We start from the raw sequence: 63,966 nt of genomic DNA, 5'->3' as shown, positions 1-63,966 counted from the left end.
ATTAATGTCATTGACATAATTGCTGTAATTAATGTTTTAGAAGTACATATTGTTAAATTAATAATGTAAACCATATAAATTTTATATTCTATATAAGATTATAATTTGGTCTAGTGATTTTTGCTTTAGTGGGAGTTTTTTACTCCATTTTTTCACCTTTAATATCTTGATCAGTGTTTCATTTCCTTTACTGCTGAGTTCTAATTTTATAGTAAGGCTGCATATGTTTGTTGGAATAATCATTTTGATACAGATTTTGCTTCTGTAAAAAGATGTTTTGCTAACAGTAAAGAAATAACTTTTTAAAAAATTTAATATAATGGTCTTTAAAGGGTAGAAGAAAGATGTCTTCAAATTTAGGATTGTTATAAGGAAGAGCTGATAAACAATTATAGCGATCCACAAGTGAAAGTAGTATATTTCTCATCATTTGAAATTATCAAGTAAAGTTTGGCTAGCCACTTTGAGATGTGTTGTAGAAAGGATTATTTTTAGGCTAGAAGGCCATTGAAGCCCTTTGGAAATTGATTGCTTGAAAATTGATGCTGCTCAGTAGCATTCGTCTTGTGTTCTCTTTCTTTTTTTAAGTGGGGCAATGGGGGTTAAATGACTTGCCCAGGGTCACTAGTAAATATCAGGTGTCTGAGGCCGGATTTGAACTCAGGTCCTCCTGAATCCAGGGCCCATGCTTTATCCACTGTGCCACCTAGCTGCCCCCCTCATCTTGTGTTCTCACCCTATTTTTATTTTTTAAATCTTTGTATCCATTTTAGTAGAGTAGTCCTTTGTAATCCTATGATTCTTTCTTTCTTTTTTTTTTTGGTGGGGCAATGAAGGTTAAGTGACTTGCCCAGGCTCACAGAGCTAGTAAGTATCAAGTGTCTGAGGCTGGATTTCAACTCAGGTCCTCCTAAATCCAGGGCCGGTGCTTTATCCACTCTGCCACCTAGCTGTCAGTCCGTCGTCCCCCCCCCCCCCCCCAATTCTTTAAAACAGTTAACAAGTATAAAAGTGAGCCAGAATTTACTCAACTTTTTTAAAAAAATGACCATATCTGCCAGATAGTAGTAGGATAACTTGAATATGTTTTGTTTTTGCATCTAGATGCCATATTTCTTGTGTCTTTATGGATGTCGCTGGTTTTCTTAAACGTTAGTATAACTTCATTCATGCAGAGATTGAGAGGCCAGGTTAGACACCTGTAATCTCTGTACTACTCCCATTGAGGTTGAAACCCACGTTCAAATAATGGGGCAATTGAGAGCCTTGAAGGACAATTGTGCATTTGAAAATTTTGTAAATTAATGAGATTTACTAGCGGGAGCAATGTGCATATCTATTTTTTTTAAGTTCTATCCTGTTGATGAGTAAAAATATGTAGATCAAAAATTAATCAGGTTTGTTTTTAAAGAAGACTCTTGGTGCAAAGTAAAGGAAAATTAGGGACTCTTTATCAGAAGTCCATTATGTAGGAATTAACATTTAAAATTTGTCCTTTTGTTTTTTAATCCTTTGCTTTTCATTTCTAGTCTTTGTATCTGTTCAGTATTTCTTGAAGGCAGTTAAGTGTTCTTTATGACTACTTCTCAAGAAAATAACATAGCAGATGTTAATTGTTAAACAACAAATCTGCATTTAAATGGAATAAAGAATCCCGTGTCTTGATTTTCACCTTTTGATAATTTCTCTATCATTGCATATTGCTGTATAATTTTGTTATTCCAACAAATGTAACTTATCATTGATAATCCAAACTTTGGATTATGATGTGGATTTTTTGCTTATATAGCAATAGAATCCCAGACTATATGGACTGTTGTTCTGACCCAATATGGCGACTCACCCTTTTGTTTTTAAGTATAGAATTCCTTTTAAGTTAGTTATAAGACAAGTTTGTCATAAGGTTATATCAGTAACTTAATAGTTTGAAAAAATTTAAAAAGGCCATGGTTGTAAATCAGGGCTTCTTAACCTTTTTTTTGTGTATGAATCCCCTTGGTAGTCTGGGGAAGCCAGTAGACCGCTTCTCAAAATAATATTTTCAAATGCATGAAGTAAAATACATAGGATTGCAAAGAAAACCAAATTAAATTGATATGGTTATAAAATATAATTTTAAAAACTTTGTGAACCCTATCTTTTCCCACAAGGGTGGGAAAATTTAGTTTAAAAAAAATCACTAAAGCAGGCAAAAATAAAATTAATTTAGCAGTTGGGAAGGAAGTAGGAGAAAATACACAATGTCCTTCATCTACAAAGATGATACTCCTGACCCAATACTGATCTATACATTATCTAACAGAAGTAATATTTTTGTACTGGTTATTCTTATGTATTTTTTTTTTGAAGGGCAATGAGGGTAAGTGACTTTCCCAGGGTCACACAGCTAGTAAGTGGCAAGTGTCTGAGGCAGGATTTGAACTCAGGTCCTCCTGAATCCAGGGCTGGTGGTTTATCCACTGTGCCACCTAGCTGCCCCCTATTCTATGTACTCCCATTTTTTTGACATTTAGGAAACATGCTTAAAAACTTTTTTTTTGTAAAGATTTTTTATCTTAAAGATCTAGTCTTTGGTCACAGAATAAAAATAAACTATCTGGTCCCACTGGGACTCTAGACCCTTTAACAATTATATGTATTTTATCAGTCAAAATATTGAATAATTCTTAAATTAACCATGAACTATTAAGTATAGCTGTGAAACATTAACAAAGTGATTTGTCTATAGCACCAGTTAGGAAAGAAAGCTTAAATGACCTAAAGATAAACCCTGGCTTATTGAGTTATGATTCCTATAAAATAAACCACCTTTACTAACACCAGGGCTGTCTTTGCTAATTTCCAGGCCCCAAGAAAATACTAACAGGCACAAATATTGGAGAGGCAAATTTGTCTTTGATAAAAGAATATCCTAACAGTTACAGTTTTTTTTCCTTTTTTTCTCCCCACCTTTGGGGGCACAGGGGGGAGGTGAGGGAAGAGAAGAATGAAAGAAAACCCTTGTAACAACAATGTAGTCATACAAGACAAGTTCCCATTTTGGTCATATCCCCAAATGTATCATTCTGAATATTTAGTTCACCAACTCTCCATAAAGATTCATGTGTAGCTCACATCATTACTGGTTGCCTGGAATTGTGGTTGGACAAAGTCGTTTGTTTTTACAATAATGTTATATAGTTTTGATTCTTATTTCACTCAGAATCAACTTGTACATCTTCCCATGTTTCTCTGAAACTTTTTTCATAATTTTTCAAAGTACAATATCATTCAATTATATTCATATGCCATATTTTATTGATTCATTCCTCAGTTGGTGGGGACCTTGTTAGTTCCTGGTACTTTGCTATACAAGAACTGCTATAAATGTTTTTGTACAAATAGGTCCTTTTCATCTTTTTTCTCTCTGGGACATAGGCCTAGTGTTAGTTTTACTGGATCAGTTTAGTAACTTTAAAGGTATAGTTTCAAACTGCTTTCTAGAATAGCTGGACCAATTTCATAGCTCCATGAATAGTGCATCAGTGTGCCTGTTTTTGCACAGACTCTTAAACATTTGTCATTTTCCCTTTTTGTCAACTTTACAAATCTGATAGACATGAGGTAGACCCAGTTGCCTTAATTTGCATTCCTCTAAGAGTGATTTGGAGCACTTTTTTTTTTGAGCACTTCTTATGAGTATAGACACTTTCTATTTCCATGAGAACTGCCTGTTCATCTCTTTGGACCATTTACCAATTGGAGAATGGCTCTTATTCTTATAAATATAAATCAGTTCCTTATGTACTTTGTGGACATGAGGCCTTTATTGAAAAAACTTGCTGCAAAGATTTTTGTCCCCAGTTAACTTTGTAATATTAGCATTAGATTTGTGTAAAATCTTTTTAAATTTTATGTAATCAAAATTGTCCCTTTTATCTTCAAGATCTTCTATTTCTAATTCAGAATTCATGGAAATAAAAATGTTTTTATAGTTAAAATTAGGCATAAAGAACTTCATTAGAAACTGAAGGTGATTAGGCTATCAGAAAAACACTGACAACTATTACAGGTTTTTACTTTTCGATCTGCCTGAGCTCAGTCTGAATAAACTTTCTTATGAAGTAGCTTTCAGTTAAAAAAAAAAAGTTGTTGAAAACTTTGGGGACTTTTTATAAACCAATCTATGGCAAAACCAATTCTTAGGTAGAAATATATGTCTCCATCTGGGCAAGGGAAGGTACTGTATTCATTTTGTAGTCTTTCTAGCCCAGTAGCAAATTCTAAGGTACCACTGGAGAAAGATTTGAGTTCCAGCTCTGCCACTAACTTGAGTTTGACTTTGGTTACCTGGAATTGTGATTACTTTCCAGTTTTAATCTTTAAAATAGGTAATATCTAAACCACTGGTGGTTGTTGAAATAATGCATATGAAATTATTTTGAAAAGTGAAATACGGGGCAGCTAGGTGGCCCAGTAGATAAAGAACTGGCCCTGGATTCAGGAGGACCTGAATTCAAGTCCAGCCTCAGACACTTGGCACTTAGTAACTGTGTGACTCTGGGAAAGTCACTTAACCCTCATTGCCCTGCAAAAAAAAAAAAAATTTTTTTTAATTAAAATTAAATTGAAAAGTGAAATACTATCTGTATTTAGTGCTGAAAAACAGGAGCTTGTTCTGTGGACAGATCACCTTAATTATACCAAATGTATATGATCTGATAATCTTTTTTTTCCCTTTCTGAAGAATTTCATTAGTTTTTTTGTTTGTTTCTGGTCTCTGCACCCTTTATTGTATTTATTTTCTTCTACTTAGCTTTTCAAAAGTAGATACTTGTGTAAGAACAAAATAATTACCTACTTCCTAAAAATCAATTTTGCTCCTTTGATCTTGACAGCTTATAATTCATTACTGTCAATAACAGAGGCAGTTGTAACTTAAATATTTATTGAGCATCGGTTTATTGAGCATCTATCCATATAGCTTAGCAGGAATGGTAAGTGAGAATACAAAAAACAATAAGACAGCATTGCCCACAAAGGTTTTTGTTTTCATTCTTTCTGAGAAAACCCCACCCACCATGTTAGATATTAATCATTGTACCTATCATAACTGGATTTTTAAAAGGGTAGAGGTTTTTGAAATGAATGATAACGAGCAAAGTACATGATTAAGGTGTAATCAGCAGAGACTTTTAATTTTTATATTAGAAGCACCACCTCTATTTTCTTTTTTTTGTTTTTTTTTTTTTTAGTGAGGCAATTGGGGTTAAGTGACTTGCCCAGGGTCACACAGCTAGTAAGTGTAAAGTGTCTGAGGCCAGATTTGAACTCAGGTACTCCTGACTCCAGGGCCAGTGCTCTATCCATTGCACCATCTAGCTGCCCCCACCACCTTTATTTTCAATAAATTTCTGTATGGAGACCACTTTTGACAGTTACAGATAAAAAAAAAAAAGGAACAAGGAAAAATTGGAAGAAGGCAAGGACCAAATTAGGAAGGAAGAGCAAATAGGAATGTGGAGCAGGAATGAGAGGCCAGCATACATTTGATATGGGCAAATAAAACTTTTAGCTTTTGACTAAGGTGTTATTAAGTTCGGGATAACATTAAAATTTAAATGTTCAAGTGCTTACTGTCACTAGCTCCTGATTTCCTGCCCTGAACTCTAGTATAAACTTCAAAAAATGGGGTTTTTTTTTAAAGCAATAGCATGTAGAAAAACAAGGTCTCAAGTGTTAAGTAGTGTTATACTACTGGGAAGAAAATAGAAATTTTGAGTAAGCAAGAGCTTAAAGCAGCAGACCAATTAAAGAACTAAAAAAGTTCAGATGGAGCAAAAAGGCCCATCCGTTTATTACCTGTTTGCTAAGACAATTATACTAGGAGCACCATCACCCTAAGTAAATTTCTGTACAGAGACCCTCTTTTGACAATTACAGGGAAAAAAATACAAGGGAGCAAAGAACAGAACTAAAGAGAGGGAGAGCGATGATGTTGCTTTCAAAAAAACCCTAATTAGTTGATAATCTAGTTTTGCTAAATAATCACTGACAAAATGCAAGAAACCCAAATTTACTTTAGACTTGTATTTTTTTTTTTTTAGTGAGGCAATTGGGGTTAAGTGACTTGCCCAGGGTCACACAGCTAGTTAAGTGTTAAGTGTCTGAGGCCGGATTTGAACTCAGGTACTCCTGACTCCAGGGCTGGTGCTCTATCCACTGCACCACCTAGCTGCCCCTAGACTTGTATTTTTAAAAGAATTTTTCTATCAGTTCTCACTAGAAACAGCATATTAACATTAATACTTGGAATGTAAAGATGAACTGCAATTCTAGAACTGTTTATGTAACTGCTACTAGTTGAATTAAAGTTAACTCCTAACTTTCCAATCTGTCCTGCAACCTTTGCCAAAAGGAATCTCATGGATGAAGGTGGAGAAATAACTCAGGAGTGTCATTTTCATTTCATTATCAACTCCAGCAGATGTATAGGATATCTTTGGAGGGATAATTGAAATGGTTGGAAAATTGGAATAGGTGACTTACATTTTCTTCTGAGATCTGGCAGTTTTTCCCTTGCTGAAATTTGAGCTTCCCATGGAACTAGCTATCATTTTTTTGTTTGTTTTATTTTTTGGTGAGACTTGGGGTTAAGTGACTTGCCCAGGGTCACACAGCTAGTAAGTGTCAAGTGTCTGAGGCTGGATTTGAACTCAGGTCCTCTTGAATCCAGGGCCGGTGCTCTATCCACTGCGCCACCTAGCTGCCCCGGAACTAGCTATCTTAAAAAAAATACATGTATTTGCAAAACTATTAGGTATAAGGTATAAGGCATAAACCATGCAATTAGGCTAAAGCCCACAGGAATTCCTTTTCCCAGCATAAATCTTCCAGGAGTGTTTAATATTCATGACTCAAGGATCCACAGAGGCAGAGGACAGTATGATGCAAATATGTCTGTCTCGAAATATAGGTGGGGGAAGAAATAGCATGACGTAGATAGTTAGAGGAAGACCTGGATTCAGATGTGACCAGTGCACACTGGTTTTGTGACCCAGGGCAAGTTACTTAACCCCTGCAAGACTCAAAGTTTCAGAGGTGCTGATCTAGATTGGTGGAGGAATTTCCCCATCGGGAGTTCCCCATACTAATGAAGTAACCAGCGGACTCCTTTTTCAGTATTCAGTGATATTTAATAAAAGGTAATTGTTCTTGTGCTATGGGTTTTTAAAAGCATTTTATCTAATAATGCAGAAACGTGGCTATCTTAATGGACTTTACAAAGCACGGGGTAAGCCCAAAGAAAAGTTTAAAATAGGTGGCTCCCTACAGTGGTGAAATCACAGTATTTTTTTTTAAAGGTAGCCCTTTCTTAAGAAGGAAAGGCCTTAAAATTCTCTCCACCGATTTTCTTTTTCTCAAATGTTCATACTGGTACTGGTACTGGTACACACACACACGCTGTTTCCCTAAGTCCAACAAATACTGTGCAACAGAAACAAACACACAGCCCACTCACCGAGGATAGAGAGCTAGGCACTATAAGCTACAAGCCTATTGGCCGCGTCTCGGAACTCATCTCTCACGGGGAAACAAACGGACCAGCTCCGGCTCTTGCACATTTCAAGTGATAAAATTGCAGCAACGTCCCAGCCAGTAGTAGATGGAACGCCTCTTCCTCATATTCCTACCCCCCCACACCAACGTCCCCGCCCTCCCTTCTCCACCCCGCGCCATAACCCCCCCTCCCCCCCGCCCCTTACCCCTTAGAACTGCCCAGTCCAGTACCGCAATGGGCAGCTGGCTGTCCCGAAGGTGGATCCTGAGGAGTTGTAGTTAGCCAGCCAGTTGGCAGGGAGTCACGCCCAGCCGGGCTCTGCAGCTGTGGCAGTTCGGGGGGAGACACGTCCTGGAAACGCCCGGACAGGAAGAGCCACTCCGACTGACACGTGGACTTGACGCGGCGCTCCCCGGGATTCTGGCTCGCTTTGCTGACCTGACCCGCGAGATTGTGGGGGAGTGTCAGAAAGCGGACAAGACGGTTCGCCGGCCGAGCTGGTCCTGGGCTGGCACCTCCCCGCACTGGCCGGCCCGCCCCCAACCTCTCCCCTTCCCTCCAACCTCCCTGGAGAGACACTGGTGCTCCACAGACTATCTGGGACGCTCGCAGGACTGGCTCTGCCAGCCCATAGCTTTGCAGTCATGGGAAAACGGCCCAAAGTCACCCCCGCAAATCCTTAGAGGAGCTTCTCCCTCTTGCTTCCATCCATCTTAGGGGCACTATGGCTTCAGGGCATTGCAAACTGGGGGTCGCACCGGTTCATCACCACTGTCACCATCAGCACCAGCATCAGTTGTCGCTCCAGCCGCCGCTAGGGTCCAAAGCACCTTGTCCTGAAAAAATGAAGAGAGATGTCAGCGCAGAGACTTACTGGTCCAGGTAGGAAGAACCAGCCCAGTGCCTGAAGTGTTTATCTCTTGGTCTCCTGACCTTTGAGGCCCTCTCTTCTCTGTAGTTTTAAAAGTCATAATTTTCAGGGTAACAGTTTTAAAAGAGGAGTGTGTGTGTGTGTGTGTGTGTGTGTGTGTGTGTGTGTGTGTGTGTGTTGGGTATTAATATGTACAAAGTAGCAAAGCTACAGTCGTGAAATTATTAACCTCTGGGTAAGGACTAACAACGCTCAACTTAGTTTTGTCGAGGGTTTTGTTTTCACCCTACAAAGATTGCTTTCCCAACTGATTTATATGTAGGCAGTTCTTCAAACTGGGCTTTGTACCCAGATGACCCTGGGGGCTTAGCACACTCCTTTTGCGATAGGCAGATAGCAGAAATTGGGAGAGGGCAAATTTACTAAGCTCAAACCTTCTGGGACCCCAGACCTCAAAGATGGGTAGGTAGAAGAGGAGAAAAAAAGAAATTTCTAGAGTGACTTGAATTCTGTGTATGTACCTATAAAAATACACACATATTATGTATGTATATACACACATTTAAAAACCAGTTTTTTAGTACTTAGTGTGGAAAGGGGCTTTGTTGGTATAAATAAAACACTACTCTCAGGGAGTTTAGAATTTCATGATTGAGAGTAGCCTTTAAGATTTGCTAAGCCGGGGCAGCTAGATGGCGCAGTGGTTAAAGCACCGGCCCTGGATTCAGGAGTACCTTAACACTTACGAGCTGTGTGACCCTGGGCAAGTCACTTAACCCCCCTTGCCCTGCAAAAAAAAAAAAAAAGAGTTGCTAAGCACTTTTCACATTATTATCCCTTAGATTCTCACAGCCCTGAGAAATCAGTATTACAGGTATCATCCTTACTTTACAGAGGGTTAAGTAAGATTTGAGAGATAAAACTCAAAGTTAAATCTCCAAGTTATTGAAAGGAATAGTGGATTGACCTGGATTCCAATCTAGTCTTTGCAATTTACTGTGGGACCTTGCCCAAGTTATTTTTTCTCCCTTTACCTTAGTCGCCTCATCTGTAAAATGAGGGGGCTTGATCTCTAAGGGTCTCTAATGGCTCTTTTAAATTTTATGAATTCAAGATGAAGTGTTTGGTGTTGAATTCCACTGACCCTCCAAATACTTTTTCTGTGAAGAGACACTTAGGTTCCAAGACAGATCCTGGGAATTGTGCTGATCTAGCCACAACTATAGAAAGTTGCTAAACTTCTCTGTCAGAAAAATAAAGACTTTACATAGTAAAAAGAACCAATTCAATCCAATTCAAGCATTTTAAAGAGCCTACTACACAGGCACTGTGAATAAAGAGAAGCTCTACAAAGTGGATTTAAAAAATGAGTTACACATCACCCCTCCCAAAACACTGTGGTAAAAAAATGGAATTTGGCAGACTGATTGGGATAGGCTACACCTGGCCTGGCCTGAGTGACAATGTCAGCAGGAGAAAGAAACCACCCTCCACAGGCAATTTTAAGGACCTCCCCTTTTGGAGGAGGGAGAGTAAAGGCTCCGTGAGGGGAGCTCAATCGCTTTTCAGTCTCAATCTTTTTCCTGTTGGGTGAGCTGGCGGGAGTGGATGAGAGAGAGGTTTTTCTTGGTAGTTTGTCCTGTGGGCCCTGGCTGCATAGTTGTTTCCCATTGAAGCTAAGGACGTCTGGTGGTGAGTTGATAAACAAGCCTGGCTCTTTTGAATTAGCTGAGCTAGAATTGAGATGGGAAATTGTATAGGTTTTGGTTAGAGTTAGGGGGATTATCCATTTTCCTTTTTCCCTATTCCCTTGTCTTTGACTTTATTAATTTCACCTTTGCTGTGTATTTTATTCCCATTAATAAAGTCTGATTCGTTTGTGGAAAAGAGACTGTTAGGCTCCTTTCTTATTGGCCTGGGAGAAATATCTAAAAAGGCAGTTTGGAGGGGAGGGAGCTTTGGACCTAGAGGTCCCTCATTATTTTCAGAATCCCAATATTACGGTGAGCCACCCAATTAACTCTCTACATATTAAATTTGGCCTCCACAACACACACATACACACATACTCCAAATAAACCCAAGAATCATGAAAATGAGTTTTAGAAATTTGAGTTAGATGTAAAAAGAAAATAACTGGCATTCCTTTTTTTTTTTTTTGGTGAGGCAATTGGGGTTAAGTGACTTGCCAAGGATCACACAGCTAGTAAGTGTCAAATGTCTGAGGCCAGATTTGAACTCAGGTACTCCTGACTCCAGGACTAGTGCTTTATCCACTGCGCCACCTAGCTGCCCCTGGTATTCCCATTTTAATTGATAGTGATGAAGATGAGAGGAAACAATATAGGGATTGTGGTAGGAATGGTTCTGAAGGACTGATGCAGGAATGAAAAGCAGACAATCAATCAAAGAAAAGCCCTCAAATTAAAATGGCAAAATAAGTGACAAAGCATAGATGAAGTAAAGTACATGATGAACTATGTATGAAAGAGCAATAAAGGTATGTTGGGAGGGGAAACAGTGACCCTTGAAGAATGAATAAGCTGCTGCTAGTTACACATCATAATTGTGACAGACTTTTCTCTTCCAGTGACCAATTAAAGATAGTAGAGCTGTACTTTGAAGCATAATTTAGTTTCTGGGCTGGTCACCCACTCTCTTCATTTCCTCCTTTTCACCACTTTTGTTTCACAATTATAGGGTTCCCAAGTTGGAGCATGACTTAGCTCCATTCCTGAAGCAGCAGGGTCTGACAGTTTCCAGGGCTTTGTGATTATCCCTGTAAATTGTTCATTTCACCTCATAGATCCTGGGTGTTTCATGCACAGTGTCAGTGAAATGCTAAATTCTCTTCTAATTCTTATTTTAAGATTTGCTTTATTTAGTAAATTATAATTTTTTTAAAGGCAGCATGGTAAAGGGGAAAGAACATAGGATATGTAGTTAGAAACCTCTGTTCAAATCCCACCTATATGTGATTTTGAGAAACTCGATTAACTACTTTGGACTCATTTCCTCATCTGTAAAAGAAGGGAGTTGGATTAGATGTCCTCTGATGTCCCCTCCAGGTCTGAATCTGTGGTTTTATGATGCCAAATCCATAATTCATTTGTATAGCAGCTTATATGTCTCTTCAAATTCCGAGGGTTCAATTAGCACTTCTATGCAGATGACTCCCAGATCTACATATCCATACCTAGTCTGTCTCCTAAACTCTAGTACTACATCACCCAAAATGCATGGTCTTTAGGAATCTCAAACTCAATTTGTCGAAAACAGAACTCATTACATTTCCCCCTAAACCTGCTCTTCTTTCTGACTTTCCTATTTCAACTGAGGGCACTACTATCCTTCCAGTCACCCAGATTCACAGACTAGGAATCCCCCTTGATTCCTTCCTTAACTCACACATCTAATTAGCTGTCAAGTATGGTAAATTCCACCACCGCAACATCTCTTGCATCTGTACCTTTTCTCTTTTCCCAGGACCCTAGCTCAGGGCTTTATCACCTCTTGCCTGGACTGTTTCAGTTGCTTTCTACTCGGTCTCCTTGTCTCAAGTCTTTCATGTCTTCATCTCATCAACCCAGCATGGCTGCCAAAAAATTACATTCTTAAAGCATAAGGCTGACCATGATATTCCTCTGCTCAAAAAGCTCCACTGGCTACCTATTACCTACCTGTAGTATAAAATTCAAACTCTTCTGTTTGGCATTTAAAGCTCTTCAAAATCTGGCTTTATGTAGTTTCTCTTTCCAGACTTACTACACATTACCTGTCCTGGCTTGCACTGCTTAACTGGTCTATTTGCTGTGCCTTACACACAACATTCTATCTTTTCTATCCTTTTGCACAGGTTGTCATCCATGCCTGGAATATGCTCTTTCCTTACCTGTTAAAATCTTTAGCTTCCTTCAAAGCTTAGCTCAAAGCATCACTTCCTGCTGGGGGAGGGAGGGCATGACTTTGTATTCACTTTATATAAGTTTTATGTCTTCTTAAATATGTACATGTTATTTCTCCTAATATAATTTCAGGTCCTTAAATTTAAAGTGCACCTCGAGGGTGGATGTTTTATTTTTGTCATTGTACCCTAGCACCTATCACACAGCACATAGTAGGCACTTAATGAATGCTTCTTGATTAATTGATTCAAGCTGCATCAAGATAAAATATTACTGTTTAATCATTGTAACACCCCTCTAATGAAGTTAGGGTTGACACTATTATATTCATTTTATAGGTGAAGTAATGATAGTCCACAGAGAAGTGATTTGCTCACTTAATTACTTTATTTATTCAGTGACAGATTTAGGACTCGGGTCCCCACTGAGTATGCTTTCCACTTTGGCACTGAAGGCAGCTGCTTTTGTTGTCCTCATTGTTTAAAGTCAGCCAAATGTGAAAATACTCAGGACTTCTTCAATCCTTTTCAGATTATTTACAACAACAAAAAAAAGTCAACTGTATTTCCCGAATGCCTGCTACTGGCAGGGGAAAATGGGATCCAAAGAAGAGTAGAGGTATACGGCTTGAACCTTGCCCTCACTTCAAATCACAGTATTTAACTCCAAGGCAGTTGGGACCACCTATTCCTTGCAGTCTTTGCCTCATTGGCTCTCTATTTCTTGAAGCCTCTGTGGCTGGGTGAGATTGAGAAGAACAGTGCTAGGGTGAGTGCCAACTCACAAGCCATGGCAATCAAGAACAGAAAGGTCTTCTATAGTCTAGAGGAAAGTGTGGTGGAGACTTTGATAACTCCATTTCCAGTGCAGAATTTCTTGGTGTGAAAGCATATTAACAATCTAAAAATCTCCTTTTCAATTTTTCTAGCAGTACTAAGAAATAATATTTTTCTCACCTAATAGCCCTTTCCAGACTTCCTCTTTTCCCTTGAAGGTGGGTAAGAGGTTGAGAACAGAAAGCCTTGCTTAAGGAAATAGATTAAAGGGAGAAACAAACTTTTAATGAAGAATACCTCTTGTATGATTAATATCATTAATTATCATTCCCATCCCCTGAAGAAATGGCACTATGGGAAAAAAAAAGAAATGGCACTATGATACATTGTTCTCCATTCAGAAGGGATGTTCAGTTCTTGAGAGGAGTGGTTAAAGAAGGAATTGGAATAATGACTAATTATTCTACCTCGAACTGTTATGAAATATTAACCCCAAACTATATTTTACTTTCTTATGTATTTTCCTTTTTTCAAAGTTCATATAAATGTTACCTCAAACCCTTTTGGGAGAGGGATATGTCCAAAACGCATGGGGAGGCTATGTTATTTTGTCTAGAAATCGCTTGGATATTAGATAAATGTGAAATAAAATTGTTTCTAGTGGCTATACACAGCTAAAATGCACAGTACAGTATCAATTTTTTTTCCTTTGACATTGGAGTGAGTTCTGGAGGTTATTATCTTGAAGTGAGAATTGATGAATGTTGGAGAGTGAAGGAAGAGAATACCCTGCACACTCAAGGCCATCAACCCAGGACCAAAGTAAATGCTGGAAGGTGTGTCCTATGGACAGCTCAGTCTAATAGATGAAATGGACTTAACCTGCACCTAGGTTGGTCAGCAGTTTTGCATTTACTGCCCTGACTGCATCACCAAATGTTTTCCTTGTTTGTGGAACAGGACTTAAACTGTCCACAGTATTTGCTGGCAGTTGCCATGTTCTCTTTCAGTCATGGTATTGACAGAAAGGGCAAGGCCCAGGAAACAACAGTGCTATAGATAAAGGGAAAAGAAATCTCTGTTGCTTGCATGGCAGAATATGGGGTTCTAGCCAGCTCTGAAAAGAAGTTGTTGGGTTTTTTTTGGAAGATTCAAGCAAAAGGAAATGTTTTACTCAGATCATTTGAACCCTGGCATTACATTTACAACCTTGAACTTCCTTAGCCAATCAGTCATCAAGAGAAAGAAAATATGGATCTCATTTCCAATGGTTAAAATAGATTCAACCACTATTATTTTCTAGACACTAGAGATAGAAAAACAAAAATTACATAGTTTCTGATCTCAAAGAGCTTCTATTCTATGAGGTATGATACAATATATACACAGATAAATATAATGCAGGGTTACCTGGGGAGAGAAGGAACAGTAACAATTTGAGGGGACCGAAGAGATTTTGCTGAAGAAGTAGCACACTGAGCTGAGCCTTGAAGGATTCTGACAGGTAGAGATGAAGAGGGAGTACATTCCAGGTTTGCAAAATAACTCAGGTGAATTCACGGAGGCTGCTGATGGAATGTTTAGGGAATAGTCTAATTTAGTAGAAATGAGTGTGTGATGGGGATATGAAATAAGGCTGGATATGTGTGATGGGGATATGAAATAAGGTAAGTTAGAGCCACAGGGTGGAGAAACTTGAATACGAGGCTAAAGAATTTGTATTGTAATCCTATAGGCAAAAGATGGCCACTTTTTTTTTGAGTAGAGGAATAACATTATCATATCTGACTTATAAGGATGTTATTTTCACAGCTATGTGGAAGATGGCATTTCATGGTGGGAGAAACTAGGAGCAGGCACACCACTGAGGAAGATTTGTAAATGGAGAAAGGGCCCACTCACTTGTAACAGCAGTCTGCATTCTACCTCTTAACTTTCTTCTTTAGCTTCTCAGTTAACTATGGGAGTAGAGCATAGAGGTTATATGCTTTCTGCTCTGTTTGCTTGGTTTGGGTTTGGAATTGAACTACCCACAATGCTTAAGAAATGTAACTGTGTTCTGAACAATCTTGGTCTATTCTGGTTTTTAAGGCATTCTTATTAGACTCTTTGTGGTAGGGAGGGTGAGATTGGGATTGGGAGGGTATCTTTTCTATTCAAAAATAATTTTCATTAATTTCTTTTGAAAAGTTTTATTAGGGCTTCTTGTTTTTGTACCACAGTCCAACATCAACTATTTCCACTTTTTGTCATCCTTGCCAGTTTGAAGGGTATGAGGTGAAACCTCAGAGTTGTTTTAATTTATAAATTTTTTTATCAAAAATTTGGAGATTTGTGTCATACATTATTTATTATTTAATTTTTGTATTTTTAAAACTTTGTTTATTTCCTTCCATCACTAAGATTAGTGGATTAGATTGGGGGAATGTCTGTTAGGTTTATATATTTGTGTCAATTCCTTATATATCTTGCATATCAGACTTTTTTTTTTTGGTGAGGCAATTGAGGTTAAGTGACTTGCCCAGGGTCACACAGCTAGTAAGTGTCAAGTGTCTGAGGCCAGCATATCAGACTTTTATGAGAGGCAGCATGGGCTAGTAAACAGAGATCAGTCCTGGGACTCAGGAAGAACTGAGTTCAAGTTCTTCCCTTGACACTGACTGTATTACCCAGGGTAAATCACATTGCTCTAGGCCAAAACTTCTTAAACTGTGGGTTGAGATCCCATGTGGGGTAACAATGTGAGGGCTGCAAAAAATTTGGCAACAGTAAAAGGTTATGTATACCTATTTCATATTCCTATATACCTGGGATCACGTAAAAATTTCTTGGGCAAACACGAGTTGTGAGTGGGGAAAGTTTTAAGAAGCCCTACTCTAGGCACCTTGATAAGATTGTAAATAGGGTAGATAGCAACTTATATTGGCAAAGGAAGATTCCTCATCCAAGAGTTCCCTATACTTATGAAATTACAGGTCCAAATCTCAATCCAACAAAGTAGTTATTTGATGCAAATTTTTTTCCAATAACTCCTCTTCTTATTTGAATAGCATTGACTTTGTGCAATGCTCTTACATTTTATATAGTTGGAATTGTCTTTTGTCTTTCTTGATATTCTCTTATCCTTTCTTTGCATATGAAGCCTCATCTTAACTATAGTTGTGAAAGATACCTCCTTCTATTCTCTTTTAAATTTGAATTATGTTACCTTTTATGTTTAGATCTTATCAATTTGGAGCTTATTGTGGAATATGATGTAAGATGATGTTTTAAACCTATTTTCTGCCAAGCTGCTTTTCATTTTATAAAGGAGTTTTTGTCAGGTAGGGAGTCCTTTACCTAGTAGTTTATATTCTTGGATTTATTAAGCACTTAGCCAATGTCTTTATTTACTTACATGTTTTATTTGTGAGTGTGTTCCACAGATCTACTTTTCTGATCTTTCTTGCTGATTTTCCAAAAAAAATTCCAAATTGGTGTCTCTTGTCTCAACCTTGTGGCTTTATGTGTAAAAGCACCTCTGAATGGACTGATTTCCTAATGTCATTTATCTTATACATATTATTGGATTTCAGAGATGAAAAGAACATTGGATATAATTTAATTCATCAAGCACATTTTACAAATGAGGAAACTGAGGCTCAAAGATGTCAAATGACTTGCTCAAAGACACAGAGTTAGGAAGTAACAAATCTCTTCACTCTGTCTAGTTCATTTTTCAGTATTCTTTTTTTTTTTTTTAGTGAGGCAACTGGGGTTAAGTGACTTGCCCAGGGTCACACAGCTAGTAAGTGTTAAGTGTATGAGGCCGGATTTGATTTTTCAGTATTCTTACTGGATCTCTTAAGGATTCCAGCCTAATTATAGGTGACTTTATGAGCCTTTGAGATGATTCTAATCTGACTCATCACCCAAATACTTAGACCTGAAAGGAATCTCAGATGTCAGCTAGTTCAGTCTCCTTATTTTACAGATGAGGAAACAAAGGCCTAGAGAGTAAAGTGACTTACCCAGGTCACCAAGGTAAATAACAAGTAGTGTTAGAATTTGAATGCTGGTCCTCAGATTTTGAATCCAGTACCATTTTCACTCTGCCATAGATAGCTAAACATCTACTTTTTCAAATTTATTTTTTTCTCATTGATTTTTCTGGACTGCCTCTATTATATATGACGAATTCCAATACTCTGGCATAGTTGGGTTTTTTTGTGTGTGGTTTTCTTTCCTTTTCTTTTTTTTTTTTGTGGTCTGGCATAGTTTTTTTTTTTTTTTTGAAAGGCAATGGGGGGGGGGCAGCTAGATGGCACAGTGGATAGAGCACCGGCCCTGGAGTCAGGAGTACCTGAGTTCAAATCCGGCCTCAGACACTTAACACTTACTAGCTGTGTGACCCTGGGCAAGTCACTTAACCCCCATTGCCTCACTAAAAAAAAAAAAAGAAAGAAAGAAAGGCAATGGGGGTTAAGTGACTTGTCCAGGGGTCACACAGCTAGTAAGTATTAAGTGTCTGAGGCTGGCTTTGAACTCCTGTCCTCCTGAATCCAGGGCCAGTGCTTTATCCACTGCGCCACCTAGCTGCCCCTGCTGGCATAGTTTTTAAATCTGTACCATAGGTGTAATCAATTCATCACAGGATTAGGAAGTTTAAAGTTTTTTCCCCCCTTTAATTTTTTTTTTTGCAACAAACATTTATTTTATTTTTTCCACTTACATGTAAAGGTAATTTTCTTTCTTTCTTTCTTTCTTTTTTTTTTGGTGAGGCAATTGGGATTAAGTGATGCCTAGGGTCACACAGCTAGTTAAGTGTTAAGTATCTGAGGCCGGATTTGAACTCAGGTCCTCCTGACTCCAGGGCCGGTGCTCTATCCACTGTGCCACCTAGCTGACCCTAAGGGTAGTTTTCAACATTCATTTTCATAAGATTTAAAGTTCCAAGTTTTTCTCTCTCCCTCCCTTCCCTCCCCCCTCCACAAGACAGCAACCAGTCTGATATAGGTTATATATGTTCAATCCACAGGTGCTTTTTATCAGTTCTTTCTATGGGAGTGGACAGTATGTTTCATTCTTAGTCCCTTGGGATTGTCTTGGATCATTGTATTCCTGAAAGTAGTTAAGTCATTCACAATTGATCATAGAACAATACTACTGTCACTATGTACAATGTCCTCCCAGTTCTGCTCACTTCACTGTACATCAGTTCATGAGTCTTTCCAGGTTTTTCTGGGATCATCCTGTTTGTCATTTCCTATAGCACAATACCATCCCGCTACAATCATATACCACCACAGCTTCTTCGGTCATTCCTTAATTGAGGGGACATTCCCTTGATTCCAATTCTTAGCCACCACACAGTTACTATAAATATTTTTTGTACAATTTTTCCTCCTTTTCTCTTTTTTCACAATTACTATTGTTAACTGTTTCCCTCCATCCTATTCCCTTCCCCATGATATTTACTCTATTATCTACCTTTACTCTGTTATCTGTTATTTACTCTGTTATCTACCCTATCCCTCTTCAAAAGGGATTTGCTTCTGTCTGTTCCCTCCCCCAATCTGCCCTCCCTTCTTCTGTCCCTCTCTCTTCCCCTTCCCCTCCTATTTTCCTGCAGGGTTAGAGATGTTACTCTACCCAATTGAATGTGTATGTTATTCCCTCCTTGAGCCAATTCTGATGAGATTAAGGCCTTAGAGCCAATTCTGATGAGTGTTAGGCTCATTTACTGCCCAGGTTAAATAGATTACTCCACCCAATTGGGTGTGTATGTTAATCCCTCCTTCTGACCTTCTAAGATGTCCTTGGTTGGAAAATGGTCTCAGCACATTCTTCTGTGGATTGTGCTGCTCCACGAATTGTCCTATGGCATTATTTGGATATTTTTTGGAGTGATCATGTAGTGAGTTTGAGAGCTTAATGCCTTTCCTCTGCCATCTTGGCTCCACCCCCTGAAGTCTTTTTCCCCCCCTTTTAAATGGAGTTTCTCTCTTTCTTTCTCTCTCTCTCTCTCTCACTTTCTTTTTGCCTCTCTGTCTCTATCTCTCCAAGTCTGTCACTCTCTCTGTCTCTCTCTCTGTTATAGTTATCAAAGGTGTTTCTAGGCTTAAAATTTTAGGAGGATGGGGTGTAACAAAGTAGAGACAAACTGTTACCCCAGACTGACTTCTTTTCATAGCTGACCCCAGCCTGTAATTTTGTGTCATCAGCCTTCTTTATATGTTTAAAATCCCATAAGGGAATTTGCTTCCTGAAATGTTTGCCTTTGTTTGTACTTTCATTCTTTCTTTATTGAGCATATAGTATTTCTAACTTGTAGAGAGTATTTGCCTATGAGGCAAATAATTTTAAACAAAGTGTCCTCATTTGAACCAGAACCTAATTAGCTCAGATGAAAACCAAATGAAAAGAAGTGTTCTCTCACCTCTGAACAGGATCTCACACAAAATGGGGGCATTTTATAGATGAAATCAGGGTACAATGTACATGTAAACTTATAGTTCCCAGCCAGATTTGATGGGTTGGCTAAGCATTCTGCTTACCTTACACAGACCCATGGGGTTTGTGTTTAATTGGCCAGCTTTTTTTTTTTTTTAAAACCTAACAATCCTGACTGTGTCACTTCATATTTAGATATTTACCTTGTGCTCACAGTGGAATGTATTTGCTAAAAAGCTGAAATGTTCTAGTCAGACTAGCTGGGCTTCAAACTGGACACATCAGGAAGGAGGGGAAGAGGAGGGTAAGAAAGGAGCTGTTGAGATTCAGTAACATCTATGTGAAAGTTTTCAAACACTTATATAAAGGGACAGATTGACAAAGACTTGGTGGTGACTCTTTTGGAAGAGCAGGGACCTCTGAGAAAATACCACATGGTCTAAAAGCATAGTTGCCTTTTATTCTGTAAAAGAAACCCACCCTGCATATGGCATAGAAACATTCAACAAGAACTTATTAAGTATCTGTTATATACCAAGTCCTGTGCTAGACTCTCAGGATACAATGACAGAAAAGAAATAAATGTCCCTGCCGTCAATGAACTTACATTCTTTCAAGAGGCACAACATGTACACATATAAGTATATACTATACATCCCATATATGTTTGTATCCATATATATGTAAAACAAATATAGGTTATGAGTTTTTAATGGCAACATTAGTAGCAGTCATGGGAATCAGGAAAGGCCTCATGTAGAAGGTGGCTTTGAACTGAGCTTTGAAGGCACAGGTAAGGGAGTAGCATATTTCAAACATGTGGCAGTCTTTGCAAAAGCATAGAAAATGGGGTGTGAGGAATAGTAAGAAGGTTAATATGAATGGGAAGGTTGGTTGGAACCAAGAAGTAAAGGACTTTAAGGACTGTCAGAGGAGTTTGTATTTTATTCTAGAGCTAACAAGATGCCATTAGAATTTATTGAGGAGGAAAATTATATCATTAGAGTTGTGCCTTAGGTATATCAGTTTTAGCTGAGAGATTGGCCTGGAAAGAGGGTTGAAGTAAGAAGACCAAAAAGGAGGTTTTTTCTGGTAATCCAGGCAAGAGGTGATGACTTGAACTGGATTAATGGTCATGTGAATAGAGAGAAGATTATGAATGAGAGAGATACTATGGAGGATGAATCAATAATTCTTGGCCCCTGATTGGCCTGCAAAGAGGGTTGAAGTAAGAAGACCAAAAAGGAGGTTTTTTTCTGGTAATCCAGCCAAGAGGTGATGACTTGAACTGGATTAATGGTCATGTGAATAGAGAGAAGGTTATGAATGAGAGAGATACTACGGAGGATGAATCAATAATTCTTGGCAGCTGATTGAATGTGTCTGGGATTGAGAGATAGTGAGGAGCTGAAGATGGCTCTCAGTTTGTAAACCTATGTGACCAGAAGGATGGTGGTCCCCTCAACAGAAGTATAGAAGTCTGAAAGAGGAATGGAGGGTTAGGGTTAGGGTTAGGGTTAGCTAGGTGGCACAGTGGATAAAGCACCGGCCCTGGATTCAGGAGGACCTGAGTTCAAATCTGGCCTCAGACACTTGACACTTACTAGCTGTGTAACCCTGGGCAAATTACTTAACCCTCCAAAGCCACTTTAAGCCCCACAAAAAAAAAAAGAAAGAAAGAAAGAAAGAAACAAATAAAGAAAAGAAGAATGGATTTGAGAGGAAAGGTAATGAGTTTTGGACATGTTCAATTTGAGTCAATTTGAGATGTCTAAGGGACAGTCATTTGAAAATGCCCATTATGTAGTTGGTGATACAGGACTGGGGATCAGGAGAGCCTGGGGATACTGAAATCTAGGAGTCATCTGCATAGAGATGATATTTAAACTTTTGGGAGCTGATGAGATTATCAATTAATAAGCATTTATTAAGTTCCTACTATGTGCTAGTCATCATGGTAGGTTCAGGGAATACAAAGACAAAAGCAAACCAGACTTTACCCTCAAGAGAGAACACATATACATATATAGGTATATACAAAACACATACATAGCTAATATAAGGTTATGCTTCTATTACTGGGGGAATGCACTAGCACCTGTGGGGATGAGGAAAGACCTTTTGTAGAAAGTGATATGTGAACTGAATTATGAAAGAAACTGGAAATGCCCAGAGAGAGAGAGAGACAGACAGACAGTATAAAGAGAAGAGAACTCAGGACAAAGTCAGGGCTATGCTCACTCAGTCAAGGGATGTGATATGCATGATGATTCAGCAAAGGAGACTGAGTGGTCAGACAGAGAAGAGGAGAACGGAGAGAGAGGAGTGTCAGAAAAACCCTGAAGGAAAGAATATCTAGGAGGAATCAGTTAACAACATTAGAGATAGGTTCTGGGGAAAGGTCATCAGATTTTGCAATTAAGAGATTGTTGCTAACTTTGGAGAGGGCAATTTCATTTGAGCGATGAGATCAGAAGCTAGGCTGCCAAGGGTGGAGAAATGAGTAAAAGAAGAGGAAATAGAGGTGGAAATATAGACAGGTTTTGCTAGGAGTTTGTGAAAGGATGGAGAGATATAGAATGGCAGTTTGAGGGGGATGGTAGGGTTAAATCAATATTTTTTTCCTTTTTTAAGAATGGGAGAAACCCAGGCATCAAGGAAGGAGTCAGTGGAAAGAGAGATTAAAGATTAGTGAAAGAAGAGAGATTATTGTGAGGACAAACTGTTGAGACAAAAGGAGTTATTGTAATCAGGTTAGCATTGGTAAGGAGGGAGACCATTTTTTCATCAGAGACTGGAAGTAAAGGACGAAAGAATGGGATTTTAAGGAGAAAAAAGAAAGTTTAAAACACTTGTGAGGAGTGCTATGGAAAATGAATTACACAGAAGTAAAATTTTTAGATGGAATATGGTATTGTAAGAAATGGCCGATGCATAATTTAAAGAAACATGGGATTGTCTGAAAATGAGTAATTGGAACCTTTTCTGCCAATCTCTAATTTTTTTTTTGCTCAAACATATTGATATATTTTGTTTTATATCACCTACATTTCTAAATATGTCCCTCTTACCTCCAGAAATAATGCAAAATAGATTTTTAAAAAATTCATACCTAGATTTTTTTTTAAAATGAGATTGTTCAGCTTTTTGCAGTCTACAATAAATAGCTACCATTCAGAGCAAATCCTTTAGTTCTTCTTATTGTTCTGGTATTTGAACTGCTCCAATAAAATCTTAATTACCAGAAAAATGGAAGTTATCATTGCCAGAAGCCTTTCCAGTAATAGTCACTACAGGGTTAGTCAGCCTTTGGGTTATAACTCCAGAAAGGCAGATGACTCCTCGATTTTATACTACCAGAGGAAATTCTAGGGTTCCAGTTGTTCTTTGCCCCCAGGAAACTGTTATATATAATGGTCTCTAAGACCCATAAAGCTCATTTGGGGTAGATTGCCTCTGCTTTGAATCGGCTCTGTCTTTTTCTGGAAACTTCTATGTTTCAGGCTTATCTTCCTGGTTTAGTTTAGTTGGGCCTTCTTGCCAGTACCTGGCACTTTTCTGTGAAAGGGAATAAAAAAGTGAGAGGAGACTGCCATCCACCTTCTTTCCCTTGGTAAAACCCATGACCTTTGGCTGCTTCAGTGAGCTTCCCTGATTTGAAGTAACCCAGGTTGAGCTTTACTCAATTATGATAGTCACAGGGTTAGGCACGACTAATATTAGAGTAAATTTTTTTCCAAATTAAATATTAATTTAGCAAACATTTTCCCAAGTGGTCTCTTATATACCCAGGTCTAGCCAGGTATTGGGATTACAATACAGAGATGAAACAGAACTAATCCCTATCTTCAAAAAGGAAGATGTCCTGTTCTCCTCAGCTTTTCAGGATCAGAGATCAGAATGGCCGGCATTGAACATGATCTTCTCTACCCATTATGTGATGCTGCCTTTCCAGCTCTTTAGGTCCCTTCTAGCTCAAAATCCTATGGTCCTGCGATTATATCTAGTCTTCACAAACCCCCTGGGAAGATTATGGCAGGGTAGGAAGCATTATCATCATTGTATTGATAAATAAATAAATTAACACAGCAGTTACTTGATGTAATATAGTTAAGTTAGTGGCAAAATCAGGTCTCCTAACTCTTACTTCAAGTATCATGGTGATAATTGAGAATTTAGTACCGTTATGGTGCTGTCTCTCCTTCCTCCCCCATAAGAAACTTTCTTTCAGAGACAGTTCATACTCTTTCCCACAAAAAGTTCCTTAGGTTATTCTGAATTCCCTTCTGATTTCCGCAGTTGAGCAAATTAAGGATCATGTGAGTTTCATATGACTAACCTTTGCAATCTTCTTGAACAATTTCCCTTTTTCCACGTCCACAATGAATGTGGCTTTAAGGTTTCTTTTTATAGGTATGTTCTTTTTCTTTTCTTTTCTTCTCTTCTCTTTTCTTTTGCTTTATGGATTTCTAGAATTTTTCCCCCCTCACTTTTGTCACATTCATTAAAATGGAAATTAAGTATAGCAAAGTCTGGAAATTAAGTATAACAGAGGCAGTATGGGGAAGGATCCAATGGGCGGTTGTTCCAGAAATAATGTCTATTTTCTTTGTGATGCATTCTTGACCTAACAAACACATAATCTAAAGTTTCCCCTTTCTGAAATAATTTCTTTAAATGGTGCTTTTAATAGTTTGCATACAGACATTAACTATTTACCCTGACCCTCACCATTTGCCTGATCTGCTTGTGATTGATGATAAAGCTCATGTTTTAAGAAATTACATCTGCCAACAGAAGCTCTCAGACAACATAAACTAATAGGCAATCTCAGGAGATAGACATTGTCTTATTTTTATGTGTCACAGAGATGATTCTTTTTTTCATTAAATTTTTTTTAAGAAAAAAATATCAGGTGACTTTAAACTTTTATGTTTCTCTCTGTCAAAGAGAAAACAACTCAAGTTAATTTTTACTTGGGTGAGATTTCCTAATAATCTGACCCCACTTTCTTGGTGCTTCTCCTAGGCCTGAATGCCAGGTTTGGACTGTGATGTTATTGCTGGGTACATGTCTTCTATATTGTGCCCGGGTCACCATGCCCATCTGTGCTGTCTCTATGAATGAAGATTTTGGCTGGAACAAGAAGCAGTCTGGGATCCTACTGAGCAGCTTTTTCTGGGGTTACTGCCTAACTCAGATCATGGGAGGCCACCTTGGGGATCGGTGAGTTTGCTTTTTCCCATTTCAGATGTTTCATTGGTTGGTATCTGCTGACTTCTCTCTTCCTGGTCCTTTCCCCCTGCCCCCATCTTTCCTACATTTTTTTTTTTTTGGGCGAAGGAGGAAAACTAGAGCTTTGCCTTGGTTGGGTTAATGTTTAGCAAGTTGGGAAAAAAAGGGTTAAGAAAGAGAATTATGTAAAAGGAGAGGAAAGGAAGTTTTAATAGGAAGTTATTTTTTAAGAGAAAAAGCAGTCTTTTCCTTTTAAACTGTAATGAAAGAGAAAGGATTCCAAATAAGACATATAGAGAGGTTCTCCTTATAATTTAAAGCAATTATAGGTTAAGGGACCAAAGTCAGTTTCTTAGATCTTGTTAGAGAAAGATACATGAAGTGACCTAAATATATAAAAGCGAAGAAGAGTTGCAGGCCCTCTCATTTCCTGGTTCACCTGGATTGTTTGGATGTTTAGAGGCATTTACTGATCAAAAGACCACTTCATGTTCTGTAACATATCACCTGTGTACCTACCTACCTTCCAACTCCTCTTTTAAAAAAAGTGTTGTCACCTCTTTATGCCACACTCATTTCCTCTCAATTCCTTAATCCTTCCTTGAATATTAAACCCCTTTTTTGTAGTGAAGGAAATACACAGACACACACATATGTATATATTTGTGTGTATATATGTATGTATACATGCACAATACATATGTACATATTGTAGCAAGTAAAACTATATATGGTTGCCTTATTTCTGTCCCAAGTGTAGGGAAAATTAGCTAGGGCTCCTAATATAGTTGTTACTTATAAATTAAAAGCTTTAGTACCAGTTTTGGGGCAGTAAGCATTTAATAAAGTATAGTAAATATTAGTAAAGAGAGCACACATGTCTACGAAAGTTAAGAAAAAGCATCTAGCCTAGAGGAGAGAGTAGAGCTCAGCCTGGCCTTCTAGCCTAGAGGAAAAATAAGAGCTCAGCCTGGCCTGCTTCTTTCTCCAAGTCCTCTGCCACCAAGAGCACCTCTGAGAGAGTCTAACTGAGAATAATTGCAAGTGGAAGCTTTTTCTGGGTCCAGAGGAGAGGCAGTCCTTACACACTGCTTCAAGCTAATTGGATAGCATCAACCAAATCCATTGGTTCACTGGACTTGAAGGTGGTCCTGTGTTGAGTTCAGAGTTCATACCCTCTGAGGAAAATACCTCTTGAGGGCCAGGCAGGTATGGTTTTAATTGAATTAACTTTAAGTGAGTTAATCAGTGAAGTCAGTGAATCCAATCAATCTTAATCTGATCAATCCCCTGGGGGTGGGCCTTTGGCTTCCCAAAACCCTATTATTTTCTCACATTAAGTATATATGCATAAATGTATATATCAACACATATATCTATATATGCAAGAGAAATGTGCAGAGAAGGAAGAACCAAGAAGAGGAAAGTATTTTTCTTACCACTTCTCTAGGAGAGAATCAGAGTCAATCAGATTTCAAATTTAAATGTCATTATTACTTACATTATTTTATTCACTTTGTATCTTATTGTCTTGGTTATTCTTTCTTCAGATGACTTCAGTTCAGCCAAGTCTTCCCTGTATCTCTGAATTCTTCATATTTGTCATTTCAACCATGGATACCACAGGGCAGAAAGAGAGGAGGGGAGAGGGAAACAGAAAGGGGAAAGGGAAGAAAAAGGAGAGGAAGAGGAGGAGAGGGGCAGAGGGAGGAAGGTAGGGAGAGGGGGGAAGAGCAAGAGTAAGAAAGAGAAAGCAAGAAAGAATGGGGAAGGAGAGAGAGAAAAAGAGGGTTAAAGAGGAAAAGGAGAGAAGTGGGGGAGGGAAAGGGAGAGACAAAAGTGAAAGAAAAAGGCGAGAGGGGGAAGAAGAGGGAGGATGTGAAGATAGTAGAAGGGGGAGAGAAGGGAAAGAGAGACAGACAGACAGCAGAAAGAAAAACAAGAAATTAAGCAAGACGGGGAAAAAGGAAGTGGGAGAGAGAAAGAAAGGAGAAATTGAGAGATGAGAGGAAAAAAAGGGATAGAGTGCTCTCTCCATTTTTTTACTTTTCCTTTGATTGTGTCATACTCTTCCTCCTTCCTTGTAAATTTCATCTCCTCTCCCTTCCAGGATTGGAGGACACAAGGTCATCCTGATCTCAGCCTCAGCCTGGGGTTTCATCACGGCTGTTACCCCATTCCTCTCGCTCATCAGCAGCTCCCACTTGTTCTTTATGACTCTCTCCCGAATACTCATGGGATTGTTTCAAGGTGAGTTCCTAAGAGGCATCTGTTCTTTATTTAGTAATTTTTTTTCTTATTTGTCTTTTTCTTAATAGACTGCTTTGATCCAAACAACCAGGCAAATCCCAGATAATGGGTATGCATGTCACTGACTATATCACACCTGACAATCTATTGCTTTTGTAGTAAACTCTGTATTGTTGTGTATAAAAATGGAAATGAGTTGTACTGGTAAGCAAATTAGAAAATACATTGGAAGTGCTTTGAAAATTAGAAAGTGCTGTCTAAATATAAGGAATTATTTTTATTTTAAAAATATTTACTTTTGGGGCGGCTAGGTGGCGCAGTGGATAAAGCACCGGCCCTGGATTCAGGAGTGCCTGAGTTCAAATCCAGCCTCAGACACTTGACACTTACTAGCTGTGTGACCTTGGGCAAGTCACTTAACCCCCATTGCCCCGCAAAAAAAAAAAATTTTACTGTCCCGGGGCGGAGCCAAGATGGCACAGGAAATACTGTGATTCCCCCAAGCTCCCAATAAACCCATCCAAAGACTCCAAAATAATGCCATAAAACAACTCGCAGAGTAGCCTAACCCACATAAGAACAGTGAGACCATTTTCTAGCCAAAGATGGTGACTAGGATTACCTGGTGTGTGAGCTGAGAGAGGAACATAGCGTGTGGTGCGGACCTAGCCTAGAGCTGACTGTGCCTCCAGCCCCTTGGGGTCTTCAGCACCAGCAACTTCTTCTGATACTCGGCTTGTGGACCAGTGAAGGGGTTCGGTGGTTGGCTGGGGTGAAGTGGCTGTGGTCTCTGCTGGAGTTGGGGCAAAGCACCCAGGTTCTGATCCAGTGGGCTGAGTTGAATGGTGGTGGCCCAGTGAGGGAGGGGCACAGGCATGTCAACCTTCCTACCATAGAGAATCAGCTTTCAATAAGACATCTACTTCTGATTGAGATGAGTAGGCAAAGAAAACAGTGGACTATAGAGAGATTTTTTTTGCAGGGGAAAGTAGACTAGAATACACCCTCAGAAGAAGATCATAACAAAGTCAAAGCTCCAACAACCAAAGCTTCCAAGAAAAATATGAATTAGTCTCAGGCCATGGAAGCACTCAAAAGGAGAGATAGAAGGAAGATTTAGAGAGGTGGAGGAAAGAATGGAAAGAGAAATGAGAGTGGTGCAGGAGAGTCATGAGAAAAAAGTCAACAGCTTGAAAAGTCAAATGGAAAAGGAGATACAAAAGCTCTCTGAAGAAAATAATTGCCTAAGAATTAGGATTGAACAAATGGAAGCTAGTGACTTTTTGAGAAACCAAGACACAGTAAAGCAAATACAAATGAATAAAAAAATAGAGGACAATATGAAATATCTCCTTGGAAAAACAGCTGACCAGGAGATCCAGGAGAGATAATTTGATAATCATTGGTCTACCTGAAAATCATGATCAAAATAAGAGTTTAGACATCATCTTCCAAGAAATTTTCAGGGAAAATTGCCCTGACATTCTAGAAGCAGAAGGTAAAATAGAAATTGAAAGAATCTACCAATCTCCTGAAAGAGATCCCAAAAGGAAAACTTCCAGGAATATCATAGCCAAATTTCAGAGATCTCAGGTCAAGGAGAAAATATTTCAAGCAGCTAGAAAAAAGGAATTCAACTATTGTGGAGCTATAGTCAGGATAACACAAGATCTAGCAGCTTCTATATTAAAAGATCAGAAGGCATGGAATATAATATTCCAGAGGGCAAAGGAACTGGGATTACAGCCAAAAATCACCTACCCTGCAAAACTGAGTATAATCTTTTAGGTGAAAAATGGGACTTCAATGAAAAAGAGGACTTTCAGGCATTCATAATGAAAAGACCTGAACTGAATAGAAAATTTGACTTTCAAATACAAGACACTAGAGAAGCATAAAAAGGTAAACAGGAAAAATAAATCATGAGGGATATTAAAAGATTAAACTGTTTATATTCCTACATGGGAAGATAATACTTCTAAATCATAAGATCTTTCTTAGTCTTAGGGCAGCTGAAAGGAATATACTTAGACAGAGGGCACAGGTGTGAATTGAATATGAAGAGATGATATCTGTAAAGCATTTCTTTTTTGTTTATCCTTGTTTTTTGTGGGGCAGGCAGGGTGGGGTGGCTTATGTCTGGGGTTAGATTTGGGCTTGGGGCCTCCTGGGTCCAGGGCTGGTGCTTTGTCCACTGTGTCACCTAGCTGACCCATGATGACATCTTTAGAATAAAGTTAAATTGTAAGAGGAATGCACTGGAAGAAAGAGAAAGGGAGAGGTGGATTTGGGAAAAGTAGTTCATATAAAAGAAACAAGAAAAAGCTTATAGAGTGGAGGGGAAGATGGGGAAGGAGTGGGGGAGTGAGTGAACATTACTCTAATCAGAATTGGCTCAAAGAGGGAGTAACATACACACTCTTTTTTTTTTTTTGTGGGACAATGGGGGTTAAGTGACTTGCCCAGGGTCACACAGCTAGTAAGTGTTAAGTGTCTGAAGCCGAATTTGAACTCCTGAATCCAGGGCTGGTGCTTTATCCACTGTGCCACCTAGCTGCCCCTAACATACACACTGAAGTGGATATAGTAATGTGTTTTACCCTGAGGAGAAGTGGAAGGGGAAGGAGATAAGGGGGTGGGGGGAGAGAGGCAAAAGAAGGAGGGTCAGATTGAGGGAGGGGACAGCAAAAAACAAAACACTTTCCAGGAGGGATAGGATGAAGGAAGATAGAAAATAGAGTAAATATCAAAGGAAGGGAATAAGATGGAGGGTAATACAGTTAGCAATAGTAATTGTGAAAGAAATGAAGACGAGGATTCTATCAGAAGGATGTATGAAAAATGCAAACCATCAACAGAGGAAGAAATGATGGTATCTGAATGCAGATTGAAGTATAATTTTCTTTGTTAGCTCTTCTTTCTTTCTTTTTTTTTTTTTAGGCAATGGGGGTTAAGTGACTTGCTCATGGTCACACAGCTAGTAAGTATCAAGTGTCTGAGGTCAGATTTGAACTCAGGTACTCCTGAATCCAGGGCCAGTGCTTTAACCACTGCGCCATCTAGCTGCCCCTGTTAGCTCTTCTTTCTAAAGTTATTTTGTCTATTTTCTTTCACAACCTGACTAATGTGAAGATGTTTTACATAACTGCACTTGTATGACTTATATTGAATTGCTTGATTTCATAGGGAGGGTTAAGGAAGGAGGGAGGAAGAAAATTTAGAGTGCAAAGTTTTAAAAAAACAATGTGAAAAAATTTTATTTTTATTTTTTTTACATGTAACTTGGGGAAAATTCTAAATAAAATGAAAATAATATTAAAATATTTACTTTCCAATTACATGCAAAAACAATTTTTAACATTGGTTTTTTTTTAACATTTTGAATTCAAAATTCTCTCCCTTCCTTTCTCCCCCCCCCATTGAGAAGGCAAGCAATTTGACATAGGTTATACAAATGCCATCATGCAAAGCATATTTCCAGATTAATCATGTTATTAAAGAAAACACTTCCAAAAAAATCCCCTAGAAAAACTCAATCAGTTCTTTCTCTGGAGGTAGGTAACATTTTTTCATCATAAATCCTTTGGAATTGTCTTAGATCATTGTATTGATGAGATTAGCTAAACCATTCACAGTTCATCATCATATATATTGCTATTACTGTGTAAAATGTTCTCCTGGTTCTGCTCATTTCACTTTGCATCAGTTCATGTAAGTCTTACCAGGTTTTTCTGAAAGCATCTTGCTATCTTTCTTTTGTTTGATCATAGATTTTTCCCTTATCCATAGATCTGAAAAGTAAACTATTCTATGCTCCCTTAATTTGCTTATGGTGTTACCCTTTATGTCTAATCATGTACCCATTTTGACCTTATCTTGGTATATAGTATGAGATTTTGGTCTATACCTAGTTTCTGCCAAACTGCTTTACAGTTTTCCCAGCGGTTTTAACTCATATTTAACAAATGGTGAGTTCTTGTCCCAAAAGCTTGGATCTCTTGTTTTATCAAACAGCTAGATTACTATGGTCATTTACTACTTTGTATTGTGTACATAATCTATACCACTGATCTATTGCTCTATTTCTTAGCCAGTACCAGGTTGTTTTGATGAATGCTGCTTTTTGTAATGCAGTTTGACATCTGGTATTCCTAGGCCACCTTTCTTCACATTTACACTCTCCCGCCTTCCCCTCCACCCCCACCCCCTACCCCCACCTTGATAGTCTTGACTTTTTTCTTCCAGATGAATTTTGTTATTATTTTTTCTTGCTCTATAAAATAATTTTTTGGTTAGTTTTATTGGTATGGTCTTGAATAAGTAACTTAATTTAGGTATAATTGTAATTTTTATTGTATCGGCTCAACCTACCCATGAGCAATGAGTATTTTTCCAGTTGTTTAGATTTAGCTTTATTTCTATGAAAAGTGTTTTCTAATTCTGTTTATATAGCTCCTGGGCTTGTCTTGGCAGGTAGACTGCCAAGTTTTTATACTATCTGCAATTATTTTATTTTTTATTCAAAAAAACTTAAATTTATTTGGTATTTTATTTTCCCCAATTACATGTAAAAACAATTCTTAACATTCATTCTAAAATTTTGAGTGCCAAATTCTCTCCTTTCCTCTGCCCCACTGAGAAGGCAAGCAATTTGATGTAGGTTATACATGTGTAGTCATACAAAACATATTTCTATATTAGTTATATTGTGAAAGAAAACATAGACAAAAAAAAATCCCACCAGAAAAATAAAGAGTAAAAAAAAAAAAGTAAAAAAAGTATGCTTCAATCTGTATTCAAACTCCATCATTTTTTTTCTCTGGGGATAGATAACATTTTTCGTCATCAGTCCTTCAGAGTTGTCTTGGGTCATTGTCTTGCTGAGAACAGCTGTCATTCACATTGGTCATCTTACAATATTTCAGTTATTGTGTAAAATATTCTCCTGGTTCTATTAATTTCACTTTGCATCAATTCAAGTGAGTCCAGGTTTCTTTGAAAGTATCCTGCTCATTATTTCTTATAGAACAACAGTATTCCAGAATAATCATAAACTATAACTTGTTTAGCCATCTTTCAGTTAATGAGCATCCTCTCAGTTTCTAATTCTTTGACACCAGAAAAGAGGAGCTATATATATATCTTTGTACATATAGGTCATTTTTCTTTTTGTTTTTTCTCTTTTTTGGGATAGAGACTTACTAGTTGTACTGCTGGGTCATAGGGTATGTGAAGTTGTATAGCCTTTTAAGCATAGTTCCAAATTGCTCTACATAATGGTTGAATCAGTTCATAACTCCACTAACAATGCATTAATGTATCCATTTTCTCACATCCCCTCCAACATTTGTTATTTTCCTTTTTTTTCTTATTAGCCAATCTAATAGGTGTGAGCTGGTACCTCAGGATTGTTTTAATTTGCATTTCTCCAATTGAGAGTAATTTAGAGCATTATTTCATATGGCTATAGATAGCTTTGATTATTTCATCTGAAAACTGCCTGTTCATATCCTTTGACCATTTATCATTTAGGGAAATGACTCTTTTTTTTTATGAATTCAGCTCTGTTCTCTATATATTAGAGAAATGAGACCTTTATAAGAAAAATTGCTTCCATTTTTTCACAGTTATTATTTGCCTCCCTCCTATTTCCCCCATTTATTCTATTCTCTCTCCTTTCACCCTCTCCCTCTTCAAAAGTGTTTTGCTTCTGACTACTGCCTTCCCCGATTTGCCCTCCCTTCTATCATCCCCACCCCCTTCCTTTATCTCCTTCTCCTAATTTTCTCTAGGGTAAGATAGATTTCTATACTCAACTGTTTGTGTATATTATTCTGTCTTTGAGCCAATTCCAGTGAGAGTAAGGTTCAAGCATCCCCTATCTCCACTTCCCCAATCTTCTCCTCCACTATAAAAGCTTTTTTGCACCTCTTTTATGTAAAATAATTTAACCCCCTCTACCTCTCCCTTTCCCCTTTTCCCAGCGCATTTCTCTTTCTCACCCCTTTTATTTTTTTAGATGTCATCTTATCATATTCAACTTACACCTGTACCCTCTGTTTAAATACACTCCTTCTAACTGCTGTAATAAATAAAAAGTCCTTAGAAGTTACAAATATTCATCTTCCCATGTAGAAATGTAAACAGTTTAGCTTTATCGAGTCCCTTATGATTTCTCTTTCCTGTTTACTATTTTGTGCTTCTTTTGAGTCTTGTATTTGAAAGTTACATTTTTCTATTCAGCTCTAGTCTTTTCATCAAAAATGCTTAAAAGTCCTTTGTTTCACTGAATATCCATTTTCCCCCTGAAAAATTATATATACTTTTACTGGTTAGGGGATTCTTGGATGTAATCCTAGCTCCTTTGCCTTCCAGAATATCATATTCCATGCCCTCTGATTCTTCAATGTAGAAGCTGCTAAATCTTGTGTGATCCTGATTATGGCTCCATGATATTTGAATTGTTTCTTTTTAGCTACTTGCAATATTTTCTTCTTGACCTGGGACCTCTGGGATTTGGCTATAATATTCCTGGGAGTTTTCATTTTGGGATCTCTTTGAGGAGGTGATAGATGGATTCTTTCCATTTCTATTTTACCCTCTGGTTCTAGGATATCATGGCAGTTTTCCTTGATAATTTCTTGAAAGATAATGTCTAGGGCCCCCCCTTTTCTTTTTTTTTTTCTTTTTTTTTTGGTGAGGCAATTGGGGTTAAGTGACTTGCCCAGGGTCACACAGCCAGTAAGTGTTAAGTGTCTGAGGCCGGATTTGAACTCAGGTACTCCTGACTCCAGGGCCAGTGCTCTATCCACTGTGCCACCTAGCTGCCCCTCCAATAATTCTAAATTATCTCTTTTGGATCTATTTACTAGGTCAGTCATTTTTCCAATGCTATATTTCAAATTTTCTTCTGTTTTTCATTCTTTGACTTTATTTTATTGCTTTTTAATGTCTCATTGAGTAATTAGTTTCAACTTGCCCAGTTCTAATTTTTAAGGAATTATTTTCTTCAGTAAGCTGTTCTTCCTTTTCTGTTTGGTCAATATTACTTTTTTTTTTTTTTTGGCACAGCAATGAGGGCTAAGTGACTTGCTCAGGGTCACATAGCTAGTAAGTGTCAAGTGTCTGAGGCCAAATTTGAACTTAGGTCCTCCAGAATCCAGGGCAAGTGCTCTGTCCACTGCACCACCTAGCTGCCCCCCAATATTACTTTTTAAGGAGTCCTTTTCTTCAGTGACATTTTGTCCTTTTCCCATTTGGCTTATTCTGTTAATGTGTGTGTGTGTGTGTGTGTGTGTGTGTGTGTTTGTGTGTGTGTGTAACTCTTTTACTAAGCTGTTAACTTATTTTTCATGGTTTTCTTGCATCACTGTCATTTCTTGTCTCAATTTTTTCTTTAATTCTCTTATTTGATTTAAAAAATCCTTTTTGAAATCTTCCAGGGTCTGAGACCAATTTACATTTTTTTCCCTCATGGCTTCACATGGAACTGCTTTGATTTCCTTGTCTTATTAGTTTGTGTTTTGATCTTCTCTCTCAGTATAGTAAAGTTCTATGGTCAGGTTCTTTTTTTGTTGTTTGTTCACTTTTTCCAACCAGTTTTTGATTTTTAACTTTATGTTAAAGTTGTGCCCTGCTGCCTGGGTGGAGGGGACACTTTCCTGAGCTGTTTAAAGAACTAGTTCTTAGGGTCTATAAGTTTACAATTCTTCCAAGGTGGTATGATTTAAGCAGAGGTGTGGTCACTGCTTTCCTGGCCTGTGCTCTGGTCTATGAGTGACCACAAGCATTCTCTTCCACCCCAGAACAGTGACCAGGTTCCTTGCTCCTGCTAATGCTTCTTCTTGTCCTGCAATTGTTATCTGGAACCATGTATGGGCAATGAAACAGAGTCTGGCTCCTGATTCTAGCAAAAATTTTCCTGTAATCTCCTTTTGACAAGTTGTCCAACCCCCTTACAGTCTGTGGGCTGAGAGCTTGGGAAAGCCAAGATGCACATACCCCCAAAGCCTGCTGCTTGCTTGCTGGATGCAGCCTTGTCTGGACTGCACTCCACTCTCATTCCAGTGAGATAGACCTTTCCTGACAACTTTCTAAGTTGTCTTGGCCTGGAAAATTGTTTTACCCCATTCTTTTGTTGGTTTTGCCACTCTAGAATTTGTTTTGAGGTATTATTTTAATGTTGTTTGGAGGAGAATTTGGGAGAGCTCAGGTGAATACCTGCCTTTACTCTGTCATCTTGACTCTTCCTCCAATAAGGAATCATTATTATCAAATATTCTGGTGATTAGAGATAACAACTTCTAGCATGTATAACATTTTGCAATTTACAAAGAACTGTCCCTACATTGTTTTGAGTCTCACAACAACTTTGGGAGGGAGACAGAGCAGATGGAGTAATTCACACTCATACAGTCTTGCTGGGTCCTTTTGCAACATTTCTGATAACTTTGCGATTATTTGAAAGCCATAGCACCTTAAGGATTAGAAAATCTGTGTTCTAGGTGCCAGAGATTTCTCTGATCTTCATGAATTTTTCCTACTTTTCTAAGGACAGAAAATAAAAAAGACCTTGGTTGAAATCTTCTACCACTTGCTGGCTTTGTGGCTATTGGCAAGCCTTGTAACTACTTTGAGACTCAGTTTCCTCATCTGTAAAATAGTTATAATAATACATGTATCTACTTCACAGGCTTGTTGTGAGAATCAGATGAAAGTGTATATGCTATGTACATTTTTGCTGTGATAATGATCATTATTATTATTATTATTATTATTATTATTATTATTATTATTATTATTATTATTATTATTATTTTAACTATACCCAGAGTGGGGAGCTGTTTAAACCCACCCATGTGCCCTCCAGGACAAATCATCTAACCACATTAAATGAATATGTATGTTTGTTGAATGAGTGAATGGAAGAATGAATGATTTGGGAAGGTATTAGTCATTCCCTTTGGTCTGATTAGTCTATCTTTTTTGTTCCAGGGGTTTATTTCCCTGCCTTGACAAGCCTGCTGTCTCAGAAAGTTCGGGAGAATGAGCGAGCATTCACCTATAGCACTGTGGGCGCAGGTTCCCAGTTTGGGTAGGTTCTGATAGCACAGTAATGAGATATTGGGCTTGGGGTGGGGGGAGGAAGGCAAAAGGAAAAAAAAGAAGCATGAGCTCATGTCATCATGTCATGTTCCTCAAGCTGAATGAGCTGCCGTTGAATTTGAGCCACAAACAATTCAGCCTCCCAAGAATGACACATGGGAAGACATACCAGGAACTGTTTATGGCAACAAAGGACATCAACACAGGGCACATCTGGATCTCTGGATGACAGGCATCCTGGAGGGCATCATTTCTGGATGTGGAAGCCTGAGGCTGTTGCTCCAGGAGATGAACAGAGACTTGTTCCTGAAACTATTCATGCCCTTTGAAATGCTGTCCCTTTGTGCACATTTTCCTCTCTTGGTGTCAGGAGGGTTTGGGGGACTGGGGGGTTTGGGTTGGCAAATGGTTTGGAGGGGGAACCGTCACTTCATCTGTTTCTTTTTTATCTGTGCTGAGTGAGACGAGGTAGGTCATTCCCTGCTCCCTCTCTTCTTTTCAAATTCACTCTATAGTTGTCCTGATGTAATTTTGGACAGCAGGTGCTATGGCATAGATGAGGTGGCACGGCCATAGGGCATGGAAGATAGACAGAAACACAGGCTTCACATGGTTTCTACTTAGGGCTTAATTTGTTTGACTGTATAATGTCTCAGCCTCTGCCTTCTGTTAGGCACAGACACCACCACCCTCAACCATGTGCAGGGGCAGATGGAGAAAGACAGGTTGGTTGGGGGAGGGAAGGTCATTTCAGCATCCTTTTGCTTCTTGGGATGCTTTGTTCTGAAGCTATAGAAGGAATGTATTACAGGATACAAGGTTTTTTGCTGTATTAAAATGCTTTAGTATTTGATATTGGTTGAACAGACCTTTGGCTGAGACTTCAAAATTTTTCTTTTAACTTGAGATTTTTCTTGTGTTTGCGTTAGAACTGGAGACAGCACCAAGGTGGCCCAGTAGATTGAGCACTGGCTTAGGAATTGAGGAACATGGGTTCTACTGTGAGTTCTGTGTTTAATTCACCATGAACAAGTAACTTTCCATCTTGGGGCTTGAGTTTTCCCATCTGTCGATAAGGGTTTGGACACTCAGTTGCTTTCCAGATTCAACATTCTAAATTCTAGATTTTGCAGAATTTGACAGTTGTAAAGGGAACTCACCTGACATTTGGTCCAACCTACAACAAAGATTCCCCTCCCCATCATACCCAGTGATTGGTCTTGCAGTCTTTGAAGACCTCCACCACCTCCCACGGCAGCATGATTCTACTTTAGAATGCCTCTAATTATTAGAAGTTTGTCCTTAAATCAAACCCAAATTTCCATCATGGCAAATTTTATGCAGTGTTCCTATTTCTGCCCTCTGGGGTCAGACAGAACAAATTAATCTCTCTTCCACATGATAGACCTTCATGTACTTGAAGGAAGAGATCATATCCTCTCTGAGTCTTCTTCACACTGAACATTCAGCATTCCTTCAAACTATCCTCATAGGACACTTACTGAAGGGACTGCTCATACTTTTCCTCTGGATGTTCTCCAGTTTGTCAGTGTCACACCCCACCTCCCCTCCCCCCATCTAACACAGTGCTCAAAAAACAAACAAGGGCAGAGAATAGCTGTCCTATTGACTCCTTTTATTCCTGAAAGCTGGTGTCTTTTTTAATGCAGCTTAACATTGCATCATCTTTTCCAGCTTCCATATCACACTATTCACTCTCATTGAGTTTGAATTCCACTAAAAGCCTCCAATCTTTTATTTCCATGTTCATGAATTCTAAAATTCCTTTATTTGATCATCTTTTATGATTCTGTCTTTCTCTCTGCCTTATATCCCTGTTCTTTGTTCTCACCTTCCTCTCTACTCCCTCTACCCCAGGCCATCAGCCCTTCCCTATTTCTTATTCTGTTGCCAACCATGCCTTGCAAAGCTTCAACCTTGCATCGCTCTTACCATCTCCTTCCTTTGACTCTATCCATGTACTTCTGAGTGAGGTTAGAGAAAATTACAAAACTGAGCTGACTAGGCCTATTATAAATTTATATTACATAATCTCAATGATTTTTTTTCAATTCATTTATATCTCCCTAATTGATCACTATTCCACTCACCAAACTTCCAAACTTTTTCATTCCATCCTTAAATTTCTATGGCATCTTCTTATTTCACCCTCTCAGCTGAGGACCTTGCTTTACAGTGGGACAGCTAAGTGGTGCAGTGGATAGAGTGCTGGCCCTGGAGTCAAGAGGACCTGAGTCCAAATCTAACCTCAGACCCTTAGTAGCTGTGTGACCCCGGGCAAGTTACTTAACCCCAATTACCTTAAACATTTGGGGCTATCTTCAGTTGTACTGATATGTATATATATCTTACCACTGGACCCAGATGGCTCTGGAGGAGAGAGAGAAGTTGGTGACCTAGCACAGCCCTCTCTCACTTAAATCCAATTCAGTGCAAGTCACAACATCACCCTGATGTCACAGTCCTCTTCGAGAACGGATAAAACCAACAAAAGCAGCTTTATAGTTCACTGGAAAAAATTGAGACCATTCACCAAAAGATTCCTCTTTTCCCCTCTTCCTAATCTCACATCACTTACATGTCTTTCCCTACTATCTCTTCCTTCATCCCTATCTCACATAAAAAGTTAGCCCTTTTCCTTGCCAAGGCAAACCCTTCTTCATGTGTCCTACATCCTATTATGTCCCATCTTTTCAAATCTCTGTCTTCTCCCCCCATCATCATCCCCTTTCTGCTGCATGCTTCTTTGCTTCTATAAACATGCTCAGGTCTCTCCTATCCTTTAAAAAACACACACCTTAATTTGATTCAACCATCCCTGCTAGCTATCATCTTCTCTCTCTTCCCTTTCATGACTAAAGGGGAAGTCATCTATAATTTGTGCTCTCATTTCCTTTCCTCTTACTTTTTTTTTTTTTTTAGTGAGGCAGTGGGGGTTAAGTGACTTGCCCAGGGTCACACAGCTAGTAAGTGTTAAGTGTCTGAGGTTGGATTTGAACTCAGGTACTCCTGACTCCATGGCCGGTGCTCTATCCACTGCGCCACCTAGCTGCCCCTCCTCTTACTCTCTTAACTCTGCAACCTGGCTTCCAAACTCATTATTCAGCTGAAACTGCTCCATCCAAAATTATCCCCCCGCAAAATGATGATCTTTTCTCAGTATTCATACTCTTCTGAATGGCAGCTAGTTGGTGTTGTGGATAGTGATAGAGACTGAAATCAGGAAGATCTGAGTTCAAATCTGGCCTCAGACATTTACTAGCTATGTGACCTGGAGCAAGTCATTTAATCTTTTTGCTTCAGTTTCCTTATCTGTAAAATGGGAATAATAATAACATATACTCCCCAGGGTTGTTTTGAGGATCCAATGAGATAACATTTGTAAAGCACTTAGTCCAATGCCTAGCACTTAGTAACTGTTAGCAATTATCATCATTCTTGACCTCTCTTCAGTCTTCTGCACTTTTTTGGGGGGGGCATTGGGGGTTAAGTGACTTTCCCAGGGTCACACAGCTAGTAAGTGTCAAGTGTCTGAGGCCGGATTTGAACTCAGGTCCTCCTGACTCCAGGGCTGGTGCTCTATCCACTGTGCCACCTAGCTGCCCCCAGTCTTTTGCACTTTTGATCATCTTCTTCTGCTGGGTACTTTCTACTCTCTAGGATTTTGTGACACTACTCTCTTCTGTATTATTCTTAACTGTCTGACCATTCCTCCTTAGCTGCCTTTGTTCTATCTTCATCCCAGTCATGCCCATTAACCATGGAAGTCTGCCAAGGCCATGTCCTGGCCTTCTTCTCTTCTTTCTCTATACTCTTGTAATGGGGGAATGGAGTACGGGTTCATTAGGGGTAGGGGTTTTTAGGAATTCCTCTTTAAAGAATTACACCCTCTTGCACACAAAAAGTAGTTAGAATAAGGTGGTAGTTTATTTAGGGGCAAGGGAAAGGAAGGGGGGGGCGGGGGGGGGGAAGGGAAACCATGAAAGAAATCCTTGGACTTCTCATGGGGAGATAGGCACAAAGCACATGACTCAGAGGTACCAATCTCCTCGAGTAGGAGAATGGCAGGTACTTTTATAGGGGCTGATGGGGGTGGACCATCTGCCTGTGGAAAGTTCCTTTAGTGAGGGAGGACCATCCCCCACTGGCAGTGACTGGAGGAATTTGGGTGAGGGGTAGCTTTGGATCTCTCTTCAGGACACAAAGGCCGAAGCCACACCCAAATTTATCTCCCCAGGGGTAAGGGAGACCAGAATGAAGGGTGGAAGTCCCAAAGCTAGCTCAGTCCAAACTGGTTCCACTTATCTGTCTAGGTGTATCTGTCCTCTGGTTTAGTTTCTCAAGGAGAAGATTCCTTGATGTGCCCCAGAGAACTTCTGGGGTGCTCTGCACCCCATGACACTCTCTTACTTGGTGATCTCATCAGCTCCCTTGGAAACAATTATCATCTCTTTGCAGATGATTTTTAGATCTATTTGTACAGCCCTAATATCACTTCTGGCCTTGTCTTGTATCACCAACTGCCTATTGAACATCCAGTTGTTTCATAAACATCTCACATTTATTATGTCCAAAACTGAATTTATTATTTCCTTCTACTCCTGCCCCCAACCTTCTCCTCTTTCAAATTTCCTAATTTCTTTTAACAACATCATTCTCCCAGCTACTTAGGCTTTCAATTTCACCATGGTCTCTCTCTCTTTTTTAAATTTTATTTTATTTTTCAGCAACAAACATTTATTTTATTTTCCATTTACACGTAAGGGTAGTTTTCAACATTCATTTTCATAAGATTTAGAGTTCCAAATTTTTCTCCCTCCCTCCCTCCCTTTCCTCCCCTCTCCACAAGATTGCAACCAGGTTATATATGTACAATCCACAAGTGTTCTTTTTATCAGTTCTTTCTATAGGGGTGCATAGTAAGCTTCCTCATTAGTTCCTTGGGATTATCTTGGATCACTACACTGCTGAGAGTAGTTAAGTCATTCACAATTGCTCATTGAACAATACTGCTGTCACTATGCACAATGTCCTCCCAGCTCTGTTCACCTCACTATACACTGATGTTCATTAGTCTTTCCAGGTTTTTGGGGGGTCATCCTGTTTGTCATTTCCTATAGCACAAGACTTATTCCACCACAATCATATAGCACAGCTTCTTCCATCATTCCTCAATTGATGGACATCCCCTTGATTCTCAATTCTTAGCCTCCACCAAGAGTTGCTATATTTTTTGTACAATTTCCCCCCCTTTTCTCTTTTTCATGATTACTATTGTTAACTGTTTCCCTTCCATCCTATTCCCTTCCCCATGATATTTATTCTATTATCCATCTTCTTTCATCCTATCACTCTTCAAAAGGGATTTGCTTCTGTCTGTCCCCTCCCCCACTCTGCCCTTCCTTCTTTTGCCCCTCTCTCTTTATCCCCTTCCCCTCCTATTTTCCTGCAGGGTTATAGAGATTACTCCACCCAATTGAGTGTGTGCATTATTCCCTCCTTGAGCCAATTCTAATGAGATTGAGGTCTTTGAGCCAATTTTGATGAGTGTTAGGCTCATTTACTGCCCAGATTAAATAGATTACTCCACCCAGTTGGGTGTGTCTGTTAGTCCCTCCTTGAGGCAGCTCTGATGAGTTTAAGGTCTTTGAGCCTTTTCTGATGAGTATAAAATTCATTTACTGCCCTGCTCCTCTCCCATCTCTTCCCCAATTCCATAAGGCTTTTCCTGTTACTTTCATGTAGGATTTCGCTTCTGCCCTTCCCCTTCCCCCAGTGAATTCCCTTCACCCCTCAATTTAACCCTAATGTTATCATCTAGCTCAGTGACACAGTGGACAAATCATAACCCCTGGACCCAGGGGGATCCCAGCCAAGACCCGGCCTCAGACACAAGACAGTTGCCCACTGTACAAACCCAGGTATGTCCCCCAGCTCCAATTTTTTATGGTTCTCTAGGGTCTTGTATTTCAAAGTCAAATTTGCCATTCAGTTCAGGTCTTTTCATCACAAATATCTGAAAGTCTTCTTTTTCATTAAAGTCCCATTTTTTCCACTGAAAGATAATGCTGAGTTTTGCTGGGTAGGTGATTCTTGGTTGTAATCCCATTTCCTTTGCCCTTTGGAATATCATATTCCATGCCCTCTGGTCCTTTAATGTAGAAGCTGCTAGATCTTGTGCTATTCTGTCCGGGGCTCCACAGTACTTGAATTCTTTCTTTTTCTGGCAGCTTGCAATATTTTCTTCTTGACCCGACAGCTCTGGAATTTGGCTATAATATTTCTAGGAGTTTTCCTTTTGGGATCTCTTTCTGGAGGTGATTGGTGGATTCTTTCAATTTCTATTTTAGCTTCTTCTTCTAGAATTTCAGGGCAATTTTCCCTGAGAATATCTTGGAAGATGGTTCTAAGATCTTTCCTTGATCATGGTTTTCAGGTAGACCAATAATTTTCAAATTATCTCTCTTGGACTTATTTTCCAGGTTGGCAGTTTTTCCCAGAAGATATTTCACATTGTCCTCTATTTTTTTATTCATTTGGATTTGCTTTATTGTGTCTTGGTTTCTCATAAAGTCACTGACTTCCATTTGTTCAATCCTAATTCTTAGGCAATTATTTTCATCAGAGAGCTTTTGTACCTCCTTTTCCATTTGGCCAATTTGACTTTTCAAGCTGTTGACTTTTTTCTCATGTCTTTCCTGTATCACCCTCATTTCTCTTTCCATTTTTTCCTCTATCTCTCTAACTTTATCTCTCTAACTTTATCTTCAATTCATATTTTTCTTGGAAGCTTTAGATATAGGGGCCCTGATGTTGACATCTTCCTCTGAGGGTGCCCCTTGGTCTTCCTTATTACTGAAGAAACTTTCTGTTGTCCTCACCTTTCTCTGTCTGCTCATCTTGCCTTTCTTTTACTAGACTTTTAGCTCCTTAAAGTGGGGCACTGTTTCCAGGCTGCAGTATCCCAAGTTTAAGAAGTCCCAAGTGGTATGATTTAAGGAGAATCAGGTTCTTCACTCACCCGGCCTGTTCCCTGGTCCTAGATGACCCCAGATCAACTTGCTAATCAACCAGCTTTGTGTTTTGTGGTTGTTAGCTCAGATGAGCCTGTGCACTTCTCCCACCTGGGCCACTGCTACTCGGGCCTACCTCCTGGTTCTCAGCAGGGGTGTAAAAGCCAAGTTCTGCCTTAGCACCAGCATAGACCCCTATAGTCTCCCCCCTGTCCAGGGCTTAGCCCTCTCACCAGACTGTGAGCTTAGTTCCAGACAACACTGGTGCTTCAGCTGATTCAGAGGCTCTGGGGGTCTGCTTCTCTGGTGAGGCCTTCCTGGGACTGGATCTGTGTCAGGGTGACTTTGGGGTTGGGCTCAACTCCTGTATCAGCACAGCAGATCCCTCCTTCTGACCTTCCAAGCTGTTCTTAGTTAGAAGATGATTTCAGCACATTCTTCTTTGAGTTGTACTGCTCTGGACATTTTCCTATGGCATTATTTGGATGTTTTTTGGAACGATCATGTCATGAGTTTAGGAGTTCACTGGTCTCTCTGTTTTTTAAAAAATTAAATTTAATTAAATTTTCCAAATTTCATTTTCAGTTATGAATTTTCTCCCTCCCTCTTGCCTCTCCCCCACCCATTGAGAAAACATTATATATATGAAGTCATGCATAACATATTTCCACATTAGCTATGCTATGAAAGAAAAAGAAAGCAAGACAAAGTGAAAGAAAATATGCTCCAATCTGTATTCAGAGTTCATCAGTTTTTTCTCTGGAGGTGGATAGCATCTTTTTTTAAATCATGAGTCATTTAGAATTGTCATGGATTATTGTATTGATCAGAATAATTGTCTTTCACATTGATTGTCATTATAATATTACTCTTATTGTGTACAATGTTCTCCTAGTTCTGCTCACTTCACTTTGTATCAACTCATATAAGTCTTCCCATGTTTTTCTAAAATCACCCACTGTCATTTCTTACAGCACAATGGTATTCTATCACAATCTTATACCAGAACTTGTTGTTCAGCCATTCCACAGTTGAGTGGTATCCCCATAATTTCCATTTCTTTGCCACCACAAAAAAGCTGCTATACATATTTTTGTTCATATGAGTCCTTTTTCTTTTTCTTTGATATCTTTGGGATATAGACCTACTAGTGGTATTGTTAGATCAAAGAGTGTGCACAATTTTATAGTCCTTTGGGCATAGATCCAAATTGTTCTTCAAAACAATTGGACGGGGGGTAGCTAGGTGGTGCAGTGGATAAAGCATCAGCCCTAGATTCAGGAGGACCTGAGTCCAACCTCAGACACTTGACACTTACTAGCCGTGTGACCCTGGGCAAGTCACTTAACCCTCATTGCCCACCAACCCCCCCCCCCCCAACCAAAACAATTGGATAAGTTCACAGCTCTACAATGATGAATTAGTGTCCCTATTTTCCCATACACATCCTCTTCAGGATTTGCTATTTTCCTTTTCTGTCACATTAGCCAATCTGATAAGTATGAAGTGGTACCTCAGAGTTGTTTTAATATTCATTTCTCTAATTATTAGTGATTTAGAGCATCTTTTTATATGACTGTTGATAGTTTAAATTTTTTCTTGAGAAAATTTCCTGTTCATATGTTTTGACTTCAATGTTACCTCAACTGAACACACACATATGCTTCTCTCCTGAAAAAGCAATCTCCTGATTGATTTTCCTACCCCATTTGTCTCCATTCAAGTCTATTCTCCACTTGCCAAAGTGCAGGTCTAACTATGTCACCCTCCTAATCAAACAACTTCAATGGCTTCCTATTACCACCTACCAGAATTAAACATCAACTCTCCTGTTTAACTTTTAAAGCCCATCCAGTTTCCTTATCAGTCTTCTACAAATACTCCACAATCCAGTGGCATTGATGTTCTTATTTTTCATACATAATACACTCTCCAATTCCTGACTTCCATATATTTTTATTGGTTGTCCCTTATACCTAGAATACTCACCTACCTAATTTTTACCTCCTGGCTTCCCTGACTCCATTTAAATCTCTGCTAAAATCCTACCTTCTGCAAGAAGCCTTTCCCACCCTCCCCTTTTTAGGGCAATGAGGGTTAGGTGACTTGCCCAGAATTACACAGCTAGTGAGTGTCAAGTGTCTGAGGCTGGATTTGAACTCAGATTCTCCTGAATCCAGGGCCGGTGCTTTATCTACTGTGCCACCTAGCTGCCCCCCCCATTCCCCTTAATGTTAGGGCTTTCCCCCCTCCGATTATTTCCCATTTACACTGTATACATCTGGTGTGTACATAGTTGTTTGCATGTTGTTTCCTCTGATAGAATGTGAGCTTTTTGAAGCTGGAATTGTCTTTTTGTCCTTATGTGTATCTTTGTCACTTAGGATGGTGCCTCACACATGGTAAAAATGTAAAAATGCATGGTATCACAAACTGATGTCTATATGCCTCTACCATCTTATACATACAAACTCAATTGTTTGAACCCAAGGATGAGACTTTAGATTTGTCCCAGTATTTTAACCTGACAAAACTTTTTGGGATCTTGATTCTCATCGAAGACATCAACCAGGTCTGAAAAATCACTTAAACAAAACAAACCCCCCCCCCAAAAAAAACCCAAAAGAACAAGACTTGAAGACCAGTTTTTACCTCTACCTCCTCAGCATAGACTTTGTAGTCTTCTGAGAAGCACAGATCATGCTGGGTATAGAGCTCCTAACTTGTGAGCTAGCTGGTTCCCTTTCTCTTGGGCCCTCCTTGGTATAGCTGAGGAGAAGGGATCTAGAGAACCTGGGTTTGAATCTTGGTTATGTTCTCTACTAGGTCTGTGACCTCGTGCTGGACACTTAGCCAATCTGGGTCTCAGTTTCTTTATCTATAAGATGATAGGTTTGTACTTGATGACATTTAAGGTCTTCTAGTTTTAAATGTTGTGATTTATTATTTTAAATATACCAACAATTTTTTTCCTCCTAGCCCCATTTCTGGAATGCCCTGAGTGTCTGTGTTGTTTGTCACCGAAGGAGCTATGTAAAGCCATATTGAAGTGTAGGTAGGGGTGGTGAAGTTGAGGAGATATTAGGTGAGGAATATAATTTTGATGATCTCTTTTAATGTGGGCCTCAGAAGAACACAAAGATTAGAAAAACAATGAAAATCCAAACTTCCCACTAACTTTAGCCAGGAAGCCAAACTTAATAGCAGTCTCTTTATTTTATTAAGAAGAGTTTTATCGATGGCCTTTGTTTTATTATTTTCTTTTATATCACATTGATTTCCTGATATACCATGCTTCCCCAACATAGTATCCTCTCGTAAAAAGGGAATCATTTAAGCAAAACTGGTCAGTAAAGTGTCCTCCTGTGATAGCCTTAAGTTGAAATAGCTAGTATTCAGCCCCTGTAGTCCACCGCCTTTCTAGTGAGCGGAGAAAAGAATATTTCATTATCTGTTCCCTTATACCAGTGTTGGTCATGGAATTTGGATGAAGTTCAATTGTCTTTTATGTTATTTTTTGTTCAATTGTTTCACTCTTGTCTAACTGAAAACCTTATTTGGGTTTTCTTGGCAAATAGACTGGAATTGTTTGCCATTTCCTTCTACAGCTCATTTGACAGATGAGGAAACAGAGACAAACAGGTTTAAGTCACTTGCCCAAGGTCACATAGCTAGTGTCTGAGACTGAATTCAGGTCTTCCTGAATTTAGGTCTGGTGTTCTATCACTCTGCCACTTAGCTATTCGGTATGTTATTTTAGTCAATGCATATATTACCCTTCTGACTCTGGTCAAATCCTGTAGAGTTTTCCATGTTTCTCTGAATCCTTCATGTTCATCATTTCTTAGAAGTGTAATAATATTCCTTTGCTTCCACATACCTCAATTTAGTCAGCCATTCCACAATCCATGGAGATCTGCTTTGTTTCCAGAGTATTATTATTTTTTTTTTTTGCAACTATAAGAAGTGCATCTATGGGGGCAGCTAGGTGGCGCAGTAGATAGAGCACCGGCCCTGGAGTCAGGAGGACCTGAGTTCAAATCCAAACTCAGACACTTGACACTTACTAGCTGTGTGACCCTGGGCAAGTCACTTAACCCCAAATGCCTCACCAAAAAACAAATAAATAAATAAATTAAAAAAAAAAAAGAAGTGCATCTATGATTCTTGGTCTATATAATGGGTTTTTCTTTCTGTCTTTGCCCTCATTGGGGTATATCTCTAGTAACAGGATTATTGGGTCAGTGGTTATGAACAGTTTAGTGACTTTTCTAACCATCTCTTCTTTTCCTTTTCTTGTTTCAGAACCCTGGTGATTGGAGGAGCTGGCTCTCTCCTCTTAGACTGGTATGGCTGGCAGAGTGTCTTCTATTTCTCTGGTTTGCTCACTTTGATTTGGGTCTATTTTATGTACAGATACCTGCTGAGGGAAAAAGGTAATTCCCAAAATAGCTCTTCGCCCGAAACATTTCTGAGTCCATTTCTTAGGGTGATCCCTTGTGGAACAGCAACTATCTTCCCATCAGGGTTGGTAAGCATCTGAAGGGAAACAGATTGAAGCAACACATAGTGCCTTCCTTATGTGGGAAGAGCTCCTAAGAGAAGTTATTGGCAAGTGTTCTTTTAACTTTGCAACAAGATAATTTTCATCTAGGCTCAGATACTTCAACTTGTCTTACAAAAGAACCTTTTTGGAACTCTCAGCAAAAAGTTAACTTTAGTTGAATTTTCATAACTGAGAGGTTTGACTTTGAAGCCCCTTCTGGGCTTCTTAGGCTCAAGTCCTTAAAGCCCAGAAGACCTGGGTTCAAATCCTGCCTCCGATGCTTCCTGGTTGTGGAAGTCCCTTCACTGCCTTGTGCTCAGAGTAACTAACATTCTAAATTGGATAAAAGAGACCAGACTGCATTAGTGGAGGAAGTTTCCTATACAAATTAAATTACAGGTTTGGTTTCTATCCTGTAAATTTACTAAATCTATCACAGAAAGTTCACTTATGATACTTTGGACAGAATAAATATTTCTAAGGGATCTCAAAACGAAATCAGATGCATTTTCTGTGAAAGGAATAACGATTGGGAATCAAGGACCAGCTCTAGTCTCCATGTTCCTGGGGAAAGAGATATTTTTAATAAAGTGTCTGGTTTTACTTTCCTTGATTTTTTTTACTTTGCAGGTGGTCTGGAGTTAGGCACAAATATGAATTCAATGATAGGACTGTTTTACTGTTTCTTAATAGGTTTTCAGTAAACAGATCCTGAATAGGTGAATGAGGACATTCATTTCTGCTAAATGTACAGTGCTGGTAGATATCCTGCATGGATTGACTGATTCCTCTGCAATGATGGTTGTACAATTAAATATTATATACAATAAATATACTCATTGGAAATGACCTCAATTAATTCCAAGTGGATGTAGTATATTTAATGGTACTGAATGAAAATTTGCTTTTAAGTGTTTCTTTCTTCCAGAACTTGTAATATCCTTGGGAATTTTGGCAAAAAGCTTTTCTATTTCCAAGCAGAAAAAAGTTCCCTGGAGACAGTTATTTAAGAGACCTCCTGTGTGGTAAGTAAATGTTTGTATGGTTGGTTAGAATGTGGTTGGTAAGGGGGCCAGGGTTGTGAGTTCAGTCCCTTGGATAGCCAGTTAGCTTTGCTGTGCACCAAAACTACAGACTATCCCTGGCCTGAGTATTCCATCTTGAAAAGATGTGCTGCTGGGTAAAAGGGAAACCAAGTTCAGAGTGTATATATGTGGCTCAGTTCAAATGCCTGCAATTGAAGAAATAACTCAAAAGTTCAGGTCTTGGGGATAGTCAGTAGTTTCGTATTTATATACAAAGGACATGTATTTCAGAAACTTTGTGGGCTGTTATTTCTGGCAAACACTAATACACTACTACTACCTCTTCTCTCTGATTACTTACTGGGCCTTCCCACCAGATTGTTTGGGGAATAGTTAGGCTAACTTTTCCCCCCTAGAGCCCTCTGGACCTAGCAATTCCCTCTCTGTTTCTTCTCTTACAGGGCAGTTATATTTGCTCAGCTCTCTTCTGCAAGTTCATTTTTTATCCTCCTTTCCTGGCTGCCAACCTTCTTTAAGGAAACTTTTCCCAACTCTAAGGTAGGTTGACCTCTTCCTTAAAGGATGAAAGGATTAAAGTTGCCTCTTGTCCATTGAAGCTAGAACATACACATAGACTCATTAAAAATACTTGGTCTAGGGGGCGGCTAGGTGGTGCAGTGGACAAAGCATGCGCCCTGGATTCAGGAGGACCTCAGTTCAAATCCGGCCTTAGACACTTGACACTTAACTAGCTGTGTGACCCTGGGCAAGTCACTTAACCCTCATTGCCCTGCAAAAAAACCAAACCAAAACCAAAACCAAAAAAAACCCTTGGTCTAGAAGGAATTGCTTTTGGTCCTGACATCATGCAGATCAGTGGTTGTATTTGACCAACAGTCTATTATTATCCTATAAGAGGTGTGTTTTGTCTTAACATATATTGATTGAGGCAGTGTGGTGTAGTGGTTAGAGAGGCAGCCTCAAATCCAAGATAATTACCTCTGATCCATACTTGTTGTGTAAACCTGAGCAAATCATTTAACTACTCAGTGTTCTAGGCAACACTGTTTCTTAAGACATTTATTTTTATTACTATCTTTTATTTTTATATTGCCTGTATTTCTCTTCACCTCTCATTAAGCCAGACTAATAAATATTTTTTTAATAAGCAAAAGAGAAAAATAATTCAGCAAAACTGTTCAAAACAGTAAAGTCTGGCATTATATGTCACACCCATTGCTCTCTATACTTCTGCAAAGGAGTGGGAAGAGGTGTCTTCTTTTAGTTCTTCTTTTGTAAAAATAGATTTTAGGGGGTGGCTAGGTGGTGCAGTGGATAAAGCACCGGCCCTGGATTCAGGAGTACCTGAGTTCAAATCCAGCCTCAGACACTTGACACTTACTAGCTGTGTGACCCTGGGCAAGTCACTTAACCCCCATTGCCCCACCAAAAAAAAAATAGATTTTACTATTATTTTTTGTTTTTACATCAACTAGGTTTCACCTCTGTATCTTTATCAGAGATCCATCCCTTTAACAAATGATTTTTTAAAAAGAAAAAGGAAGAAGAGAAATTGTCCTCCCTCTAACAAAACTGATCAACACATTATAAAAATCTGATATCAAAGGCAGTGTTCCATACCCACCCATGGATGCCACTTTTGCAGATGAGTGGAGAGTTGTCTTATCATATCTCTTCTTTGAGGGCAGATTTGTTCTTTATGATGTCACTAAATTAATTTTCGATTGTTTTATGGTTGTTGTTTTTTTTCCATTTATGTTGCTATAGTCATTGTGTATTGTTTTCTTGGTTCTGCTTCACATCGAATCAGTTCATGTAAATCTTTTCATTTTTTCCTCATTATTCATCATGCTTGTTTTTTCTTACAGTAGCACAGTAATATTACATCCATTTATCATAATTTGTTTAGCTAGTTCTCCATTGATGGGCATCTACTTTGTTTCTAGTTTTTGCTACCACAAAATGTGCTTCTATAAATATTTTGGCTTCTGTGAAGCACCAGACAATGCTCTAAGATGATAAATGATAAATGCATTGTTAGAGGGAATTTTCTCACTTGGAAGTTCCCTATACAAAAAGAAATCACAGGTCTAGTCCCTATCTCTTTTGCTAACATTGTATACTGCATATAAGCCTGATGTAACAATTGTTTCTTTTCTTATTATGGTGACTTAAATAGTCTATCAGTCACCATCAGTGAAATCTAAGGATATGTTAATTTTGAGAATAGATATTAAAGCAACTAAACCTTATATTCTTGTAGCATCTACTTGGGAATATAATTGTTGAACATTTGCTGTCAAAACCTCTTCCACTGGGCTTTGTTGAAGTCTTTATAACACTTCCTGTTTCTGCAGCTGCATAAGGATGAGACTTTCTTGATGAGAAGTAAAGTTGGATCCATGCTTTAAGAAAAATGTGTCTCCTGCTGACCAAATGAGCTCCCTGCAGGGAACTCTCCCATAGCACACCTGTCCTTTCTCGGTTTAGAAACCTGCTTCAATTTGTGTTTCCAAGGGGGTTGGTGATTCTCCAATATCCCTCGTATTTTTCTTTTCCCATTTTGAGTTGCCCACAGATAATGATGGACACAGTTTTTATGTCTGTGTATCACCATGACTCCTAGACCTTACCTGGCACTCTCCCGAAAGGCAGGGGAGGGATCTCAAACTTCTGTATGCCATAAAATTTCTGTTGAACCTAAGACAAACTTTCTTCTGTGGTCCCCAGCTTCCAGGGCATTAAAATAAGTGTGGCTGTTGACAACAAATCAGCCATAAGCACACAGAAAGCACGCACAAAATACACACACACACACACACACACACACACACACACACACACACACACACACCCTTCCCTTCCCTTGTTACTGGCCATCTTCCCCAAATGGTTGGTTAATCATCAAAGTACACAGACACAACCATAAAGAAAATGCCAACCTCTAATCCTCCACCTTTTCAACTGAATTGAAATGCTGCTCCAGGGTCCTGCCTAGCTCTGTTTCTCCTTTTTCTTGTATGTGACCACTAACAATGTAATTTTATTGGGCTCATTTTCCATACAAATTTTGATATGGATGCTCTCTTTAAATCTCTATATGAATGAAATAAATCCCATTTGCCTCTTTCCAGCTTTAAATGTCAGCCTTCTCCTTCTGCATTTACAGTATTGTGGTAATGCTGTGGCCACCCATCATTAACATCATTGTCCTAATTTGCAATTCCATTCCCAGACTCCTTATTTTTTGTAGGGGAACATGCTCACAAGAGCAGAGAATGTGCCAAAGGGGTCTGGAAAGGGCATGCTCTAAAACTTAGTAGCAGAGGCCTGTGCCCCGAGCCCCTGAATCCTTGATCCAGTCACCTGACTTCCTAGGTAAAGTCCTGGCTGGCCTCCAGAAGGTCCCTTAATCTTCCCTCTGGGAATGTTTTATCTTTTTCAGGGCTGGGTGTTCAATGTTGTCCCCTGGCTGATTGCAATCCCTACCAGCATATTTAGTGGGTTTCTTTCGGATCACCTCATCAGTCAGGGTAAGGACCACTTGCTACCCCCTCCTGCTTCCTGCTAACTTGGTCCCCATTTCCTGAGATATAACAATCTTCTTTTCTATGTTCCCCCCTGCCCATGTGTGTAGAGAGCTAGAGGCTGGGGCTGAGGAAAACTCATTGGGTGAACAACATGGAGAATAGCAGTGTACCTCTTTCACCTGATATCCTGTACCCTTCATTAGCAAGAAAGGGATAGCGTTGTCCAGTAGTTTCTAGAGAGACTTCCTGGAATTATCATTTTTTTAAAAAATTCATTTTTATTATTATGAACATGGATAAACATGAACAGTTTCATATATAAAGAAGAACATAAAAAGGATACTGTATATCATACAAAACCATGAATCTCTGTTATATACAATTTTGACTTAAAAAAACCACATTGATTATTTCTTTATTTTAACATTCTTTTTTTTTTTTTTTGTGAGCAATAAGGGTTAAGTGACTTGCCCAAGGTCACACAGCTAGTAAGTGTCAAGTGTCTGAGACCAGATTTGAACTCAGGTCCTCCTGAATCCAGGGCCAGTGCTTTATCCACTGTGCCACCTAGCTGCCCCTTGACATTCATTTTTTTGTTTGTTTTTTGTTTTTTTTTTCCCCCCGCAGGGCAATGAGGGTTAAGTGACTTGCCCAGGGTCACACAGCTAGTAAGTGTTAAGTGTCTAAGGCCGGATTGGAACTCAGGTATTCCTGACTCCAGGGCCAGTGCTCTATCCACTGTGCAACCTAGCTGCCCCTTGACATTCATTTAAAAAAAAAAATTTGAGTTGTGAACTCTCTCCCCATCCATTGAGAAAGCAAGTAAAAGCTAGGGTGGAAAGCTATCTTTGGTGCCTCTAATTGAAAAGGAGAGAGCTATGAACTGAATCACAGAGTGTTCCTCCCTAGTCAAGGTGCCAGAGCCAAATGGGAGTGGTTTCCACCTTACCTTTAAGCCCTCACATAAATATTGAAGACAGAAGGAGGATGGTAAAGCAGGAAAAGCACTTGATTAAGTATAAGGAGATATTGATTCTAGTCCTAGCCCAACAACTTAGTGCCAATTGCTTAAGCTTTGGGTGAGTCACTTCTCTCTTGACCTCAGTGTCCCCTATAAAATGAAAGGGTTAGACTAGGTCATTAAAAATGTGGGTGGCAGGAAAACCCTATGGATTTAACATTGTGATTCTTTTAGCTGATTTTTTTTTAAGAAAAGCCTTGATATAGTTGTAAATTTGGGGTAGCTAGATGGCAAAGTGGATAGAGCACTGGGCCTGGAGTTCATATAGGACCTCAGATGCTTACCAGCTGTGTGACCCTGGGCAAGTGACTCTGACTCACCCTAACACTGAATTCGCTTCAGTTTCCTGATCTATCAAATGAGCTGGGGAAGGAAATGGAAAACCATTCTAGTATCTTTGCAAGAAAACCCCTCTTGGGGTCACAAAGAGTTGGAAATGACTGAACAAAACAAAGAACCCAACGAGTTGTAAATTCTTCTAACTCTGGGTTAAAGAATATCACTGACCCTTATGGGTTACATCTGAGTGTTGATCAGTTGTCATTGTTTGACCTGTGGCATGTGAAAATAATACTGTACATTAGAACTTTTCCCAGCACTTTCAAGTCTTTCATCTCATTTCATCCAAATCCATGTTATATTAAACTGTTGTCCTTGTACTTCTAGGTGATTGGTGAACAGACACATGGAGATACACACACACATCCCCCATGACCTTCAGCACTTATCAAACATTAAAATGCATATAAGTATTTTCAGACATGTTAACTTAAACATACATACACATGTATATTTATAAGCCCACTTGTGTATGTACATATATGTATATACTATGGAGCTGTATAACAATTAAATTCATCAATGAATGAATGAATGAATGAATGAATGAATGAATGAATGAAAAAAGCAGTTAGTGCTTACTATATTTTAGTCAATGTGATAGGGACTGTCCCCAAAGAGTTTGCATTCTCCTGGAGAGATATAAATCAATATGGACACAAAAAAATTCTTTTCTTGAGCAGTCAGCATTGTAATTTCCTAGCAGACTATTCTAAGGGCTTCAGAGAGGTCAGGACCTGATTGATCATTGCTATACCTTTTTGGTTTTTTCTTTAATCAAAGATTTTCAGTAGTATATAGTACAAAGTAACAGTCTCATTTCTCTCAGGTTATAGAACCATCACTGTGCGCAAACTGATGCAGGTATGAAAACAAGTTTAACTTTTATCCCAGATCCACTCTATCTGGCTTCTCATGGCCCAGGGAAATGCCCTTCTAATGTTGTTTGTCTTCTTGAATGAGGTCAGAAACATGTGGCACATCTGGCGTGAGCTGGAAGATGTCCTGTTCACTTATAGTTTTATATAAGAATTGGTGGAGAGGTTAACACATGAGATGACAGGCTTAAATGCAAGGCCTTCTTTCTATTCTGGCTTGTTGGGCAGTCTTCTCTCCATAAATCAGTTTACCCATAAAATTGGAGTAATTCCTACTTAATTTCCTTGTGGCCAAACTAGCAAGTTTATTTACCTCCTTCCTCATCTGAGATCAGCAGCTGGAATTGTCTGCTGAGATGCCAACAGCTGCTGAATGTGGAAGGTAGTTGAGAGGACAGTGGCCTTGCTGTTCAGGGAAATTTTGGCCTTACTCATTAAGGTTGTTTCAGAGAATTAAGGATGATATATTCCCGCCTTTTCCCTTCCCCCCAAGATGGGTAGTTCTTTCATACTCCAAAGTTGGTTCTATGAGTCAGTACTGGTGACTTTTCTGTTTTTCTAACAGGTGATGGGGTTAGGTCTGTCCAGTGTGTTTGCCTTGTTTCTGGGTCACACGAGGAGCTTTTGTAAATCTATCGTATTTGCATCAGCTTCAATTGGACTCCAGACATTTAACCACAGGTAAGAGTTCCCTCTCTACCTATTGGATGGTCATCTATTCTGTGTCATCCTCATGTTCACTTGCATCATCTAGAACAGTAATCAGCACATAATAGGTGCTCAACACATAGGTGCTTAACCCATGGATTTCACTTTGCAGATGAATTTTAAAGTCATCCATGTGTCTTTGGGTGTTGTGACTTGTCTTTCAATTCTAAGATCTGTCACTGAGCAGATAATATGAATGCTGAAGCAAGGGTTTTGAAAGGGAAAACTGTCCATGAGGCTGGCTTGACTTTTACATTCATGTTCCATATATTCTAGTTAAATTGCATCTTTTAAAAATAATTTAACGTATGATCATCTGACATCTCTCTCCCTCCAACTTTCCTGTTCCTTTTTTCTCTTTCCCTTTTTTTCCATAGCAACAATGTTTAGTTCACATAGTAAGCTCAGACAATTTCTGTTGATTTAACCACTTCATATTGGTTTTTAAGTGAATGACTACTATATTGCAGTATGAACATTACAATTGACATTTACCCGATTTGCTTTTTTTTTTTTTTTAGTGAGGCAATTGGGGTTAAGTGACTTGCCCAGGGTCACACAGCTAGTAAGTGTTAAGTGTCTGAGGCCAGATTTGAACTCAGGTACTCCTGACTCCAGGGCCGGTGCTCTATCCATTGAGCCACCTAGCTGCCCCCCGATTTGCTTTTGATTTACTTTCCCTGTCATTTTCACTCATAATTTTTCACTGCCATGCTGAGAGCCCATTTTATAGATGAGAAAACTGAGGCACCAAGAGATGCAATGAGTTCCCCAAAGTCACAAAGCAAATTAATGTCAAAGGCTACACTAGAGCTAATTGGAGGCCCTGCTAATATCTTTAAGGCTATAATAATTCCTGGGGTGGCCTAAATCTTTTTTGTGGTTTTGGTTATTTTTTTCCCTCACTGGATTCATGTCACTCTTTTTCCTTTGATTTTTTTCCTCCTTATAATTCCTGGAAAGTTTAGTCAAGTGAAGGGATCTCACCTGCTGAATGCACTGTTCTAATTCTGCCAGATCTCACCTTCATTTTCTTTTCTGTTTTACAATAGTGGAATTTCAGTTAACATTCAGGACCTGGCCCCATCCTGTGCTGGCTTTTTATTTGGTGAGGATGCATTTTTGACTCTGCATAGAGAAGGTGGTTATTTCCCCCACCCCTGGAGAGGAATTCATCCCAGAGGAGCCAGCCTTCTAATTGTTCCTTAGCTAGGAAGCCTTTCCCGTGTTGTTTCCCAGGCTGTCTGTCCCTAGGAGGCAAGACCACTGGTCAGTATCTAAGGATTCAAGACCCCCCCCCCCATTGCTCTATGCTCCCAGAAAAGCACAAGTAGGGAGCTTGTCAACATAGGATACATTCCCATAACTATCAGAAGAAAGGTTTGCCATCACTTTCCTTTTTTTTCTCTCTTGTTCACAGGTGTAGCAAACACAGCTGGAGCCTTGGCAGGTGAGTTAGCACACAGCTCAGAGAATCTGGGTCCTGAGCTCATTCAGAGTTCAGACCTTCTTAACTTACTGATGAAAGTTGTGCTGTAATTGACTGTACCTTCTAGATCCAAACCCTTTTGGGAAATCAGGATCATGTCTGAAGAGAGCCCATCCTCAAATGGATACTGTCCATTTTCTTTCATTTATATGGTTCAGGTCAATGCTTTCCTGTACACGGTGACCTCTGCTGGACCCCGGAAAGCCTTATGATGCAGGAACAGTTGCACTGCAGACAGAGGCTCAGATGTTAACTTAAATTATATGTTTAGCCAAATGTTGGGGCAGGCAGTAAGCACATGGGACTCATTACCCTGAAAGGTTGTTTATTGGCTAAAAATAGACATTTGTTCTAGCAAAGTTTAGATAGAATTTTAGATAACATCCTTACAATGGGTTATTAAACTATCTTTGGGGAGAGGGAGATGGGGAAAGGTACTTATGACACATTTTTAAGTTTAATATACATTATTGAAATTTTCAGTATCATTTTATTAAGTCCAGACAAATCACCAAATCAATACATCAAGTCCTATTCTTGTAGCCTTGTTGATTTCTGAGGTGTAAATATTTAAACTGAAAATTGAGCGATGGACTCTCATGAATTGTTTGAGTTGGCTCTAGCACACCCTGGCTGGAAAGGACCTTAGAGGTTATCTCGTTTGACTTCCCATCTAGAGCAAGGGTTTCCTCTGCAATATCTCTCACAGGTGGTCATCCAGCTCATGCTTGAATACTTTATTATTTATAAAACAAGTGATGGCTTTAGTTCTTGGAAAGTTTTTCCTTCTCTATCTTCTAGTTTCTATCCATTTTAGTTCTACTTTCCAGAAGAGCATACAGAACTGGGTTCCCTCTTACACATGATAGTCCTTTTAATATTTGAAGACCACTGTCATGTCCTTTCTCCCCGCTCTCTCCCGAGTCTTCCATTCTCCAAACTTAGCATCCTCAGGTCCTTCAGGTTTTCCTTCTATGACATAATTCCCAGAGACCTCTCCATCCTGGTCACCTTCTCTTGGATCTGCTTGCCAACATACTCCTTAAAGCATGGTGCCCAGAAGCTAGGGTTGTTTGGAACATATCTCAATCCCTTGATAGAACAAGCCCAGGTTTCTATACAGTATTCCCGGTTCCACATCCTATCACCTGGTATATGCCTGATCCAGGATGATATGAGTCATTTTAGTTGTAAACCCTTTCTTTTCTCTCTTGGATTCAGGTGTTATTGGGGTGTGCCTGGGAGGATATCTGATTGAAACTACTGGCTCCTGGACTTCGGTTTTCAATCTTGTGGCCATCATTAGTAATCTAGGTCTTGGCATGTTCCTGGTTTTTGGAGAAGCCCAAAGGGTGGATTTCAGCTCTGCTTATGAAGACCTTTAACTGCTCATCCTCATACTGGAAACTGACCACTGAGACATCAAAGAGTTGCATTCTCATTTGCTTGTTCATGGGAAAATATCCAATTTTCTCCAGGAAAAGGTTCATTCCACTGACACTGAAAACCAGAGGCAAAGGAAAAACATTGTGGGTTTGAGGAAAATGGGGAAGAGGTGAAGGAAGACCTGCTCCGATATTAGTTGTAATCATTTGCTAGAACCTCCTACTCTTAGGTCACAGTGTGGGCCTCTTCCCTGATTATAGTAAGAGCCTGCTCTATGCAGATTGAGGTGAAGTTATCTTTCAGGATACCTTTAGGGAGACATGGCCTTGACTGGTCCATTGAACTATAAGGAGCATTTAATCTTTGGGTGAAATCTCAGGCATGAGATAGTTTGTGCATTGGTATTAGAGACTGGTTTCTCCTGCTGCCCCATATGCCTTTTCCTTTTGGATAAGGAACTTTCTAGATTACTGTTGTTAGTGCTCCTTCCTCCAGGACAATACATTGGCCTGTCAAGGCTGGTGTGAAATCCTCAGGGCTAAGGATCTCAGGGGAGCTTTTCCACTGCTTCCAGGGCATGGGTCAGATCTAGTCAGAGCAGCTGTATTCCATGTGGTCAGTAGAAGAGTGTCAGCTGTGAGTCCCATTTGATCCTGTGGATTCAAAACACACACACACACACACACACACACACACACACACACACATGTTCTTGCTTTCATTTGCTTTCAGCGGCTCTGTGTGTTCTTACTTTGCATTCTGAGAATGCAGGTGACATTCCAGACAAGCCATGCCAGATGGCAGCTGGCTATGTGATTCCTCTGCAATATCCATAGTCCTTTGAGTACTACCCAACCAGACATCAATTTTTTGGAGCTGGATAGGTTCTTTGGTTTGTTTGTTTGTTTTATTGCAGGGGAAAGCTAACCAGCTCTGGCCCAGAGAAACAATGTTGTCCAAGGAGTCCAAGAGACCTTAGTGGAAATTTGAACTACCACAAGGCCTTGGGAAAGATGTTGCTTATCTCTGTGCCACAGTTACCCCTTTTGTAAAATGGGAATAATAATATCTGTGCTGCCTATTCCTACCTCAAAAGGCCGTTGTGAGGTTCCCAAGATCATAGGGGGAGGTGTGCTTTAAGCTCTTTAGAATCAAGGTGGTTTCCTATGGTGTGGTTATTATTAATGGGTCTCTTTGTTAAATAACTAGTGTGCTGGTTAACCTCATGACTGGGGAATCCATGACTTTTTTCCAGAAGATGTTCACTGAGCCTCCTTTGAAGAAAAAGGGAACATATTGATGTCATAGAAGAATAAACCAGACAGAATTTTATTTAAATGATGACCATTAAAAGATTAGTAAAAATTAAGACTGTTCTCATCATTTAAGTTCATTTATGCATGTCTATGTGTGTTTTAATTCATTTGGCTAATCACAAATTAATTTTTATTGGAAGAGAGCTCTTTCCCAAATTGCATTAAGATAAGTATGTGAAGAAGTTATAAACTAACTTTCTACGGAGGTTCCTGAGACCCACTAGCCATGAAAGACTGCTTTTCATAGCAAGGATGGAAATTTGCTCTTTATGAAATGTGGACAATTGAGAGGAGGAGTGGAATACTCTCCTGAACACACAATTAAGAACAGAGGGGAGTTGGTTTCACTTAAGGTTGGGGTCTTGGGTATGTACCCTTCTCAACAGCAGGCCACTTTCTCTCCTGTACCCCACAAAAAGAATTCTAGGGGCAGCTAGGTGGTGCAGTGGATAGAGCACCGGCCCTGGAGTTGGGAGGACCCAGGTTCAAATCCAACCTCAGACACTTAACACTTACTAGCTGTGTGACCCTGGGCAAGTCACTTAACCCCAATTGCCTCACCAAAAAATAAAATAAAATAAAATAAAAAAAATAATAAAAAAAAAAGAATTCTAGAGAATGACAGGAAACCCATTATACTTTGAGAAAATAAAGCTTCACTCTGGCAGATCCTGTGGGAGAAAGTTGGACCGAAGATTTAGGGTTCAATTTCTTTTTTTTTTTTTAATGCCTGGGGGCCTGTTGTGCTGAAGTTGTCTCAGAGAGGTGTTCTGGGCTTGCTTTTCATACATCAGCCCTTCCAAAAGACTGTCAAATTTCCACATTCCCTTGAAGGATCAAGTTGTTCCTAGGCAAAACTGTGTAGTATCTGAAGTTATTTTTTAAAATGGCTGCCTGAATGTAGATGATTGCCACTAATAACTAGAGCAGATGTAGACACACACACATTATATATATATATATATATACACATATACATACATATATATTATATATATATATATATATATATACATATATACATATATATGTGCTTGCCTTGTCTTTGAAGCACAAGATTTTCTACCTTGTATGATATGAAGAATACTGTGAAGGCTCCCAAATCTCTCTCTTTACCATCTCCCTTCTCCACATACCTTTCCTTGTACCTGGAATTCCTCTGTTAGTGACATATGATGGTTATGCTGGACCAATCTTAGAAAAAGATGACTGATACCCTTTGATCCAGCAATACCACTGCTAGGTTTATATCCCGAAGACATCTCCAAAAAGAGAAAAAGACCTATTTGTACAAAAGGATTTATAGCATCTTTTTTTTTGCGGGGGCTAAGAATTGGAAATCAAAAAAATGCCCATCAATTGGGGAATGGCTAAACAAGCTGTGGTATATGATGGTGATGGAATATTATTGTGCTATAAGAAATAACAAGCAGGATGATTTCAGAAAGGCCTGGAAAGACTTGTATGAACTGATGTATAATGAAGTGAGCAGAACCAGAAGGATGTTGTCCACAGTGACAGCAATATTGTTTGATGAAGAACTGTGAATGATTTAAAATGATGGTCAAGGGTATTTTTCTTCTTTAGATAGAGGCGGGTCATTATGCATTGATCAAAGCCAATTGGTTAGCATCATTCAATTCCATTGGTTTACATGACTTGAGGGTGGTCCACATTTTTTTTTTTTTGCTGGGCAATGGGGGTTAAGTGACTTGCCCAGGGTCACACAGCTAGTAAATATCCACTGCGCCACCTAGCTGCCCCGAGGGTGGTCCAAATTAAGATGAACTCTATGATGATATAAAGGAAAGGTATGCAAATAGATCCTCACCAAAGGGCAAAGGTGAAGTCCAGTATCTAGGTGTTTTTTGACCCCATCAGTTCACTTAGCTAAACAAAAGAATCAGTCTCTACCTCTTTTGTTCCCTTGGGCTTGTCCCAGACAAGATTTGCTGAAGTTCCTGGACTTTCTGGAGTGGGGTGGGGTGGAGGTGGAGAAGGGACAAACTGATATCTAGCTCTCACCAAGAAATTCATTATTAATAATTATTTTCTCACAATAGCCACACCCACACCTTCAGATCACTCTGAGAGCTTAGTGGGGGGATGAATGAAGTGGGGAACGATTTGAATGAGGGAGACAAACTAGTAGGCTCTTGCAATAGTCTAGGCATCAATTGTTGGAGGCCTGCACCAAGGTGGTGGTAGTGTCAGAGGAGAGAGGGAAGTGTATAGGAGACATGCTATGAAGGTAAAACTGATAGGTTTTGGCAGCAGATTGGGCATGAGGGAGGTGGGTGAGCTCTAAGTTTGGAAGCAGAGGACATGGGTTCAGGGTTTGATCCTGTTAACTTACTATGCTACTCTAAATAAGTCACTTAGCCTCTCTGACCCCAATTTTTTCATCTGTAAAGTTAGTGTGTTGGACTAGATAATGCCTGAGGTCTCATCATCTAGCTCTAAGTCTATGAGAATATGAAATAATCTTTTCACAACATTGAATGTAATTGAAAGAGCACCAAATTTGGAGGCATTATTATTATTACTATAGGATGGACTCTTATCTACCCTGTGAATTCTTTACCATGCCCTTTTTCAACCCTCCCAAACAACCTATCTGGGACACATCTATTGAATGCAGGTCAAGAGGGCTGATGGTAACCAGTGTTAGGCATGAAGTGAAGGAAATGTGTGAGTGAGTGATTATATGGTGCTGGGGTAGTATGGGAAACCACAATGTGAGGGGGCAGTATTACTTTACATTAAGAGGCAATGTGGGGGTAACTAGGTGGCACAATGGATAGAGCACTGGTCCTGGAGTCAGGAGGACCTGAGTTCAAATCTCGCCTTAGACACTTGACACTTACTAGCTGTGTGACCCTGGGCAAGTCACTTAACCCCAATTGCCTCACATAAAACCAAAACCAAAACCAAACCAAAAAAAAAAAAAAAAGCAATGGAGCCTCTCTGAGCCTTGGGTAACTCCTTAAAACTTGTCTCCTAATTCATAGACTGGTTGCCATTTGTCTTGGTCAAAAGAGCTCCAGTATGGGGAGTTTCCCATTCTGAAATTACAGATCATTCCTCAGAATGGAAATGAAGGTTTGAATGTAATGGAAGCAGAGAAGGAAATAAATATTGAATTGTTTATTATTTTCTATTATTTCTCTTTCTATACCTTCTATAAGTTATAAGCTCCCTTGAGGTATAAGTGTCTCTTTTTCCCTTGGTGGCTATTTTCAACCCAGTACAAACTGAGAAATGCTGAGTAAATACAACAGACTTTGTCTCTATGAGCCAATGGTCTCTATCCCTTTGTCCTCCATTCATTCAATAAAAATTTATTGAATGCTTACTCTATACTAGGCACTGTGCTAAGGTATTAGGGATACAAAGACAAAAACAAAGCAATTCTTGCCCTTAAAGAGCTCATCTCTTTCAAGAGAAACATATATGCTTGTACAGGATAAGGACAGGACAATTTTCTTGGCTTGGGAAACTCCAAGGTGAGGAACTTCCCATGCAGGTCAGTAACTTGTGGCCTTAATGGGGGTCTACTCTTAGACTAAACAGTTTGGTCCCTAAAGCAGTGAGAGGTTGAATGATTCACCCAGGGTCACACTGCTGGAGGGCGTCAGAGATGGTTCCTGATTTTGAATCCTGCCCTTTATTCACTATGCCACACTATCTATTATATTATGTATCTATTGATATTATGTATATATAATATAAAATATGTTATATATTTAAATGAAATAAATTATAAATATTATAAAATAGATATATACTGTTAGTGTCTCCCACCCTAATTAATGTTTTATATATAGTAGATAGATATGTGTGATGTATCTATTAAATATGTATTGGATAGAGATATATTACACATATCTATCTATTATATATAACAAGATAATTAGGGTAGGAGACACCAGCAGTGTCTTTATATGTTAATCTGATCATGACACACCTGCTCAAAAAATCTTCATTGGCTCCCTATTGTCTTCAATAAAGTTCATATGGTCCTTTACCTATTATTGAAGACCCTCTACCACTTTGTAGCCTTACCTAGTATTATTCCCCACTATGCATTCTATACTACAACCCCTGTCCTCCAAACTGGTCCTGTAATATTCCACCTCCATGCCTTTTTTCCTTGTATTCTCTATGCCTGGAAATTCTTCACTCTTCTCCTTTATCTGTTGAGTGCTTAACAAGTCTTTACAACTCCCCTTGAACACTACCTTCACTATGAGGCCCCCTTGAGCCTCCTCCCTGTCAGTAACAACCTGTGCTTCTCTAATGTATTTATGTGTTGTTAAGTATTATAGTTATTTGTTCTGGTGCCATCCTTCAGCTTTTAACACAGTGCATGGCACATAGTAAACACTTAATAAATGTTAATTAACTGACTGACCACTAGACTAGAAGCTTGTTGAGGGCAGGGATGATATCTAAATTTTGTATGGCCATAGCACAATACTCTGCACACAGTATATGGTTAATCAGTGATTACTGATTTTTTTTTTTTTGGTGAGGCAATGGGGTTAAGTGACTTGCCT

General features: G+C 39.2%; 1 protein-coding gene across 3 annotated transcripts; it reads left to right on the top strand.

Annotated features, from left to right (window-relative positions):
• The first annotated feature begins 7,894 nt into the window (after positions 1 to 7,894).
• SLC17A9 (solute carrier family 17 member 9) lies at positions 7,895 to 59,431 on the top strand. 3 transcript variants are annotated; one of them, XM_043981049.1, is made up of 13 exons: positions 7,895 to 8,422; positions 24,553 to 24,750; positions 26,870 to 27,009; positions 36,004 to 36,103; positions 47,454 to 47,584; positions 48,623 to 48,719; positions 49,181 to 49,277; positions 52,186 to 52,273; positions 54,460 to 54,494; positions 55,074 to 55,189; positions 56,269 to 56,324; positions 56,637 to 56,666; positions 57,927 to 59,431. In XM_043981049.1, exons 1-13 carry the CDS (start codon positions 8,265 to 8,267, stop codon positions 58,088 to 58,090), a joined length of 1,410 nt encoding a protein of 469 aa, XP_043836984.1. In that variant the 5' UTR covers positions 7,895 to 8,264; the 3' UTR covers positions 58,091 to 59,431. The 3 variants fall into 3 exon arrangements, with proteins under 3 accessions (XP_043836984.1, XP_043836985.1, XP_043836986.1); XM_043981050.1 differs by lacking the exon at positions 56,269 to 56,324; XM_043981051.1 differs by lacking the exons at positions 54,460 to 54,494; positions 55,074 to 55,189; positions 56,269 to 56,324.
• The last annotated feature ends 4,535 nt before the right edge of the window (positions 59,432 to 63,966 follow it).

This window comes from Dromiciops gliroides, chromosome 2 (assembly GCF_019393635.1).
Source record: "Dromiciops gliroides isolate mDroGli1 chromosome 2, mDroGli1.pri, whole genome shotgun sequence".
Taxonomy (NCBI): domain Eukaryota; kingdom Metazoa; phylum Chordata; class Mammalia; order Microbiotheria; family Microbiotheriidae; genus Dromiciops; species Dromiciops gliroides.
This window is presented reverse-complemented; position numbering and strand designations above follow the sequence as displayed.

What these genes read in the sequence shown, in the direction of transcription:
- SLC17A9 (XM_043981049.1), top strand. Translation starts at nt 8,265, where the DNA reads ATGGCTTCAGGGCATTGCAAACTGGGGGTCGCACCGGTTCATCACCAC. An exon ending in TTTAAGAGACCTCCTGTGTG is followed by an intron (nt 48,720 to 49,180) that starts GTAAGTAAATGT and finishes CTTCTCTTACAG; the next exon opens with GGCAGTTATATTTGCTCAGC. An exon ending in CTGTGCGCAAACTGATGCAG is followed by an intron (nt 54,495 to 55,073) that starts GTATGAAAACAA and finishes TTTTTCTAACAG; the next exon opens with GTGATGGGGTTAGGTCTGTC.